We start from the raw sequence: 72,089 nt of genomic DNA, 5'->3' as shown, positions 1-72,089 counted from the left end.
CACCCAGCAACCTGAGTACTGAGAACAGATCACCCTGAGTACTGAGCACCCAGCACCCTGAATACTGAGGGCCCAGCACCAAGAGTACTGAGCACCCAGCACCCTGAGCACTGAGCACCCAGCACCCCGAGAATGAGCACCCAGCACCCTGAATACTGAGAACCGAGCACCCTGATTACTGAGCACGCAGCACCCTGAGTACTGAGCCCCCAGCACCCTAAGTACTGAGCACCCAGCACCCCGAGCACTGAGCACCCAGCACCCCGAGAATGAGCACCCAGCACCCTGAGTACTGAGCACCCAGCACCCTGAGTAGTGAGCACTAAGCACCCTGAGCACTGAGCACCCAGCACCCCGAGCAGGGAGCACCCAGGACCCCGAGCACTGAGTACTGAGCACCCAGCACCCTGAGTACTGAGCACCGAGCTCCCCGAGCACTGAGCAAACTGAGTACTGAGCACCCAGCACCCCGATCACTGAGCACCCAGCACCCTGAGCACTGATCACCCAGCACCCTGAGCACTGAGCACCCAGCACCCCGAGCACTGAGTACCCAGCACCCTGAGTACTGAGCACTGAGCAACCAGCACGCCGAGCACTGAGCACCCAGCACCCTGTGTACTTAGCACTGAGCACCTTGAGTACTAAGCACCCAGCACCCTGAGTACTGAGTACCCAGGACCCTGAGCACTGAGCACCGAGCACCCCGAGCACTGAGCACCCAGCACCCTGAGCACTCAGCACCCAGCACCCCGAGCACTGAGCACCCAGCACCCTGAGCCCTGAGCACCCAGCACCCTGAGCACGGAGCACCCCGAGGACTGAGCACCCAGCACCCTGAGCACTGAGCACCCAGCACCTTGAGTACTGAGCACCGAGCACCTCGAGCACTAAGCACCCAACACCCAGAGTACTGAGCACCCAGCACCCTGAGCACTCAGCACCCAGCACCCTGAGTACTGAGCACCCAGCACCCTGAGTACTGAACACCCAGCACCCTGAGCACTGAGCACTGAGCACCCTGAGCACTGAGTACTGAGCACTGAGCACCCTGAGCACTGAGCACCCAGCACCCCGAGTATTGAGCACCCAGCACCCCGAGCACTGAGCACCCAGCGCCCCGAGCACTGAGCACCCAGCGCCCCGAGCTCTGAGCACCCAACACCCCGAGCACTGAGCACCCAGCGCCCCGAGCACTGAGCACCCAGCACCCCGAGTACTGAGCACTGAGCACCCTGAGTACTGAGCACCAAGCACTCCGAGTACTGAGCACTGAGCACCCTGAGTACTGAGCACCCAGCACCCTGAGCACTGAGCACCCAGCACCCTGAGTACTGAGCACTGAGAACCCTGAGTACTGAGCACCGAGCACCCTGAGTACTGAGCACCCAGCACCCTGATCACTGAGCACGGAGCACCCCGAGGACTGAGCACCCAGAACCCTGAGCACTGAGCACCCAGCAACTTGAGTACTGAGCACCGAGCACCCCGAGCACTGAGCACCCAGCCCCCTGAGTACTGAGCACCCAGCACCCTGAGCACTGAGCACGCAGCACTCCGAGCACTGAGCACCCAGCACCCTGAGTACTGAGCACAGAGCACCCTGAGCACTGAGCACCCAGCACCCTGAGTACTGAGCACCCAGCACCCTGAGTACTGACTGAGCAACCAGCACCCTGAACACTGAGCACTGAGCACCCAGCACCCTGAGCACTGAGCACTGAGCACCCAGCACCACAGCCCTGAGCACCCAGCACCCCGAGCACTGAGCACCCAGCACCCTGAGCACTGAGCACCCAGCACCATGAGCATTGAGCACCCAGCACCCTGAGTACTGAGCACCCAACACCCAGAGTCCTGAGCACCCAGCACCCTGAGCACTGAGCACCCAGCACCCTGAGTACTGAGCACCCAGCACCCTGAGTACTGAGCACCCAGCACCCTGAGCACTGAGCACTGAGCACCCAACACCCTGAGCACTGAGCACTGAGCACCCAGCACCCCGAGCACTGAGCACCCAGCACCCCGAGCACTCAGCACCCAGCACCCTGAGCACTGAGCACCCAGCAAGCTGAGCACTGAGCACCCAGCCCCCTGAGTACTGAGCACCCAGCACCATGAGTACTGACCACCCAGCACCCTGAGTACTGAGCACTCAGCACCCTGAGTACTGAGCACCGAGCACCCCGAGCACTGAGCACCCAGCACCCAGAGCACTGAGCTCCCTCAGTACTGAGCACCCAGCACCCCGAGCACTGAGCACCCAGCACCCTGAGTACTGAGCACCGATCACCCTGAGCACTGAGCACCCAGGACCCCGAGCACTGAGAACCCAGCACCCTGAGTACAGAGCACCCAGCACCCCGAGTACTGAGCACCCAGCACCCCGAGTACTGAGCACCCAGCACGCTGAGTACTGAGCACCCTGAGTACTGAGCACCGATCACCCTGAGCACTGAGCACCCTGAGTACTGAGCACCCAGCACCCTGAGTACTGAGCACCCAGCACCCTGAGTACTGAGCACTAAGCACCCAGAGCACTGAGCACCCAGCACCCCGAGCACGGAGCACCCAGGACCCCGAGCACTGAGTACTGAGCACTCAGCACCCTGAGTACTGAGCACCGAGCTCCCCGAGCACTGAGCACCCTGAGCACTGAGCACCCAGCACCACAGCCCTGAGCACCCAGCACCCCGAGCACTGAGCACCCAGCACCCTGAGCACTGAGCACCCAGCACCATGAGCATTGAGCACCCAGCACCCTGAGTACTGAGCACCCAGCACCCTGAGTACTGAGCACCCAGCACCCTGAGTACTGAGCACTCAGCACCCTGAGTACTGAGCACCCAGCACCCCGAGCACTGAGCACCCAGCACCCTGAGCACTGAGCACCCGGAGGACTGAGCACCCAGCACCCTGGGCACTGAGCACCGATCACCCTGAGCACTGAGCACCCAGCACCCCGAGCACTGAGCACCCAGGACCCTGAGTCATGAGCACCCAGCACCCCGAGTACTGAGCACCCAGCACCCTGAGTACTGAGCACCCAGCACCCCGAGCACTGAGCACCCAGCACCCTGAGTACTGAGCACCCTGAGTACTGAGCACTGAGCACCGAGCACCCTGAGTACTGAGCACCCTGAGGACTGAGCACCCAGCACCCTGAGCACTGAGCACCCAGCACCCTGAGTACTGAGCACTGATCACCCTGAGCACTGAGCACCCAGCACCCCGAGCACTGAGCACCCAGAACCCTGAGTACTGAGCACCCAGCACCCTGAGCACTGAGCACCCAGCACCCTGAGTACTGAACACCCAGCACCCTGAGCCCTGAGCACTGAGCACCCAGCACCCTGAGCACTGAGCACTGAGCACCCAGCACCCCGAGCACTGAGTACCCAGCACCCTGAGCACTGAGCACCCAGCACCCTGAGTACTGAGCACCGATCACCCTGAGCACTGAGCACCCAGGACCCCGAGAACTGAGCACCCAGCACCCTGAGTACAGAGCACCCAGCACCCCGAGTACTGAGCACCCAGCACCCCGAGCACTGAGCAGCCAGCACCCTGAGTAGTGAGCACCCTGAGTACTGAGCACCGATCACCCTGAGCACTGAGCACCCAGCACCCTGAGTACTGAGCACCCAGCACCAGGAGCACTGAGCACCAAGCACCCTGAGCACTGAGCACCCAGCACCCTGAGTACTGAGCACCCAGCACCCTGAGTACTGAGTACCCAGCACCCGGAGAATGAGCACCCAGCACCCTGAGTACTGAGCACCCAGCACCCTGAGTACTGAGCACTAAGCACCCAGAGCACTGAGCACCCAGAACCCCGAGCACGGAGCACCCAGGACCCCGAGCACTGAGTACTGAGCACCCAGCACCCTGAGTACTGAGCACCCAACACCCTGAGTACTGAGCACCGAGCTCCCCGAGCACTGAGCACCATGAGTACTGAGCACCCAGCACCCCGATCACTGAGCACCCAGCACCCTGAGCACTGATCACCCAGCACCCTGAGCACTGAGTACCCAGCACCCTGAGTACTGAGCACTGAGCAACCAGCATGCCGAGCACTGAGCACCCAGCACCCTGTGTACTTAGCACTGAGCACACTGAGTACTAAGCACCCAGCACCCTGAGTACTGAGTACCCAGGACCCTGAGCACTGAGCACCGAGCACCCCGAGCACTGAGCACCCAGCACCCTGAGCACTCAGCACCCAGCACCCCGAGCACTGAGCACCCAGCACCCTGAGCCCAGAGCACCCAGCACCCTGAGCACGGAGCACCCCGAGGACTGAGCACCCAGCACCCTGAGCACTGAGCACCCAGCACCTTGAGTACTGAGCACCGAGCACCTCGAGCACTAAGCACCCAGCACCCTGAGTACTGAGCACCCAGCACCCTGAGCACTGAGCACCCAGCACCGTGAGCAATGAGCACCCAGCACCCCGAGCACGGAGCACCCAGCACCCTGAGTACTGAGCACCCAACACCCAGAGTACTGAGCACCCAGCACCCTGAGCACTGAGCACCCAGCACCCTGAGTACTGAGCACCCAGCACCCTGAGTACTGAACACCCAGCACCCTGAGCACTGAGCACTGAGCACCCTGAGCACTGAGTACTGAGCACTGAGCACCCTGAGCACTGAGCACCCAGCACCCCGAGTACTGAGCACCCAGCACCCCGAGCACTGAGCACCCAGCGCCCCGAGCACTGAGCACCCAGTACCCGGAGCACTGAGCACCCAGCACCCCGAGCACTGAGCACCCAGCGCCCCGAGCACTGAGCACCCAGCACCCCGAGCACTGAGCACTGAGCACCCTGAGCACTGAGCACCCAGCACCCCGAGTACTGAGCACTGAGCACCGTGAGTACTGAGCACCAAGCACTCCCAGTACTGAGCACTGAGCACCCTGAGTACTGAGCACCCAGCACCCTGAGCACTGAGCACCCAGCACCCTGAGTACTGAGCACTGAGAACCCTGAGTACTGAGCACCGAGCACCCTGAGTACTGAGCACCCAGCACCCTGATCACTGAGCACGGAGCACCCCGAGGATTGAGCACCCAGCACCCTGAGCACTGAGCACCCAGCACCTTGAGCACTGAGCACCCAGCACCCTGAGCACTGAGCACGCAGCACCCCGAGCACTGAGCACCCAGCACCCTGAGTACTGAGCACAGAGCACCCTGAGCACTGAGCACCCAGCACCCTGAGTACTGAGCACCCAGCACCCTGAGTACTGAGCAACCAGCACCCTGAGCACTGAGCACTGAGCACCCAGCACCCTGAGCACTGAGCACTGAGCACCCAGCACCACAGCCCTGAGCACCCAGCACCCCGAGCACTGAGCACCCAGCACCCTGAGCACTGAACACCCAGCACCATGAGCATTGAGCACCCAGCACCCTGAGTACTGAGCACCCAACACCCAGAGTCCTGAGCACCCAGCACCCTGAGCACTGAGCACCCAGCACCCTGAGTACTGAGCACCCAGCACCCTGAGTACTGAGCACCCAGCACCCTGAGCACTGAGCACTGAGCACCCAACACCCTGAGCACTGAGCACTGAGCACCCAGCACCCCGAGCACTGAGCACCCAGCACCCCGAGCACTCAGCACCCAGCACCCTGAGCACTGAGCACCCAGCACCCTGCGCACTGAGCACCCAGCCCCCTGAGTACTGAGCACCCAGCACCATGAGTACTGACCAACCAGCACCCTGAATACTGAGCACTCAGCACCCTGAGTACTGAGCACCGAGCACCCCGAGCACTGAGCACCCAGCACCCTGAGCACTGAGCACCCTGAGGACTGAGTACCCAGCACCCTGAGCACTGAGCACCCAGCACCCTGAGTACTGAGCACCGATCACCCTGAGCACTGAGCATCCAGGACCCCGAGAACTGAGCACCCAGCACCCTGAGTACAGAGCACCCAGCACCCCGAGTACTGAGCACCCAGCACCCCGAGCACTGAGCAGCCAGCACCCTGAGTACTGAGCACCCTGAGTACTGAGCACCGATCACCCTGAGCACTGAGCACCCAGCACCCTGAGTACTGAGCACCCAGCACCAGGAGCACTGAGCACCAAGCACCCTGAGCACTGAGCACCCAGCACCCTGAGTACTCAGCACCCAGCACCCTGAGTACTGAGCACCCAGCACCAGGAGCACTGAGCACCCAGCACCCTGAGTACTGAGTACCCAGCACCCTGAGTACTGAGCACCCAGCACCCTTAGTACTGAGCACCCAGCACCCTGAGCACTGAGCACCCAGCACCCTGAGTTCTGAGCTCCCAGCACCACCCTCAGTACTGAGCACCCAGCACCCCGAGCACTGAGCACCCAGCACCCTGAGCACTGAGAACCCAGCACCCCGAGTACTGAGCACCCAGCACCCCGAGCACTGAGCACCGAGCACCCCGAGCACTGAGCACCCAGCACCCTGAGTACTGAGCACCCAGCACCCTGAGTACTGAGCACTGAGCACCCCGAGTACTGAGCACACATCACCCCGAGCACTGACCACCCAGCAACCTGAGTACTGAGAACAGATCACCCTGAGTACTGAGCACCCAGCACCCTGAGTACTGAGCCCCCAGCACCAAGAGTACTGAGCACCCAGCACCCTGAGCACTGAGCACCCAGCACACCGAGAATGAGCACCCAGCACCCTGAATACTGAGAACCGAGCACCCTGATTACTGAGCACCCAGCACCCTGAGTACTGAGCCCCCAGCACCCTGAGTACTGAGCAACAAGCACCCCGAGCACTGAGCACCCAGCACCCCGAGAATGAGCACCCAGCACCCTGAGTACTGAGCACCCAGCACCCTGAGTACTGAGCACTAAGCACCCAGAGCACTGAGCACCCAGCACCCCGAGCACGGAGCACCCAGGACCCCGAGCACTGAGTACTGAGCACCCAGCACCCTGAGTACTGAGCACCGAGCTCCCCGAGCACTGAGCACCCTGAGTACTGAGCACCCAGCACCCCGATCACTGTGCACCCAGCACCCTGAGCACTGATCACCCAGCACCCTGAGCACTGAGCACCCAGCACCCCGAGCACTGAGTACCCAGCACCCTGAGTACTGAGCACTGAGCAACCAGCACCCCGAGCACTGAGCACCCTGAGTACTAAGCACCCAGCACCCTGAGTACTGAGTACCCAGGACCCTGAGCACTGAGCACCGAGCACCCCGAGCACTGAGCACCCAGCACCCTGAGCACTCAGCACCCAGCACCCCGATCACTGAGCACCCAGCACCCTGAGCGCTGAGCACCCAGCACCCTGAGCACGGAGCACCCCGAGGACTGAGCACCCAGCACCCTGAGCACTGAGCACCCAGCACCTTGAGTACTGAGCACCGAGCACCTCGAGCATTAAGCACCCAGCACCCTGAGTACTGAGCACCCAGCACCCTGAGCACTGAGCACCCAGCACCGTGAGCAATGAGCACCCAGCACCCCGAGCACGGAGCACCCAGCACCCTGAGTACTGAGCACCCAACACCCAGAGTACTGAGCACCCAGCACCCTGAGCACTGAGCACCCAGCACCCTGAGTACTGAACACCCAGCACCCTGAGCACTGAGCACTGAGCACCCTGAGCACTGAGTACTGAGCACTGAGCACCCTGAGCACTGAGCACCCAGCACCCCGAGTACTGAGCACCCAGCACCCTGAGCACTGAGCACCCAGCACCCTGAGTACTGAGCACTGAGAACCCTGAGTACTGAGCACCGAGCACCCTGAGTACTGATCACCCACACCCTGATCACTGAGCACGGAGCACCCCGAGGACTGAGCACCCAGCACCCTGAGCACTGAGCACCCAGCACCTTGAGTACTGAGCACTGAGCACCCCGAGCACTGAGCACCCAGCACCCTGAGTACTGAGCACCCAGCACCCTGAGTACTGAGCAACCAGCACCCTGATCACTGAGCACTGAGCACCCAGCACCCTGAGCACTGAACACTGAGCACCCAGCACCACAGCCCTGAGCACCCAGCACCCCGAGCACTGAGCACCCAGCACCCTGAGCACTGAGCACCCAGCACCATGAGCATTGAGCACCCAGCACCCTGAGTACTGAGCACCCAGCACCCTGAGTACTGAGCACCCAGCACCCTGAGTACTGAGCACTCAGCACCCTGAGTACTGAGCACCGAGCACCCCGAGCACTGAGCACCCCGCACCCTGAGCACTGAGCACCCGGATTACTGAGCACCCAGCACCCTGAGCACTGAGCACCGATCACCCTGAGCACTGAGCACCCAGCACCCCGAGCACTGAGCACCCAGCACCCTGAGTACTGAGCACCCAGCACCCCGAGTACTGAGCACCCAGCACCCTGAGTACTGAGCACCCAGAACCCTGAGCACTGAGCACTGAGCACCCAGCACCCTGAGCACCCAGCACCCTGAGCACTGAGCACCCTGTGCACTGAGCACCCTGAGCACTGAGCACTGAGCACCCAGCACCTTGAGTACTGAGCACCCATCACGCTGAGTACTGAGCACTGAGCACACAGCACCCTGAGTATTGAGCACCCAGCATCCCGAGCACTGAGCACCAAGCGCCCCGAGAACTGAGCACACAGCACCCCGAGCACTGAGCACTGAGCACACTGAGCACTGAGCACCCAGCACCCCGAGTACTGAGCACTGAGCACCTTAGTACTGAGCACCCAGCACCCCGAGTACTGAGCACTGAGCACCCTGAGTACTGAACACCCAGCACCCTGAGCACTGAGAACCCTGAGTACTGAGCACCGAGCACCCTGAGTACTGAGCACCCAGCACCCTGAGCACTGAGCACCCAGCACCCTGAGTACTGAGCACCCTGAGTACTGAGCCCTGAGCACCGAGCACCCTGAGTACTGAGCACCCTGAGGACTGAGCACCCAGCACCCTGAGCACTGAGCACCCAGCACCCTGAGTACTGAGCACTGATCACACTGAGCACTGAGCACCCAGCACCCCGAGCACTGAGCACCCAGAACCCTGAGTACTGAGCACCCAGCACCCTGAGCACTGAGCACCGAGCACCCTGAGTACTGAACACCCAGCACCCTGAGCACTGAGCACTGAGCACCCAGCACCCTGAGCACTGAGCACTGAGCACCCAGCACCCCGAGCACTGAGCACCCAGCACCCTGAGCACCCAGCACCCTGAGCACTGAGCACCCTGAGCACTGAGCACCCTGAGCACTGAGCACTGAGCACCCAGCACCCTGAGGACTGAGCACCCAACACTCTGAGCACTGAGCACCCAGCACGCTGAGTACTGAGCACTGAGCACACAGCACCCTTAGTACTGAGCACCCAGCACCCCGAGCACTGAGGACCCAGCGCCCCGAGAACTGAACACCCAGCACCCTGAGCACTGAGAACCCTGAGTACTGAGCACCGAGCACCCTGAATACTGAGCACCCAGCACCCTGAGCACTGAGCACGGAGCATCCCGTGGACTGAGCACCCAGCACCCTGAGCACTGAGCACCCAGCACCTTGAGTACTGAGCACCGAGCACCCCGAGCACTGAGCACCCAGCACCCTGAATACTGAGCACCCAGCACCCTGAGCACTGAGCACCCAGCACCCCGAGCACTGAGCACCCAGCACCCCGAGCACTGAGCACCCAGCACCCTGAGTACTGAGCACCCAACACCCAGAGTACTGAGCACCCAGCACCCTGAGCACTGAGCACCCAGCACCCTGAGTACTGAGCACCCAGGACCCTGAGTACTGAGCACCCAGCACCCTGAGCACTGAGCACTGAGCACCCAACACCCTGAGCACTGAGCACTGAGCACCCAGTACCCCGAGCACTGAGCACCCAGCACCCCGAGCACTGAGCACCCAGCACGCTGAGCACTGAGCACCCAGCAACCTGAGCACTGAGCACTCAGCCCCCTGAGTACTGAGCACCCAGAACCATGAGTACTGAGCACCCAGCACCCTGAGTACTGAGCACTCAGCACCCTGAGTACTGAGCACCGAGCACCCCGAGCACTGAGCACCCAGCACCCCGAGCACTGAGCACCCAGCACCCTGAGCACCCAGCACCCTGAGCACTGAGCACCCTGAGCACTGAGCACCCTGAGCACTGAGCACTGAGCACCCAGCACCCTGAGGACTGAGCACCCAACACTCTGAGCACTGAGCACCCAGCACGCTGAGTACTGAGCACTGAGCACACAGCACCCTTAGTACTGAGCACCCAGCACCCCGAGCACTGAGGACCCAGCGCCCCGAGAACTGAACACCCAGCACCCTGAGCACTGAGAACCCTGAGTACTGAGCACCGAGCACCCTGAATACTGAGCACCCAGCACCCTGAGCACTGAGCACGGAGCATCCCGTGGACTGAGCACCCAGCACCCTGAGCACTGAGCACCCAGCACCTTGAGTACTGAGCACCGAGCACCCCGAGCACTGAGCACCCAGCACCCTGAATACTGAGCACCCAGCACCCTGAGCACTGAGCACCCAGCACCCCGAGCACTGAGCACCCAGCACCCCGAGCACTGAGCACCCAGCACCCTGAGTACTGAGCACCCAACACCCAGAGTACTGAGCACCCAGCACCCTGAGCACTGAGCACCCAGCACCCTGAGTACTGAGCACCCAGGACCCTGAGTACTGAGCACCCAGCACCCTGAGCACTGAGCACTGAGCACCCAACACCCTGAGCACTGAGCACTGAGCACCCAGTACCCCGAGCACTGAGCACCCAGCACCCCGAGCACTGAGAACCCAGCACGCTGAGCACTGAGCACCCAGCAACCTGAGCACTGAGCACTCAGCCCCCTGAGTACTGAGCACCCAGAACCATGAGTACTGAGCACCCAGCACCCTGAGTACTGAGCACTCAGCACCCTGAGTACTGAGCACCGAGCACCCCGAGCACTGAGCACCCAGCACCCTGAGCACTGAGCACCCTGAGGACTGAGTACCCAGCAAACTGAGCACTGAGCACCCAGCACCCTGAGTACTGAGCACCGATCACCCTGAGCACTGAGCACCCAGGACCCCGAGCACTGAGCACCCAGCACCCTGAGTACAGAGCACCCAGCACCCTGAGTACTGAGCACCCAGAGTACTGAGCACCGATCACCCTGAGCACTGAGCACCCAGCACCCTGAGTACTGAGAACCCAGCACACTGAGCACTGAGCACCCAGGACCCTGAGTACTGAGCACCCAGCACCACCCTCAGCACTGAGCACCCAGCACCCCGAGCACTGAGCACCCAGCACCCTGAGCACTGAGCACCCAGCACCCCGAGTACTGAGCACCCAGCACCCCGAGTACTGAGCACCGAGCAACCCGAGCACTGAGCACCCAGCACCCTGAGTACTGAGCACGCAGCACCCCGAGCACTGAGCACCCAGCAACCTGAGTACTGAGAACAGATCACACTGAGTACTGAGCACCCAGCACCCTGAGTACTGAGCCCCCAGCACCCTGAGTACTGAGCACCCAGCACCCCGAGCACTGAGCACCCAGCACCCTGAGAATGAGCACCCAGCACCCTGAGTACTGAGAACCGAGCACCCTGAGTACTGAGCACCCAGCACCCTGAGTACTGAGCCTCCAGCACCCTGAGTACTGAGCACCCAGCACCCCGAGCACTGAGCACCCAGCACCCCGAGAATGAGCACCCAGCACCCTGAGTACTGAGCACCCAGCACCCTGAGTACTGAGCACTAAGCCCCCAGAGCACTGAGCACCCAGCACCCCGAGCATGGAGCTCCCAGGACACCGAGCACTGAGTACTGAGCACCCAGCACCCTGAGTACTGAGCACCGAGCTCCCCGAGCACTGAGCACCCTGAGTACTGAGCACCCAGCACCCCGATCACTGAGCACCCAGCACCCTAAGCACTGATCACCCAGCACCCTGAGCACTGAGCACCCAGCACCCTGAGTACTGAGCACCCAGCACGCTGAGTACTGAGCACCCAGCACCCCGAGCGCTGAGCACCCAGCACCCTGTGTACTGAGCACTGAGCACCCTGAGTACTAAGCACCCAGCACCCTGAGTACTGAGCACCCAGCACCCTGAGCACTGAGCACCCAGCACCGTGAGCAATGAGCACCCAGCACCCCGAGCACGGAGCACCCAGCACCCTGAGTACTGAGCACCCAACACCCAGAGTACTGAGCACCCAGCACCCTGAGCACTGAGCACCCAGCACCCTGAGTACTGAACACCCAGCACCCTGAGCACTGAGCACTGAGCACCCTGAGCACTGAGTACTGAGCACTGAGCACCCTGAGCATTGAGCACCCAGCACCCCGAGTACTGAGCACCCAGCACCCTGAGCACTGAGCACCCAGCACCCTGAGTACTGAGCACTGAGAACCCTGAGTACTGAGCACCGAGCACCCTGAGTACTGAGCACCCACACCCTGATCACTGAGCACGGAGCACCCCGAGGACTGAGCACCCAGCACCCTGAGCACTGAGCACCCAGCACCTTGAGTACTGAGCACCGAGCACCCCGAGCACTGAGCACCCAGCACCCTGAGTACTGAGCACCCAGCACCCTGAGTACTGAGCAACCAGCACCCTGAGCACTGAGCACTGAGCACCCAGCACCCTGAGCACTGAGCACTGAGCACCCAGCACCACAGCCCTGAGCACCCAGCACCCCGAGCACTGAGCACCCAGCACCCTGAGCACTGAGCACCCAGCACCATGAGCATTGAGCACCCAGCACCCTGAGTACTGAGCACCCAGCACCCTGAGTACTGAGCACCCAGCACCCTGAGTACTGAGCACTCAGCACCCTGAGTACTGAGCACCGAGCACCCCGAGCACTGAGCACCCCGCACCCTGAGCACTGAGCACCCGGATTACTGAGCACCCAGCACCCTGAGCACTGAGCACCGATCACCCTGAGCACTGAGCACCCAGCACCCCGAGCACTGAGCACCCAGCACCCTGAGTACTGAGCACCCAGCACCCCGAGTACTGAGCACCCAGCACCCTGAGTACTGAGCACCCAGCACCCCGAGCACTGAGCACCCAGCACCCTGAGAACGGAGCACCCTGAGTACTGAGCACTGAGCACCGAGCACCCTGAGTACTGAGCACCCTGAGGACTGAGCACCCAGCACCCTGAGCACTGAGCACCCAGCACCCTGAGTACTGAGCACTGATCACCCTGAGCACTGAGCACCCAGCACCCCGAGCACTGAGCACCCAGAACCCTGAGTACTGAGCACCCAGCACCCTGAGCACTGAGCACCGAGCACCCTGAGTACTGAACACCCAGCACCCTGAGCACTGAGCACTGAGCACCCAGAACCCTGAGCACTGAGCACTGAGCACCCAGCACCCCGAGCACTGAGCACCCAGCACCCTGAGCACCCAGCACCCTGAGCACTGAGCACCCTGAGCACTGAGCACCCTGAGCACTGAGCACTGAGCACCCAGCACCTTGAGTACTGAGCACCCATCACGCTGAGTACTGAGCACTGAGCACACAGCACCCTGAGTATTGAGCACCCAGCACCCCGAGCACTGAGCACCAAGCGCCCCGAGAACTGAGCACCCAGCACCCCGAGCACTGAGCACTGAGCACACTGAGCACTGAGCACCCAGCACCCCGAGTACTGAGCACTGAGCACCTTAGTACTGAGCACCCAGCACCCCGAGTACTGAGCACTGAGCACCCTGAGTACTGAACACCCAGCACCCTGAGCACTGAGAACCCTGAGTACTGAGCACCGAGCACCCTGAGTACTGAGCACCCAGCACCCTGAGCACTGAGCACCCAGCACCCTGAGTACTGAGCACCCTGAGTACTGAGCCCTGAGCACCGAGCACCCTGAGTACTGAGCACCCTGAGGACTGAGCACCCAGCACCCTGAGAACTGAGCACCCAGCACCCTGAGTACTGAGCACTGATCACACTGAGCACTGAGCACCCAGCACCCCGAGCACTGAGCACCCAGAACCCTGAGTACTGAGCACCCAGCACCCTGAGCACTGAGCACCGAGCACCCTGAGTACTGAACACCCAGCACCCTGAGCACTGAGCACTGAGCACCCAGCACCCTGAGCACTGAGCACTGAGCACCCAGCACCCCGAGCACTGAGCACCCAGCACCCTGAGCACCCAGCACCCTGAGCACTGAGCACCCTGAGCACTGAGCACCCTGAGCACTGAGCACTGAGCACCCAGCACCCTGAGGACTGAGCACCCAACAGTCTGAGCACTGAGCACCCAGCACGCTGAGTACTGAGCACTGAGCACACAGCACCCTTAGTACTGAGCACCCAGCACCCCGAGCACTGAGGACCCAGCGCCCCGAGAACTGAACACCCAGCACCCTGAGCACTGAGAACCCTGAGTACTGAGCACCGAGCACCCTGAATACTGAGCACCCAGCACCCTGAGCACTGAGCACGGAGCATCCCGTGGACTGAGCACCCAGCACCCTGAGCACTGAGCACCCAGCACCTTGAGTACTGAGCACCGAGCACCCCGAGCACTGAGCACCCAGCACCCTGAATACTGAGCACCCAGCACCCTGAGCACTGAGCACCCAGCACCCCGAGCACTGAGCACCCAGCACCCCGAGCACTGAGCACCCAGCACCCTGAGTACTGAGCACCCAACACCCAGAGTACTGAGCACCCAGCACCCTGAGCACTGAGCACCCAGCACCCTGAGTACTGAGCACCCAGGACCCTGAGTACTGAGCACCCAGCACCCTGAGCACTGAGCACTGAGCACCCAACACCCTGAGCACTGAGCACTGAGCACCCAGTACCCCGAGCACTGAGCACCCAGCACCCCGAGCACTGAGCACCCAGCACGCTGAGCACTGAGCACCCAGCAACCTGAGCACTGAGCACTCAGCCCCCTGAGTACTGAGCACCCAGAACCATGAGTACTGAGCACCCAGCACCCTGAGTACTGAGCACTCAGCACCCTGAGTACTGAGAACCGAGCACCCCGAGCACTGAGCACCCAGCACCCCGAGCACTGAGCACCCAGCACCCTGAGCACCCAGCACCCTGAGCACTGAGCACCCTGAGCACTGAGCACCCTGAGCACTGAGCACTGAGCACCCAGCACCCTGAGGACTGAGCACCCAACACTCTGAGCACTGAGCACCCAGCACGCTGAGTACTGAGCACTGAGCACACAGCACCCTTAGTACTGAGCACCCAGCACACCGAGCACTGAGGACCCAGCGCCCCGAGAACTGAACACCCAGCACCCTGAGCACTGAGAACCCTGAGTACTGAGCACCGAGCACCCTGAATACTGAGCACCCAGCACCCTGAGCACTGAGCACGGAGCATCCCGTGGACTGAGCACCCAGCACCCTGAGCACTGAGCACCCAGCACCTTGAGTACTGAGCACCGAGCACCCCGAGCACTGAGCACCCAGCACCCTGAATACTGAGCACCCAGCACCCTGAGCACTGAGCACCCAGCACCCCGAGCACTGAGCACCCAGCACCCCGAGCACTGAGCACCCAGCACCCTGAGTACTGAGCACCCAACACCCAGAGTACTGAGCACCCAGCACCCTGAGCACTGAGCACCCAGCACCCTGAGTACTGAGCACCCAGGACCCTGAGTACTGAGCACCCAGCACCCTGAGCACTGAGCACTGAGCACCCAACACCCTGAGCACTGAGCACTGAGCACCCAATACCCCGAGCACTGAGCACCCAGCACCCCGAGCACTGAGCACCCAGCACGCTGAGCACTGAGCACCCAGCAACCTGAGCACTGAGCACTCAGCCCCCTGAGTACTGAGCACCCAGAACCATGAGTACTGAGCACCCAGCACCCTGAGTACTGAGCACTCAGCACCCTGAGTACTGAGCACCGAGCACCCCGAGCACTGAGCACCCAGCACCCTGAGCACTGAGCACCCTGAGGACTGAGTACCCAGCACACTGAGCACTGAGCACCCAGCACCCTGAGTACTGAGCACCGATCACCCTGAGCACTGAGCACCCAGGACCCCGAGCACTGAGCACCCAGCACCCTGAGTACAGAGCACCCAGCACCCTGAGTACTGAGCACCCAGAGTACTGAGCACCGATCACCCTGAGCACTGAGCACCCAGCACCCTGAGTACTGAGAACCCAGCACACTGAGCACTGAGCACCCAGGACCCTGAGTACTGAGCACCCAGCACCACCCTCAGCACTGAGCACCCAGCACCCCGAGCACTGAGCACCCAGCACCCTGAGCACTGAGCACCCAGCACCCCGAGTACTGAGCACCCAGCACCCCGAGTACTGAGCACCGAGCAACCCGAGCACTGAGCACCCAGCACCCTGAGTACTGAGCACGCAGCACCCCGAGCACTGAGCACCCAGCAACCTGAGTACTGAGAACAGATCACACTGAGTACTGAGCACCCAGCACCCTGAGTACTGAGCCCCCAGCACCCTGAGTACTGAGCACCCAGCACCCCGAGCACTGAGCACCCAGCACCCTGAGAATGAGCACCCAGCACCCTGAGTACTGAGAACCGAGCACCCTGAGTACTGAGCACCCAGCACCCTGAGTACTGAGCCTCCAGCACCCTGAGTACTGAGCACCCAGCACCCCGAGCACTGAGCACCCAGCACCCCGAGAATGAGCACCCAGCACCCTGAGTACTGAGCACCCAGCACCCTGAGTACTGAGCACTAAGCCCCCAGAGCACTGAGCACCCAGCACCCCGAGCATGGAGCTCCCAGGACACCGAGCACTGAGTACTGAGCACCCAGCACCCTGAGTACTGAGCACCGAGCTCCCCGAGCACTGAGCACCCTGAGTACTGAGCACCCAGCACCCCGATCACTGAGCACCCAGCACCCTAAGCACTGATCACCCAGCACCCTGAGCACTGAGCACCCAGCACCCTGAGTACTGAGCACCCAGCACGCTGAGTACTGAGCACCCAGCACCCCGAGCGCTGAGCACCCAGCACCCTGTGTACTGAGCACTGAGCACCCTGAGTACTAAGCAACCAGCACCCTGAGTACTGAGCACCCAGCACCCTGAGCACTGAGCACCCAGCACCGTGAGCAATGAGCACCCAGCACCCCGAGCACGGAGCACCCAGCACCCTGAGTACTGAGCACCCAACACCCAGAGTACTGAGCACCCAGCACCCTGAGCACTGAGCACCCAGCACCCTGAGTACTGAACACCCAGCACCCTGAGCACTGAGCACTGAGCACCCTGAGCACTGAGTACTGAGCACTGAGCACCCTGAGCATTGAGCACCCAGCACCCCGAGTACTGAGCACCCAGCACCCTGAGCACTGAGCACCCAGCACCCTGAGTACTGAGCACTGAGAACCCTGAGTACTGAGCACCGAGCACCCTGAGTACTGAGCACCCACACCCTGATCACTGAGCACGGAGCACCCCGAGGACTGAGCACCCAGCACCCTGAGCACTGAGCACCCAGCACCTTGAGTACTGAGCACCGAGCACCCCGAGCACTGAGCACCCAGCACCCTGAGTACTGAGCACCCAGCACCCTGAGTACTGAGCAACCAGCACCCTGAGCACTGAGCACTGAGCACCCAGCACCCTGAGCACTGAGCACTGAGCACCCAGCACCACAGCCCTGAGCACCCAGCACCCCGAGCACTGCGCACCCAGCACCCTGAGCACTGAGCACCCAGCACCATGAGCATTGAGCACCCAGCACCCTGAGTACTGAGCACCCAGCACCCTGAGTACTGAGCACCCAGCACCCTGAGTACTGAGCACCGAGCACCCCGAGCACTGAGCACCCCGCACCCTGAGCACTGAGCACCCGGATTACTGAGCACCCAGCACCCTGAGCACTGAGCACCGATCACCCTGAGCACTGAGCACCCAGCACCCCGAGCACTGAGCACCCAGCACCCTGAGTACTGAGCACCCAGCACCCCGAGTACTGAGCACCCAGCACCCTGAGTACTGAGCACCCAGCACCCCGAGCACTGAGCACCCAGCACCCTGAGAACGGAGCACCCTGAGTACTGAGCACTGAGCACCGAGCACCCTGAGTACTGAGCACCCTGAGGACTGAGCACCCAGCACCCTGAGCACTGAGCACCCAGCACCCTGAGTACTGAGCACTGATCACCCTGAGCACTGAGCACCCAGCACCCCGAGCACTGAGCACCCAGAACCCTGAGTACTGAGCACCCAGCACCCTGAGCACTGAGCACCGAGCACCCTGAGTACTGAACACCCAGCACCCTGAGCACTGAGCACTGAGCACCCAGAACCCTGAGCACTGAGCACTGAGCACCCAGCACCCCGAGCACTGAGCACCCAGCACCCTGAGCACCCAGCACCCTGAGCACTGAGCACCCTGAGCACTGAGCACCCTGAGCACTGAGCACTGAGCACCCAGCACCTTGAGTACTGAGCACCCATCACGCTGAGTACTGAGCACTGAGCACACAGCACCCTGAGTATTGAGCACCCAGCACCCCGAGCACTGAGCACCAAGCGCCCCGAGAACTGAGCACCCAGCACCCCGAGCACTGAGCACTGAGCACACTGAGCACTGAGCACCCAGCACCCCGAGTACTGAGCACTGAGCACCTTAGTACTGAGCACCCAGCACCCCGAGTACTGAGCACTGAGCACCCTGAGTACTGAACACCCAGCACCCTGAGCACTGAGAACCCTGAGTACTGAGCACCGAGCACCCTGAGTACTGAGCACCCAGCACCCTGAGCACTGAGCACCCAGCACCCTGAGTACTGAGCACCCTGAGTACTGAGCCCTGAGCACCGAGCACCCTGAGTACTGAGCACCCTGAGGACTGAGCACCCAGCACCCTGAGAACTGAGCACCCAGCACCCTGAGTACTGAGCACTGATCACACTGAGCACTGAGCACCCAGCACCCCGAGCACTGAGCACCCAGAACCCTGAGTACTGAGCACCCAGCACCCTGAGCACTGAGCACCGAGCACCCTGAGTACTGAACACCCAGCACCCTGAGCACTGAGCACTGAGCACCCAGCACCCTGAGCACTGAGCACTGAGCACCCAGCACCCCGAGCACTGAGCACCCAGCACCCTGAGCACCCAGCACCCTGAGCACTGAGCACCCTGAGCACTGATCACCCTGAGCACTGAGCACTGAGCACCCAGCACCCTGAGGACTGAGCACCCAACACTCTGAGCACTGAGCACCCAGCACGCTGAGTACTGAGCACTGAGCACACAGCACCCTTAGTACTGAGCACCCAGCACCCCGAGCACTGAGGACCCAGCGCCCCGAGAACTGAACACCCAGCACCCTGAGCACTGAGAACCCTGTGTACTGAGCACCGAGCACCCTGAATACTGAGCACCCAGCACCCTGAGCACTGAGCACGGAGCATCCCGTGGACTGAGCACCCAGCACCCTGAGCACTGAGCACCCAGCACCTTGAGTACTGAGCACCGAGCACCCCGAGCACTGAGCACCCAGCACCCTTAATACTGAGCACCCAGCACCCTGAGCACTGAGCACCCAGCACCCCGAGCACTGAGCACCCAGCACCCCGAGCACTGAGCACCCAGCACCCTGAGTACTGAGCACCCAACACCCAGAGTACTGAGCACCCAGCACCCTGAGCACTGAGCACCCAGCACCCTGAGTACTGAGCACCCAGGACCCTGAGTACTGAGCACCCAGCACCCTGAGCACTGAGCACTGAGCACCCAACACCCTGAGCACTGAGCACTGAGCACCCAGTACCCCGAGCACTGAGCACCCAGCACCCCGAGCACTGAGCACCCAGCACGCTGAGCACTGAGCACCCAGCAACCTGAGCACTGAGCACTCAGCCCCCTGAGTACTGAGCACCCAGAACCATGAGTACTGAGCACCCAGCACCCTGAGTACTGAGCACTCAGCACCCTGAGTACTGAGCACCGAGCACCCCGAGCACTGAGCACCCAGCACCCTGAGCACTGAGCACCCTGAGGACTGAGTACCCAGCACCCTGAGCACTGAGCACCCAGCACCCTGAGTACTGAGCACCGATCACCCTGAGCACTGAGCACCCAGGACCCCGAGCACTGAGCACCCAGCACCCTGAGTACAGAGCACCCAGCACCCTGAGTACTGAGCACCCAGAGTACTGAGCACCGATCACCCTGAGCACTGAGCACCCAGCACCCTGAGTACTGAGCACCCAGCACACTGAGCACTGAGCACCCAGGACCCTGAGTACTGAGCACCCAGCACCACCCTCAGCACTGAGCACCCAGCACCCCGAGCACTGAGCACCCAGCACCCTGAGCACTGAGCACCCAGCACCCCGAGTACTGAGCACCCAGCACCCCGAGTACTGAGCACCGAGCAACCCGAGCACTGAGCACCCAGCACCCTGAGTACTGAGCACGCAGCACCCCGAGCACTGAGCACCCAGCAACCTGAGTACTGAGAACAGATCACACTGAGTACTGAGCACCCAGCACCCTGAGTACTGAGCCCCCAGCACCCTGAGTACTGAGCACCCAGCACCCCGAGCAATGAGCACCCAGCACCCTCAGAATGAGCACCCAGCACCCTGAGTACTGAGAACCGAGCACCCTGAGTACTGAGCACCCAGCACCCTGAGTACTGAGCCTCCAGCACCCTGAGTACTGAGCACCCAGCACCCCGAGAATGAGCACCCAGCACCCTGAGTACTGAGCACCCAGCACCCTGAGTACTGAGCACTAAGCCCCCAGAGCACTGAGCACCCAGCACCCCGAGCACGGAGCTCCCAGGACACCGAGCACTGAGTACTGAGCACCCAGCACCCTGAGTACTGAGCACCGAGCTCCCCGAGCACTGAGCACCCTGAGTACTGAGCACCCAGCACCCCGATCACTGAGCACCCAGCACCCTGAGCACTGATCACCCAGCACCCTGAGCACTGAGCACCCAGCACCCTGAGTACTGAGCACCCAGCACGCTGAGTACTGAGCACCCAGCACCCCGAGCGCTGAGCACCCAGCACCCTGTGTACTGAGCACTGAGCACCCTGAGTACTAAGCACCCAGCACCCTGAGTACTGAGCACCCAGCACCCTGAGCACTGAGCACCCAGCACCGTGAGCAATGAGCACCCAGCACCCCGAGCACGGAGCACCCAGCACCCTGAGTACTGAGCACCCAACACCCAGAGTACTGAGCACCCAGCACCCTGAGCACTGAGCACCCAGCACCCTGAGTACTGAACACCCAGCACCCTGAGCACTGAGCACTGAGCACCCTGAGCACTGAGTACTGAGCACTGAGCACCCTGAGCACTGAGCACCCAGCACCCCGAGTACTGAGCACCCAGCACCCTGAGCACTGAGCACCCAGCACCCTGAGTACTGAGCACTGAGAACCCTGAGTACTGAGCACCGAGCACCCTGAGTACTGAGCACCCACACCCTGATCACTGAGCACGGAGCACCCCGAGGACTGAGCACCCAGCACCCTGAGCACTGAGCACCCAGCACCTTGAGTACTGAGCACCGAGCACCCCGAGCACTGAGCACCCAGCACCCTGAGTACTGAGCACCCAGTACCCTGAGTACTGAGCAACCAGCACCCTGAGCACTGAGCACTGAGCACCCAGCACCCTGAGCACTGAGCACTGAGCACCCAGCACCACAGCCCTGAGCACCCAGCACCCCGAGCACTGAGCACCCAGCACCCTGAGCACTGAGCACCCAGCACCATGAGCATTGAGCACCCAGCACCCTGAGTACTGAGCACCCAGCACCCTGAGTACTGAGCACCCAGCACCCTGAGTACTGAGCACTCAGCACCCTGAGTACTGAGCACCGAGCACCCCGAGCACTGAGCACCCCGCACCCTGAGCACTGAGCACCCGGATTACTGAGCACCCAGCACCCTGAGCACTGAGCACCGATCACCCTGAGCACTGAGCACCCAGCACCCCGAGCACTGAGCACCCAGCACCCTGAGTACTGAGCACCCAGCACCCCGAGTACTGAGCACCCAGCACCCTGAGTACTGAGCACCCAGCACCCCGAGCACTGAGCACCCAGCACCCTGAGAACGGAGCACCCTGAGTACTGAGCACTGAGCACCGAGCACCCTGAGTACTGAGCACCCTGAGGACTGAGCACCCAGCACCCTGAGCACTGAGCACCCAGCACCCTGAGTACTGAGCACTGATCACCCTGAGCACTGAGCACCCAGCACCCCGAGCACTGAGCACCCAGAACCCTGAGTACTGAGCACCCAGCACCCTGAGCACTGAGCACCGAGCACCCTGAGTACTGAACACCCAGCACCCTGAGCACTGAGCACTGAGCACCCAGAACCCTGAGCACTTAGCACTGAGCACCCAGCACCCCGAGCACTGAGCACCCAGCACCCTGAGCACCCAGCACCCTGAGCACTGAGCACCCTGAGCACTGAGCACCCTGAGCACTGAGCACTGAGCACCCAGCACCTTGAGTACTGAGCACCCATCACGCTGAGTACTGAGCACTGAGCACACAGCACCCTGAGTATTGAGCACCCAGCACCCCGAGCACTGAGCACCAAGCGCCCCGAGAACTGAGCACCCAGCACCCCGAGCACTGAGCACTGAGCACACTGAGCACTGAGCACCCAGCACCCCGAGTACTGAGCACTGAGCACCTTAGTACTGAGCACCCAGCACCCCGAGTACTGAGCACTGAGCACCCTGAGTACTGAACACCCAGCACCCTGAGCACTGAGAACCCTGAGTACTGAGCACCGAGCACCCTGAGTACTGAGCACCCAGCACCCTGAGCACTGAGCACCCAGCACCCTGAGTACTGAGCACCCTGAGTACTGAGCCCTGAGCACCGAGCACCCTGAGTACTGAGCACCCTGAGGACTGAGCACCCAGCACCCTGAGCACTGAGCACCCAGCACCCTGAGTACTGAGCACTGATCACACTGAGCACTGAGCACCCAGCACCCCGAGCACTGAGCACCCAGAACCCTGAGTACTGAGCACCCAGCACCCTGAGCACTGAGCACCGAGCACCCTGAGTACTGAACACCCAGCACCCTGAGCACTGAGCACTGAGCACCCAGCACCCTGAGCACTGAGCACTGAGCACCCAGCACCCCGAGCACTGAGCACCCAGCACCCTGAGCACCCAGCACCCTGAGCACTGAGCACCCTGAGCACTGAGCACCCTGAGCACTGAGCACTGAGCACCCAGCACCCTGAGGACTGAGCACCCAACACTCTGAGCACTGAGCACCCAGCACGCTGAGTACTGAGCACTGAGCACACAGCACCCTTAGTACTGAGCACCCAGCACCCCGAGCACTGAGGACCCAGCGCCCCGAGAACTGAACACCCAGCACCCTGAGCACTGAGAACCCTGAGTACTGAGCACCGAGCACCCTGAATACTGAGCACCCAGCACCCTGAGCACTGAGCACGGAGCATCCCGTGGACTGAGCACCCAGCACCCTGAGCACTGAGCACCCAGCACCTTGAGTACTGAGCACCGAGCACCCCGAGCACTGAGCACCCAGCACCCTGAATACTGAGCACCCAGCACCCTGAGCACTGAGCACCCAGCACCCCGAGCACTGAGCACCCAGCACCCCGAGCACTGAGCACCCAGCACCCTGAGTACTGAGCACCCAACACCCAGAGTACTGAGCACCCAGCACCCTGAGCACTGAGCACCCAGCACCCTGAGTACTGAGCACCCAGGACCCTGAGTACTGAGCACCCAGCACCCTGAGCACTGAGCACTGAGCACCCAACACCCTGAGCACTGAGCACCCAGTACCCCGAGCACTGAGCACCCAGCACCCCGAGCACTGAGCACCCAGCACGCTGAGCACTGAGCACCCAGCAACCTGAGCACTGAGCACTCAGCCCCCTGAGTACTGAGCACCCAGAACCATGAGTACTGAGCACCCAGCACCCTGAGTACTGAGCACTCAGCACCCTGAGTACTGAGCACCGAGCACCCCGAGCACTGAGCACCCAGCACCCTGAGCACTGAGCACCCTGAGGACTGAGTACCCAGCACCCTGAGCACTGAGCACCCAGCACCCTGAGTACTGAGCACCGATCACCCTGAGCACTGAGCACCCAGGACCCCGAGCACTGAGCACCCAGCACCCTGAGTACAGAGCACCCAGCACCCTGAGTACTGAGCACCCAGAGTACTGAGCACCGATCACCCTGAGCACTGAGCACCCAGCACCCTGAGTACTGAGCACCCAGCACACTGAGCACTGAGCACCCAGGACCCTGAGTACTGAGCACCCAGCACCACCCTCAGCACTGAGCACCCAGCACCCCGAGCACTGAGCACCCAGCACCCTGAGCACTGAGCACCCAGCACCCCGAGTACTGAGCACCCAGCACCCCGAGTACTGAGCACCGAGCAACCCGAGCACTGAGCACCCAGCACCCTGAGTACTGAGCACGCAGCACCCCGAGCACTGAGCACCCAGCAACCTGAGTACTGAGAACAGATCACCCTGAGTACTGAGCACCCAGCACCCTGAGTACTGAGCCCCCAGCACCCTGAGTACTGAGCAACCAGCACCCCGAGCACTGAGCACCCAGCACCCTGAGAATGAGCACCCAGCACCCTGAGTACTGAGAACCGAGCACCCTGAGTACTGAGCACCCAGCACCCTGAGTACTGAGCCTCCAGCACCCTGAGTACTGAGCACCCAGCACCCCGAGCACTGAGCACCCAGCACCCCGAGAATGAGCACCCAGCACCCTGAGTACTGAGCACCCAGCACCCTGAGTACTGAGCACTAAGCCCCCAGAGCACTGAGCACCCAGCACCCCGAGCACGGAGCACCCAGGACACCGAGCACTGAGTACTGAGCACCCAGCACCCTGAGTACTGAGCACCGAGCTCCCCGAGCACTGAGCACCCTGAGTACTGAGCACCCAGCACCCCGATCACTGAGCACCCAGCACCCTGAGCACTGATCACCCAGCACCCTGAGCACTGAGCACCCAGCACCCTGAGTACTGAGCACCCAGCACGCTGAGTACTGAGCACCCAGCACCCCGAGCGCTGAGCACCCAGCACCCTGTGTACTGAGCACTGAGCACCCTGAGTACTAAGCACCCAGCACCCTGAGTACTGAGGACCCAGGACCCTGAGCACTGAGCACCGAGCACCCCGAGCACTGAGCACCCAGCACCCTGAGCACTCAGCACCCAGCACCCCGAGCACTGAGCACCCAGCACCCCGAGCACTGAGCACCCAGCACCCTGAGCACTGAGCACCCAGCACCCTGAGCACTGAGCACCCAGCCCCCTGAGAACTGAGCACCCAGAACCATGAGTACTGAGCACCCAGCACCCTGAGTACTGAGCACTCAGCACCCTGAGTACTGAGCACCGAGCACCCCGAGCACTGAGCACCCAGCACCCTGAGCACTGAGCACCCTGAGGACTGAGTACCCAGCACCCTGAGCACTGAGAACCCAGCACCCTGAGTACTGAGCACCGATCACCCTGAGCACTGAGCACCCAGCACTCTGAGTACTGAGCACCCAGCACCCTGAGCACTGAGCACCCAGGACCCTGAGTACTGAGCACCCAGCACCCCGCGCACTGAGCACCCAGCACCCTGAGCACTGAGCACCCAGCACCCCGAGTACTGAGCACCCAGCACCCCGAGTACTGAGCACCGAGCACCCCGAGCACTGAGCACCCAGCACCCTGAGTACTGAGCACCCAGCATCCCGAGCACTGAGAACCCAGCAGCCTGAGTACTGAGAAAAGATCACCCTGAGTACTGAGCACCGAGCACCCTGAGTACTGAGCCCCCAGCACCCTGAGTACTGAGCACCCAGCACCCCGAGCACTGAGCACCCAGCACCCCGAGATTGAGCACCCAGCACCCTGAGTACTGAGAACCGAGCACCCTGAGTACTGAGCACCCAGCACCCTGAGTACTGAGCCTCCACCTCCCTGAGTACTGAGCACCCAGCACCCCGAGCACTGAGCACCCAGCACTCCGAGAATGAGCACCCAGCACCCTGAGTACTGAGCACCCAGCACCCTGAGTACTGAGCACTAAGCACCCAGAGCCCTGAGCACCCAGCACCCCGAGCACGGAGCACCCAGGACCCCGAGCTCTGAGTACTGAGCACCCAGCACCCTGAGTACTGAGCACCGAGCTCCCCGAGCATTGAGCACCCTGAGTACTGAGCACCCAGCACCCCGATCACTGAGCACCCAGCACCCTGAGCACTGATCACGCAGCACCCTGAGCACTGAGCACCCAGCACACTGAGTACTGAGCACCCAGCACACTGAGTACTGAGCACCCAGCACCCCGAGCACTGAGCACCCAGCACCCTGTGTACTGAGCCCTGAGCACCCTGAGTACTAAGCACCCAGCACCCTGAGTACTGAGCACCCAGGACCCTGAGCACTGAGCACCGAGCACCCCGAGCACTGAGCACCCAGCACCCTGAGCACTCAGCACCCAGCACCCCAAGCACTGAGCACCCAGCACCCTGAGCACTGAGCACCCAGCACCCTGAGCACGGAGCACCCTGAGTACTGAGCACCGATCACCCTGAGCACTGAGCACCCAGCACCCTGAGTACTGAGCACCCAGCACCCTGAGTACTGAGCACCCAGGACCCTGAGCACTGAGCACCGAGCACCCCGAGCACTGAGCACCCAGCACCCTGAGCACTCAGCACCCAGCACCCCAAGCACTGAGCACCCAGCACCCTGAGTACTGAGCACCCAACACCCAGAGTACTGAGCACCCAGCACCCTGAGCACTGAGCACTGAGCACCCAACACCCTGAGCACTGAGCACCCAGCACCCCGAGCACTGAGCACCCAGCACCCTGAGCACTGAGCACCCAGGACCCTGAGTACTGAGCACCCAGCACCACCCTCAGCACTGAGCACCCAGCACCCCGAGCACTGAGCACCCAGCACCCTGAGCACTGAGCACCCAGCACCCCGAGTACTGAGCACCCAGCACCCCGAGTACTGAGCACCGAGCAACCCGAGCACTGAGCACCCAGCACCCTGAGTACTGAGCACGCAGCACCCCGAGCACTGAGCACCCAGCAACCTGAGTACTGAGAACAGATCACCCTGAGTACTGAGCACCCAGCACCCTGAGTACTGAGCCCCCAGCACCCTGAGTACTGAGCACCCAGCACCCCGAGCACTGAGCACCCAGCACCCTGAGAATGAGCACCCAGCACCCTGAGTACTGAGAACCGAGCACCCTGAGTACTGAGCACCCAGCACCCTGAGTACTGAGCCTCCAGCACCCTGAGTACTGAGCACCCAGCACCCCGAGCACTGAGCACCCAGCACCCCGAGAATGAGCACCCAGCACCCTGAGTACTGAGCACCCAGCACCCTGAGTACTGAGCACTAAGCCCCCAGAGCACTGAGCACCCAGCACCCCGAGCACGGAGCACCCAGGACACCGAGCACTGAGTACTGAGCACCCAGCACCCTGAGTACTGAGCACCGAGCTCCCCGAGCACTGAGCACCCTGAGTACTGAGCACCCAGCACCCCGATCACTGAGCACCCAGCACCCTGAGCACTGATCACCCAGCACCCTGAGCACTGAGCACCCAGCACCCTGAGTACTGAGCACCCAGCACGCTGAGTACTGAGCACCCAGCACAACGAGCGCTGAGCACCCAGCACCCTGTGTACTGAGCACTGAGCACCCTGAGTACTAAGCACCCAGCACCCTGAGTACTGAGGACCCAGGACCCTGAGCACTGAGCACCGAGCACCCCGAGCACTGAGCACCCAGCACCCTGAGCACTCAGCACCCAGCACCCCGAGCACTGAGCACCCAGCACCCCGAGCACTGAGCACCCAGCACCCTGAGCACTGAGCACCCAGCACCCTGAGCACTGAGCACCCAGCCCCCTGAGTACTGAGCACCCAGAACCATGAGTACTGAGCACCCAGCACCCTGAGTACTGAGCACTCAGCACCCTGAGTACTGAGCACCGAGCACCCCGAGCACTGAGCACCCAGCACCCTGAGCACTGAGCACCCTGAGGACTGAGTACCCAGCACCCTGAGCACTGAGAACCCAGCACCCTGAGTACTGAGCACCGATCACCCTGAGCACTGAGCACCCAGCACTCTGAGTACTGAGCACCCAGCACCCTGAGCACTGAGCACCCAGGACCCTGAGTACTGAGCACCCAGCACCACCCTCAGCACTGAGCACCCAGCACCCCGCGCACTGAGCACCCAGCACCCTGAGCACTGAGCACCCAGCACCCCGAGTACTGAGCACCCAGCACCCCGAGTACTGAGCACCGAGCACCCCGAGCACTGAGCACCCAGCACCCTGAGTACTGAGCACCCAGCATCCCGAGCACTGAGCACCCAGCAGCCTGTGTACTGAGAAAAGATCACCCTGAGTACTGAGCACCGAGCACCCTGAGTACTGAGCCCCCAGCACCCTGAGTACTGAGCACCCAGCACCCCGAGCACTGAGCACCCAGCACCCCGAGATTGAGCACCCAGCACCCTGAGTACTGAGAACCGAGCACCCTGAGTACTGAGCACCCAGCACCCTGAGTACTGAGCCTCCACCTCCCTGAGTACTGAGCACCCAGCACCCCGAGCACTGAGCACCCAGCACCCCGAGAATGAGCACCCAGCACCCTGAGTACTGAGCACCCAGCACCCTGAGTACTGAGCACTAAGCACCCAGAGCCCTGAGCACCCAGCACCCCGAGCACGGAGCACCCAGGACCCCGAGCTCTGAGTACTGAGCACCCAGCACCCTGAGTACTGAGCACCGAGCTCCCCGAGCATTGAGCACCCTGAGTACTGAGCACCCAGCACCCCGATCACTGAGCACCCAGCACCCTGAGCACTGATCACGCAGCACCCTGAGCACTGAGCACCCAGCACCCTGAGTACTGAGCACCCAGCACACTGAGTACTGAGAACCCAGCACCCCGAGCACTGAGCACCCAGCACCCTGTGTACTGAGCCCTGAGCACCCTGAGTACTAAGCACCCAGCACCCTGAGTACTGAGCACCCAGGACCCTGAGCACTGAGCACCGAGCACCCCGAGCACTGAGCACCCAGCAACCTGAGCACTCAGCACCCAGCACCCCAAGCACTGAGCACCCAGCACCCTGAGCACTGAGCACCCAGCACCCTGAGCACGGAGCACCCTGAGTACTGAGCACCGATCACCCTGAGCACTGAGCACCCAGCACCCTGAGTACTGAGCACCCAGCACCCTGAGTACTGAGCACCCAGGACCCTGAGCACTGAGCATCGAGCACCCCGAGCACTGAGCACCCAGCACCCTGAGCACTCAGCACCCAGCACCCCAAGCACTGAGCACCCAGCACCCTGAGTACTGAGCACCCAACACCCAGAGTACTGAGCACCCAGCACCCTGAGCACTGAGCACCCAGCACCCCGAGCACTGAGCACCCAGCACCCTGAGCACTCAGCACCCAGCACCCCAAGCACTGAGCACCCAGCACCCTGAGTACTGAGCACCCAACACCCAGAGTACTGAGCACCCAGCACCCTGAGCACTGAGCACCCAGCACCCTGAGTACTGAGCACCCAGCACCCTGAGTACTGAGCACCCAGCACCCTGAGCACTGAGCACTGAGCACCCAACACCCTGAGCACTGAGCACCCAGCACCCCGAGCACTGAGCACCCAGCACCCTGAGCACTGAGCACCCAGGACCCTGAGTACTGAGCACCCAGCACCACCCTCAGCACTGAGCACCCAGCACCCCGAGCACTGAGCACCCAGCACCCTGAGCACTGAGCACCCAGCACCCCGAGTACTGAGCACCCAGCACCCCGAGTACTGAGCACCGAGCACCCCGAGCACTGAGCACCCAGCACCCTGAGTACTGAGCACCCAGCACCCCGAGCACTGAGCACCCAGCAGCCTGAGTACTGAGAACAGATCACCCTGAGTACTGAGCACCGAGCACCCTGAGTACTGAGCCCCCAGCACCCTGAGTACTGAGCACCCAGGACCCTGAGCACTGAGCACCGAGCACCCCGAGCACTGAGCACCCAGCACCCTGAGCACTCAGCACCCAGCACCCCAAGCACTGAGCACCCAGCACCCTGAGCACTGAGCACCCAGCACCCTGAGCACGGAGCACCCTGAGTACTGAGCACCGATCACCCTGAGCACTGAGCACCCAGCACCCTGAGTACTGAGCACCCAGCACATTGAGCACTGAGCTCCAAGCACCCTGAGCACTGAGCACCCAGCACCCTGAGCACTGAGCACCCAGCACCTTGAGTACTGAGCACTGAGCACCCCGAGTACTGAGCACCCAGCACCCCGAGCACTGAGCACCCAGCAACCTGAGTACTGAGAACAGATCACCCTGAGTACTGAGCACCCAGCACCCTGAGTACTGAGCCCCCAGCACCCTGAGTACTGAGCACCCAGCACCCCGAGCACTGAGCACCCAGCACCCCGAGAATGAGCACCGAGCACCCTGAGTACTGAGAACCGAGCACCCTGAGTACTGAGCCTCCAGTACCCTGAGTACTGAGCCTCCAGCACCCTGAGTACTGAGCACCCAGCACCCCGAGAATGAGCACCCAGCACCCTGAGTACTGAGCACCCAGCACCCTGAGTACTGAGCACTAAGCACCCAGAGCACTGAGCACCCAGCACCCCGAGCACGGAGTACCCAGGACCCTGAGCACTGAGTACTGAGCACCCAGCACCCTGAGTACTGAGCACCCAGCACCCTGAGTACTGAGCAACCAGCACCCTGAGCACTGAGCACTGAGCACCCAGCACCCTGAGCACTGAGCACTGAGCACCCAGCACCCCGAGCACGGAGCACCCAGGACACCGAGCACTGAGTACTGAGCACCCAGCACCCTGAGTACTGAGCACCGAGCTCCCCGAGCACTGAGCACCCTGAGTACTGAGCACCCAGCACCCCGATCACTGAGCACCCAGCACCCTGAGCACTGATCACCCAGCACCCTGAGCACTGAGCACCCAGCACCCTGAGTACTGAGCACCCAGCACGCTGAGTACTGAGCACCCAGCACCCCGAGCGCTGAGCACCCAGCACCCTGTGTACTGAGCACTGAGCACCCTGAGTACTAAGCACCCAGCACCCTGAGTACTGAGGACCCAGGACCCTGAGCACTGAGCACCGAGCACCCCGAGCACTGAGCACCCAGCACGCCGAGCACTCAGCACCCAGCACCCCGAGCACTGAGCACCCAGCACCCCGAGCACTGAGCACCCAGCACCCTGAGCACTGAGCACCCAGCACCCTGAGCACTGAGCACCCAGCCCCCTGAGTACTGAGCACCCAGAACCATGAGTACTGAGCACCCAGCACCCTGAGTACTGAGCACTCAGCACCCTGAGTACTGAGCACCGAGCACCCCGAGCACTGAGCACCCAGCACCCTGAGCACTGAGCACCCTGAGGACTGAGTACCCAGCACCCTGAGCACTGAGAACCCAGCACCCTGAGTACTGAGCACCGATCACCCTGAGCACTGAGCACCCAGCACTCTGAGTACTGAGCACCCAGCACCCTGAGCACTGAGCACCCAGGACCCTGAGTACTGAGCACCCAGCACCACCCTCAGCACTGAGCACCCAGCACCCCGCGCACTGAGCACCCAGCACCCTGAGCACTGAGCACCCAGCACCCCGAGTACTGAGCACCCAGCACCCCGAGTACTGAGCACCGAGCACCCCGAGCACTGAGCACCCAGCACCCTGAGTACTGAGCACCCAGCATCCCGAGCACTGAGCACCCAGCAGCCTGAGTACTGAGAAAAGATCACCCTGAGTACTGAGCACCGAGCACCCTGAGTACTGAGCCCCCAGCACCCTGAGTACTGAGCACCCAGCACCCCGAGCACTGAGCACCCAGCACCCCGAGATTGAGCACCCAGCACCCTGAGTACTGAGAACCGAGCACCCTGAGTACTGAGCACCCAGCACCCTGAGTACTGAGCCTCCACCTCCCTGAGTACTGAGCACCCAGCACCCCGAGCACTGAGCACCCAGCACCCCGAGAATGAGCACCCAGCACCCTGAGTACTGAGCACCCAGCACCCTGAGTACTGAGCACTAAGCACCCAGAGCCCTGAGCACCCAGCACCCCGAGCACGGAGCACCCAGGACCCCGAGCTCTGAGTACTGAGCACCCAGCACCCTGAGTACTGAGCACCGAGCTCCCCGAGCATTGAGCACCCTGAGTACTGAGCACCCAGCACCCCGATCACTGAGCACCCAGCACCCTGAGCACTGATCACGCAGCACCCTGAGCACTGAGCACCCAGCACCCTGAGTACTGAGCACCCAGCACACTGAGTACTGAGAACCCAGCACCCCGAGCACTGAGCACCCAGCACCCTGTGTACTGAGCCCTGAGCACCCTGAGTACTAAGCACCCAGCACCCTGAGTACTGAGCACCCAGGACCCTGAGCACTGAGCACCGAGCACCCCGAGCACTGAGCACCCAGCACCCTGAGCACTCAGCACCCAGCACCCCAAGCACTGAGCACCCAGCACCCTGAGCACTGAGCACCCAGCACCCTGAGCACGGAGCACCCTGAGTACTGAGCACCGATCACCCTGAGCACTGAGCACCCAGCACCCTGAGTACTGAGCACCCAGCACCCTGAGTACTGAGCACCCAGGACCCTGAGCACTGAGCACCGAGCACCCCGAGCACTGAGCACCCAGCACCCTGAGCACTCAGCACCCAGCACCCCAAGCACTGAGCACCCAGCACCCTGAGTACTGAGCACCCAACACCCAGAGTACTGAGCACCCAGCACCCTGAGCACTGAGCACCCAGCACCCCGAGCACTGAGCACCCAGCACCCTGAGCACTCAGCACCGAGCACCCCAAGCACTGAGCACCCAGCACCCTGAGTACTGAGCACCCAACACCCAGAGTACTGAGCACCCAGCACCCTGAGCACTGAGCACCCAGCACCCTGAGTACTGAGCACCCAGCACCCTGAGTACTGAGCACCCAGCACCCTGAGCACTGAGCACTGAGCACCCAACACCCTGAGCACTGAGCACCCAGCACCCCGAGCACTGAGCACCCAGCACCCTGAGCACTGAGCACCCAGGACCCTGAGTACTGAGCACCCAGCACCACCCTCAGCACTGAGCACCCAGCACCCCGAGCACTGAGCACCCAGCACCCTGAGCACTGAGCACCCAGCACCCCGAGTACTGAGCACCCAGCACCCCGAGTACTGAGCACCGAGCACCCCGAGCACTGAGCACCCAGCACCCTGAGTACTGAGCACCCAGCACCCCGAGCACTGAGCACCCAGCAGCCTGAGTACTGAGAACAGATCACCCTGAGTACTGAGCACCGAGCACCCTGAGTACTGAGCCCCCAGCACCCTGAGTACTGAGCACCCAGGACCCTGAGCACTGAGCACCGAGCACCCCGAGCACTGAGCACCCAGCACCCTGAGCACTCAGCACCCAGCACCCCAAGCACTGAGCACCCAGCACCCTGAGCACTGAGCACCCAGCACCCTGAGCACGGAGCACCCTGAGTACTGAGCACCGATCACCCTGAGCACTGAGCACCCAGCACCCTGAGTACTGAGCACCCAGCACATTGAGCACTGAGCTCCAAGCACCCTGAGCACTGAGCACCCAGCAGCCTGAGCACTGAGCACCCAGCACCTTGAGTACTGAGCACTGAGCACCCCGAGTACTGAGCACCCAGCACCCCGAGCACTGAGCACCCAGCAACCTGAGTACTGAGAACAGATCACCCTGAGTACTGAGCACCCAGCACCCTGAGTACTGAGCCCCCAGCACCCTGAGTACTGAGCACCCAGCACCCCGAGCACTGAGCACCCAGCACCCCGAGAATGAGCACCGAGCACCCTGAGTACTGAGAACCGAGCACCCTGAGTACTGAGCCTCCAGTACCCTGAGTACTGAGCCTCCAGCACCCTGAGTACTGAGCACCCAGCACCCCGAGAATGAGCACCCAGCACCCTGAGTACTGAGCACCCAGCACCCTGAGTACTGAGCACTAAGCACCCAGAGCACTGAGCACCCAGCACCCCGAGCACGGAGTACCCAGGACCCTGAGCACTGAGTACTGAGCACCCAGCACCCTGAGTACTGAGCACCCAGCACCCTGAGTACTGAGCAACCAGCACCCTGAGCACTGAGCACTGAGCACCCAGCACCCTGAGCACTGAGCACTGAGCACCCAGCACCACAGCCCTGAGCACCCAGCACCCCGAGCACTGAGCACCCAGCACCCTGAGCACTGAGCACCCAGCACCCTGAGTACTGAGCACCCAGCACCCTGAGTACTGAGCACCCAGCACCCTGAGCACTGAGCAGCCAGCAACCCGAGCACTGAGCACCCAGCACCCTGAGTACTGAGCACCCAGCACCCCGAGTACTGAGCACCCAGCACCCTGAGTACTGAGCACCCAGCACCCCGAGCACTGAGCACCCAGCACCCTGAGTACTGAGCACCCTGAGTACTGAGCACTGAGCACCGAGCACCCTGAGTACTGAGCACCTTGAGGACTGAGCACCCAGCACCCTGAGCACTGAGCACCCAGCACCCTGAGTACTGAGCACTGATCACCCTGAGCAATGAGCACCCAGCACCCCGAGCACTGAGCACCCAGCACCCTGAGTACTGAGCACCCATCACATTGAGCACTGAGCACCGAGCACCCTGAGTACTGAACACCCAGCACCCTCAGCACTGAGCACTGAGCACCCAGCACCCTGAACACTGAGCACTGAGCACCCAGCACCCCGAGCACTGAGCACCCAGCACCCTGAGCACCCAGAACCCTGAGCACTGAGCACCCTGAGCACTGAGCACCCTGAGCACTGAGCACTGAGCACCCAGCTCCCTGAGTACTGAGCACCCAACACTCTGAGCACTGAGCACCCAGCACGCTGAGTACTGAGCACTGAGCACACAGCACCCCGAGCACTGAGCACCCAGCACCCCGCGCACTGAGCACTGAGCACAATGAGCACTGAGCACCCAGAACCCCGAGTACTGAGCACTGAGCACCCTGAGTACTGAGCACCCAGCACCCTGAGCACTGAGAATCCTGAGTACTGAGCACCGAGCACCCTGAGTACTGAGCACCCAGCACCCTGAGCACTGAGCACGGAGCACCCCGAGGACTGAGCACCCAGCACCCTGAGCACTGAGCACCCAGCACCTTGAGGACTGAGCATCGAGCACCCCGAGCACTGAGCACCCAGCACGCTGAATACTGAGCACCCAGCACCCTGAGCACTGAGCACCCAGCACCCCGAGCACTGAGCACCCAGCACCCGGAGCACTGAGCACCCAGCACACTGAGTACTGAGCACCCAACACCCAGAGTACTGAGCACCCAGCACCCTGAGCACTGAGCACCCAGCACCCTGAGTACTGAGCACCCAGCACCCTGAGTACTGAGAACCCAGCACCCTGAGCACTGAGCACTGAGCACCCAGCACCCCGAGCACTGAGCACCCAGCACCCTGAGCACTGAGCACCCAGCACCCTGAGCACTGAGCACCCAGCCCCCTGAGTACTGAGCACCCAGCACCCTGAGTACTGAGAACCCAGCACCCTGAGCACTGAGCACTGAGCACCCAGCACCCCGAGCACTGAGCACCCAGCACCCTGAGCACTGAGCACCCAGCACCCTGAGCACTGAGCACCCAGCCCCCTGAGTACTGAGCACCCAGCACCATGAGCACTGAGCACCCAGCACACTGAGCACTGAGCACCCTGAGGACTGAGCACCCAGCACCCTGAGCACTGAGCACCCAGCACCCTGAGTACTGAGCACTGATCTCCCTGAGCACTGAGCACCCAGGACCCCGAGCACTGAGCACCCAGCACCCTGAGTACAGAGCACCCTGAGTACTGAGCACCGATCACCCTGAGCACTGAGCACCCAGCACCCTGAGTACTGAGCACCCAGCACCCTGAGCACTGAGCACCCAGCACCCTGAGCACTGCGCTCCCAGCACCCTGAGTACCGAGCACCCAGCACCCTGAGTACTGAGTACCCAGCACCCTGAGCACTGAGCACCCAGCACCCTGAGTACTGAGCACCCAGCACCACCCTCAGCACTGAGCACCCAGCACCCCGAGCACTGAGCACCCAGCACCCTGAGCACTGAGCACCCAGCACCCCGAGTACTGAGCACCCAGCACCCCGAGTACTGAGCACCCAGCACACTGAGTACTGAGCACCCAGCACCCTGAGTACTGAGCACTGAGCACCCCGAGTACTGAGCACCCAGCACACTGAGTACTGAGCACCCAGCACCCTGAGTACTGAGCACCCAGCACCCCGAGTACTGAGCACCCAGCACCCCGAGCACTGAGCACCCAGCACCCCGAGCACTGAGCACCCAGCAACCTGAGTACTGAGAACAGATCACCCTGAGTACTGAGCACCCAGCACCCTGAGTACTGAGCACTGAGCACCCCGAGTACTGAGCACCCAGCACCCCGAGCACTGAGCACTCAGCACCCTGAGAACTGAGCACCGAGCACCCTGAGTACTGAGCACCCAGCACCCTGAGCACTGAGCACCCGGAGGACTGAGCATCCAGCACCCTGAGCACTGAGCACCGATCACCCTGAGCACTGAGCACCCAGCACCCCGAGCACTGAGCACCCAGCACCCTGAGTACTGAGCACCCAGCACCCCGAGTACTGAGCACCCAGCACCCTGAGTACTGAGCACCCAGCACCCCGAGCACTGAGCACCCAGCACCCTGAGTACTGAGCACCCTGAGTACTGAGCACTGAGCACCGAGCACCCTAAGTACTGAGCACCCTGAGGACTGAACACCCAGCACCCTGAGCACTGAGCACCCAGCACCCTGAGTACTGAGCACAGATCACCCTGAGCACTGAGCACCCAGCACCCCGAGCACTGAGCACTGAGCACCCTGAGTACTGAGCACCCAGCACCCTGAGCACTGAGCACCGAGCACCCTGAGTACTGAACACCCAGCACGCTGAGTACTGAGCACTGAGCACACAGCACCCCGAGCACTGAGCACCCAGCACCCCGAGCACTGAGCACTGAGCACACTGAGCACTGAGCACCCAGAACCCCGAGTACTGAGCACTGAGTACCCTGAGTACTGAGCACCCAGCACCCTGAGCACTGAGAACCCTGAGTACTGAGCACCGAGCACCCTGAGTACTGAGCACCCAGCACCCTGAGCACTGAGCACGGAGCACCCCGAGGACTGAGCACCCAGCACCCTGAGCACTGAGCACCCAGCACCTTGAGTACTGAGCACCGAGCACCCCGAGCACTGAGCACCCAGCACGCTGAATACTGAGCACCCAGCACCCTGAGCACTGCTCACCCAGCACCCCGAGCACTGAGCACCCAGCACCCAGAGCACTGAGCACCCAGCACACTGAGTACTGAGCACCCAACACGGAGAGTACTGAGCACCCAGCACCCTGAGCACTGAGCACCCAGCACAATGAGTACTGAGCACCCAGCACCCTGAGTACTGAGAACCCAGCACCCTGAGCACTGAGCACTGAGCACCCAACACCCTGAGCACTGAGCACTGAGCACCCAGCACCCCGAGCACTGAGCACCCAGCACACTGAGCACTGAGCACCCAGCACCCTGAGCACTGAGCACCCAGCCCCCTGAGTACTGAGCACCCAGCACCATGAGTACTGAGCACCCAGCACCTTGAGTACTGAGCACCGAGCACCGCGAGCACTGAGCACCCAGCACCCTGAGCACTGAGCACCCTGAGGACTGAGCACCCAGCACCCTGAGCACTGAGCACCCAGCACCCTGAGTACTGAGCACCGATCTCCCTGAGCACTGAGCACCGAGGACCCCGAGCACTGAGCACCCAGCACCCTGAGCACCGATCACCCTGTGCACAGAGCACCCAGGACCCTGAGTACTGAGCACCCAGCACCACCCTCAGCACTGAGCACCCAGCACCCTGAGCACTGAGCACCCAGCACCCCGAGTACTGAGCACCCAGCACCCCGAGTACTGAGCACCGAGCACCCCGAGCACTGAGCACCCAGCACCCTGAGTACTGAGCACCCAGCACCCTGAGCACTGAGCACCCAGCAACCTGAGTACTGAGAACAGATCACCCTGAGTACTGAGCACCGAGCACCCTGAGTACTGAGCCCCCAGCACCCTGAGTACTGAGCACCCAGCACCCCGAGCACTGAGCACCCAGCACCCCGAGAATGAGCACCCAGCACCCTGAGTACTGAGAACCGAGCACCCTGAGTACTGAGCACCCAGCACCCTGAGTACTGAGCCTCCAGCACCCTGAGTACTGAGCACCCAGCACCCCGAGCACTGAGCACCCAGCACCCCAAGAATGAGCACCCAGCACCCTGAGTACTGAGCACCCAGCACCCTGAGTACTGAGCACTAAGCACCCAGAGCACTGAGCACCCAGCACCCCGATCACGGAGCACCCAGGACCCCGAGCACTGAGTACTGAGCACCCAGCACCCTGAGTACTGAGCACCGAGCTCCCCGAGCATTGAGCACCCTGAGTACTGAGCACCCAGCACCCCGATCACTGAGCACCCAGCACCCTGAGCACTGATCACCCAGCACCCTGAGCACTGAGCACCCAGCACCCTGAGTACTGAGCACCCAGCACACTGAGTACTGAGCACCCAGCACCCCGAGCACTGAGCACCCAGCACCCTGTGTACTGAGCACTGAGCACCCTGAGTACTAAGCACCCAGCACCCTGAGTACTGAGCACCCAGGACCCTGAGCACTGAGCACCGAGCACCCCGAGCACTGAGCACCCAGCACCCTGAGCACTCAGCACCCAGCACCCCAAGCACTGAGCACCCAGCACCCTGAGCACTGAGCACCCAGCACCCTGAGCACGGAGCACCCTGAGTACTGAGCACCGATCACCCTGAGCACTGAGCACCCAGCACCCTGAGTACTGAGCACCCAGCACATTGAGCACTGAGCACCAAGCACCCGGAGCACTGAGCACCCAGCACCCTGAGCACTGAGCACCCAGCACCTTGAGTACTGAGCACTGAGCACCCCGAGTACTGAGCACCCAGCACCCCGAGCACTGAGCTCCCAGCAACCTGAGTACTGAGAACAGATCACCCTGAGTACTGAGCACCCAGCACCCTGAGTACTGAGCCCCCAGCACCCTGAGTACTGAGCACCCAGCACCCCGAGCACTGAGCACCCAGCACCCCGAGAATGAGCACCGAGCACCCTGAGTACTGAGAACCGAGCACCCTGAGTACTGAGCACCCAGCACCCTGAGTACTGAGCCTCCAGCACCCTGAGTACTGAGCACCCAGCACCCCGAGCACTGAGCACCCAGCACCCCGAGAATGAGCACCCAGCACCCTGAGTACTGAGCACCCAGCACCCTGAGTACTGAGCACTAAGCACCCAGAGCACTGAGCACCCAGCACCCCGAGCACGGAGTACCCAGGACCCCGAGCACTGAGTACTGAGCACCCAGCACCCTGAGTACTGAGCACCCAGCACCCTGAGTACTGAGCAACCAGCACCCTGAGCACTTAGCACTGAGCACCCAGCACCCTGAGCACTGAGCACTGAGCACCCAGCACCACAGCCCTGAGCACCCAGCACCCCGAGCACTGAGCACCCAGCACCCTGAGCACTGAGCATCCAGCACCCTGAGTACTGAGCACCCAGCACCCTGAGTACTGAGCACCCAGCACCCTGAGTACTGAGCACCCAGCACCCTGAGCACTGAGCACCCAGCAACCCGAGCACTGAGCACCCAGCACCCTGAGTACTGAGCACCCAGCACCCCGAGTACTGAGCACCCAGCAACCTGAGTACTGAGCACCCAGCACCCCGAGCACTGAGCACCCAGCACCCTGAGTACTGAGCACCCTGGGTACTGAGCACTGAGCACCGAGCACCCTGAGTACTGAGCACCCTGAGGACTGAGCACGAAGCACCCTGAGCACTGAGCACCCAGCACCCTGAGTACTGAGCACTGATCACCCTGAGCACTGAGCACCCAGGACCCCGAGCACTGAGCACCCAGCACCCTGAGTACTGAGCACCCAGCACATTGAGCACTGAGCACCGAGCACCCTGAGTACTGAACACCCAGCACCCTGAGCACTGAGCACTGAGCACCCAGCACCCTGAACACTGAGCACTGAGCACCCAGCACCCCGAGCACTGAGCACCCAGCACCCTGAGCACCCAGCACCCTGAGCACTGAGCACCCTGAGCACTGAGCACCCTGAGCACTGAGCACTGAGCACCCAGCTCCCTGAGTACTGAGCACCCAACACTCTGAGCACTGAGCACCCAGCACGCTGAGTACTGAGCACTGAGCACACAGCACCCCGAGCACTGAGCACCCAGCACCCCGAGCACTGAGCACTGAGCACACTGAGCACTGAGCACCCAGAACCCCGAGTACTGAGCACTGAGCACCCTGAGTACTGAGCACCCAGCACCCTGAGCACTGAGAACCCTGAGTACTGAGCACCGAGCACCCTGAGTACTGAGCACCCAGCACCCTGAGCACTGAGCACGGAGCACCCCGAGGACTGAGCACCCAGCACCCTGAGCACTGAGCACCCAGCACCTTGAGTACTGAGCACCGAGCACCCCGAGCACTGAGCACCCAGCACGCTGAATACTGAGCACCCAGCACCCTGAGCACTGAGCACCCAGCACCCCGAGCACTGAGCACCCAGCACCCGGAGCAATGAGCACCCAGCACACTGAGTACTGAGCACCCAACACCCAGAGTACTGAGCACCCAGCACCCTGAGCACTGAGCACCCAGCACCCTGAGTACTGAGCACCCAGCAACCTGAGTACTGAGAACCCAGCACCCTGAGCACTGAGCACTGAGCACCCAACACCCTGAGCACTGAGCACTGAGCACCCAGCACCCCGAGCACTGAGCACCCAGCAACCTGAGCACTGAGCACCCAGCACCCTGAGCACTGAGCACCCAGCCCCGTGAGTACTGAGCACCCAGCACCATGAGTACTGAGCACCCAGCACCCTGAGTACTGAGCACCGAGCACCCTGAGTACTGAGCACCCTGAGGACTGAGCACGAAGCACCCTGAGCACTGAGCACCCAGCACCCTGAGTACTGAGCACTGATCACCCTGAGCACTGAGCACCCAGGACCCCGAGCACTGAGCACCCAGCACCCTGAGTACTGAGCACCCAGCACATTGAGCACTGAGCACCGAGCACCCTGAGTACTGAACACCCAGCACCCTGAGCACTGAGCACTGAGCACCCAGCACCCTGAACACTGAGCACTGAGCACCCAGCACCCCGAGCACTGAGCACCCAGCACCCTGAGCACCCAGCACCCTGAGCACTGAGCACCCTGAGCACTGAGCACCCTGAGCACTGAGCACTGAGCACCCAGCTCCCTGAGTACTGAGCACCCAACACTCTGAGCACTGAGCACCCAGCACGCTGAGTACTGAGCACTGAGCACACAGCACCCCGAGCACTGAGCACCCAGCACCCCGAGCACTGAGCACTGAGCACACTGAGCACTGAGCACCCAGAACCCCGAGTACTGAGCACTGAGCACCCTGAGTACTGAGCACCCAGCACCCTGAGCACTGAGAACCCTGAGTACTGAGCACCGAGCACCCTGAGTACTGAGCACCCAGCACCCTGAGCACTGAGCACGGAGCACCCCGAGGACTGAGCACCCAGCACCCTGAGCACTGAGCACCCAGCACCTTGAGTACTGAGCACCGAGCACCCCGAGCACTGAGCACCCAGCACGCTGAATACTGAGCACCCAGCACCCTGAGCACTGAGCACCCAGCACCCCGAGCACTGAGCACCCAGCACCCGGAGCAATGAGCACCCAGCACACTGAGTACTGAGCACCCAACACCCAGAGTACTGAGCACCCAGCACCCTGAGCACTGAGCACCCAGCACCCTGAGTACTGAGCACCCAGCAACCTGAGTACTGAGAACCCAGCACCCTGAGCACTGAGCACTGAGCACCCAACACCCTGAGCACTGAGCACTGAGCACCCAGCACCCCGAGCACTGAGCACCCAGCAACCTGAGCACTGAGCACCCAGCACCCTGAGCACTGAGCACCCAGCCCCGTGAGTACTGAGCACCCAGCACCATGAGTACTGAGCACCCAGCACCCTGAGTACTGAGCACCGAGCACCGCGAGCACTGAGCACCCAGCACCCTGAGCATTGAGCACCCTGAGGACTGAGCACCCAGCACCCTGAGCACTGAGCACCCAGCACCCTGAGTACTGAGCACCGATCTCCCTGAGCACTGAGCACCCAGGACCCCGAGCACTGAGCACCCAGCACCCTGAGTACAGAGCACCCTGAGTACTGAGCACCGATCACCCTGAGCACTGAGCACCCAGCACCCTGAGTACTGAGCACCCAGCACCCTGTGCACTGAGCACCCAGCACCCTGAGCACTGAGCTCCCAGCACCCTGATTACCGAGCACCCAGCACCCTGAGTACTGAGTACCCAGCACCCTGAGCACTGAGCACCCAGCACCCTGAGTACTGAGCACCCAGCACCCTGAGTACTGAGCACCCAGCACCACCCTCAGCACTGAGCACCCAGCACCCCGAGCACTGAGCACCCAGCACCCTGAGCACTGAGCACCCAGCACCCCGAGTACTGAGCACCCAGCACCCCGAGTACTGAGCACCGAGCACCCCGAGCACTGAGCACCCAGCACCCCGAGCACTGAGCACCCAGCAAACTGAGTACTGAGAACAGATCACCCTGAGTACTGAGCACCCAGCACCCTGAGTACTGAGCACTTAGCACCCCGAGTACTGAGCACCCAGCACCCTGAGCACTGAGCACCCTGAGGACTGAGCACCCAGCACCCTGAGCACTGAGCACCCAGCACCCTGAGTACTGAGCACCGATCACCCTGAGCACTGAGCACCCAGCACCCTGAGTACAGAGCACCCAGCACCCCGAGTACTGAGCACCCAGCACCCCGAGTACTGAGCACCGAGCACCCCGAGCACTGAGCACCCAGCACCCTGAGTACTGAGCACCCAGCACCCTGAGCACTGAGCACCCAGCAACCTGAGTACTGAGAACAGATCACCCTGAGTACTGAGCACCGAGCACCCTGAGTACTGAGCCCCCAGCACCCTGAGTACTGAGCACCCAGCACCCCGAGCACTGAGCACCCAGCACCCCGAGAATGAGCACCCAGCACCCTGAGTACTGAGAACCGAGCACCCTGAGTACTGAGCACCCAGCACCCTGAGTACTGAGCCTCCAGCACCCTGAGTACTGAGCACCCAGCACCCCGAGCACTGAGCACCCAGCACCCCAAGAATGAGCACCCAGCACCCTGAGTACTGAGCACCCAGCACCCTGAGTACTGAGCACTAAGCACCCAGAGCACTGAGCACCCAGCACCCCGATCACGGAGCACCCAGGACCCCGAGCACTGAGTACTGAGCACCCAGCACCCTGAGTACTGAGCACCGAGCTCCCCGAGCATTGAGCACCCTGAGTACTGAGCACCCAGCACCCCGATCACTGAGCACCCAGCACCCTGAGCACTGATCACCCAGCACCCTGAGCACTGAGCACCCAGCACCCTGAGTACTGAGCACCCAGCACACTGAGTACTGAGCACCCAGCACCCCGAGCACTGAGCACCCAGCACCCTGTGTACTGAGCACTGAGCACCCTGAGTACTAAGCACCCAGCACCCTGAGTACTGAGCACCCAGGACCCTGAGCACTGAGCACCGAGCACCCCGAGCACTGAGCACCCAGCACCCTGAGCACTCAGCACCCAGCACCCCAAGCACTGAGCACCCAGCACCCTGAGCACTGAGCACCCAGCACCCTGAGCACGGAGCACCCTGAGTACTGAGCACCGATCACCCTGAGCACTGAGCACCCAGCACCCTGAGTACTGAGCACCCAGCACATTGAGCACTGAGCACCAAGCACCCGGAGCACTGAGCACCCAGCACCCTGAGCACTGAGCACCCAGCACCTTGAGTACTGAGCACTGAGCACCCCGAGTACTGAGCACCCAGCACCCCGAGCACTGAGCTCCCAGCAACCTGAGTACTGAGAACAGATCACCCTGAGTACTGAGCACCCAGCACCCTGAGTACTGAGCCCCCAGCACCCTGAGTACTGAGCACCCAGCACCCCGAGCACTGAGCACCCAGCACCCCGAGAATGAGCACCGAGCACCCTGAGTACTGAGAACCGAGCACCCTGAGTACTGAGCACCCAGCACCCTGAGTACTGAGCCTCCAGCACCCTGAGTACTGAGCACCCAGCACCCCGAGCACTGAGCACCCAGCACCCCGAGAATGAGCACCCAGCACCCTGAGTACTGAGCACCCAGCACCCTGAGTACTGAGCACTAAGCACCCAGAGCACTGAGCACCCAGCACCCCGAGCACGGAGTACCCAGGACCCCGAGCACTGAGTACTGAGCACCCAGCACCCTGAGTACTGAGCACCCAGCACCCTGAGTACTGAGCAACCAGCACCCTGAGCACTTAGCACTGAGCACCCAGCACCCTGAGCACTGAGCACTGAGCACCCAGCACCACAGCCCTGAGCACCCAGCACCCCGAGCACTGAGCACCCAGCACCCTGAGCACTGAGCACCCAGCACCCTGAGTACTGAGCACCCAGCACCCTGAGTACTGAGCACCCAGCACCCTGAGTACTGAGCACCCAGCACCCTGAGCACTGAGCACCCAGCAACCCGAGCACTGAGCACCCAGCACCCTGAGTACTGAGCACCCAGCACCCCGAGTACTGAGCACCCAGCAACCTGAGTACTGAGCACCCAGCACCCCGAGCACTGAGCACCCAGCACCCTGAGTACTGAGCACCCTGGGTACTGAGCACTGAGCACCGAGCACCCTGAGTACTGAGCACCCTGAGGACTGAGCACGAAGCACCCTGAGCACTGAGCACCCAGCACCCTGAGTACTGAGCACTGATCACCCTGAGCACTGAGCACCCAGGACCCCGAGCACTGAGCACCCAGCACCCTGAGTACTGAGCACCCAGCACATTGAGCACTGAGCACCGAGCACCCTGAGTACTGAACACCCAGCACCCTGAGCACTGAGCACTGAGCACCCAGCACCCTGAACACTGAGCACTGAGCACCCAGCACCCCGAGCACTGAGCACCCAGCACCCTGAGCACCCAGCACCCTGAGCACTGAGCACCCTGAGCACTGAGCACCCTGAGCACTGAGCACTGAGCACCCAGCTCCCTGAGTACTGAGCACCCAACACTCTGAGCACTGAGCACCCAGCACGCTGAGTACTGAGCACTGAGCACACAGCACCCCGAGCACTGAGCACCCAGCACCCCGAGCACTGAGCACTGAGCACAGTGAGCACTGAGCACCCAGAACCCCGAGTACTGAGCACTGAGCACCCTGAGTACTGAGCACCCAGCACCCTGAGCACTGAGAACCCTGAGTACTGAGCACCGAGCACCCTGAGTACTGAGCACCCAGCACCCTGAGCACTGAGCACGGAGCACCCCGAGGACTGAGCACCCAGCACCCTGAGCACTGAGCACCCAGCACCTTGAGTACTGAGCACCGAGCACCCCGAGCACTGAGCACCCAGCACCCTGAATACTGAGCACCCAGCACCCTGAGCACTGAGCACCCAGCACCCCGAGCACTGAGCACCCAGCACCCGGAGCACTGAGCACCCAGCACACTGAGTACTGAGCACCCAACACCCAGAGTACTGAGCACCCAGCACCCTGAGTACTGAGCACCCAGCACCCTGAGTACTGAGCACCCAGCACCCTGAGTACTGAGAACCCAGCACCCTGAGCACTGAGCACTGAGCACCCAACACCCTGAGCACTGAGCACTGAGCACCCAGCACCCCGAGCACTGAGCACCCAGCACCCTGAGCACTGAGCACCCAGCACCCTGAGCACTGAGCACCCAGCCCCCTGAGTACTGAGCACCCAGCAACATGAGTACTGAGCACCCAGCACCCTGAGTACTGAGCACCGAGCACCGCGAGCACTGAGCACCCAGCACCCTGAGCACTGAGCACCCTGAGGACTGAGCACCCAGCACCCTTAGTACTGAGCACCGATCTCCCTGAGCACTGAGCACCCAGGACCCCGAGCACTGAGCACCCAGCACCCTGAGTACAGAGCACCCTGAGTACTGAGCACCGATCACCCTGAGCACTGAGCACCCATCACCCTGAGTACTGAGCACCCAGCACCCTGTGCACTGAGCACCCAGCACCCTGAGCACTGAGCTCCCAGCACCCTGATTACCGAGCACCCAGCACCCTGAGTACTGAGTACCCAGCACCCTGAGCACTGAGCACCCAGCACCCTGAGTACTGAGCACCCAGCACCCTGAGTACTGAGCACCCAGCACCACCCTCAGCACTGAGCACCCAGCACCCCGAGCACTGAGCACCCAGCACCCTGAGCACTGAGCACCCAGCACCCCGAGTACTGAGCACCCAGCACCCCGAGTACTGAGCACCGAGCACCCCGAGCACTGAGCACCCAGCACACTGAGTACTGAGCACCCAGCACCCTGAGTACTGAGCACTGAGCACCCCGAGTACTGAGCACCCAGCACCCCGAGCACTGAGCACCCAGCAAACTGAGTACTGAGAACAGATCACGCTGAGTACTGAGCACCCAGCACCCTGAGTACTGAGCACTGAGCACCCCGAGTACTGAGCACCCAGCACCCTGAGCACTGAGCACCCTGAGGACTGAGCACCCAGCACCCTGAGCACTGAGCACCCAGCACCCTGAGTACTGAGCACCGATCACCCTGAGCACTGAGCACCCAGCACCCTGAGTACAGAGCACCCAGCACCCCGAGTACTGAGCACCCAGCACCCCGAGTACTGAGCACCGAGCACCCCGAGCACTGAGCACCCAGCACCCTGAGTACTGAGCACCCAGCACCCTGAGCACTGAGCACCCAGCAACCTGAGTACTGAGAACAGATCACCCTGAGTACTGAGCACCGAGCACCCTGAGTACTGAGCCCCCAGCACCCTGAGTACTGAGCACCCAGCACCCCGAGCACTGAGCACCCAGCACCCCGAGAATGAGCACCCAGCACCCTGAGTACTGAGAACCGAGCACCCTGAGTACTGAGTACCCAGCACCCTGAGTACTGAGCCTCCAGCACCCTGAGTACTGAGCACCCAGCACCCCGAGCACTGAGCACCCAGCACCCCAAGAATGAGCACCCAGCACCCTGAGTACTGAGCACCCAGCACCCTGAGTACTGAGCACTAAGCACCCAGAGCACTGAGCACCCAGCACCCCGATCACGGAGCACCCAGGACCCCGAGCACTGAGTACTGAGCACCCAGCACCCTGAGTACTGAGCACCGAGCTCCCCGAGCATTGAGCACCCTGAGTACTGAGCACCCAGCACCCCGATTACTGAGCACCCAGCACCCTGAGCACTGATCACCCAGCACCCTGAGCACTGAGCACCCAGCACCCTGAGTACTGAGCACCCAGCACACTGAGTACTGAGCACCCAGCACCCCGAGCACTGAGCACCCAGCACCCTGTGTACTGAGCACTGAGCACCCTGAGTACTAAGCACCCAGCACCCTGAGTACTGAGCACCCAGGACCCTGAGCACTGAGCACCGAGCACCCCGAGCACTGAGCACCCAGCACCCTGAGCACTCAGCACCCAGCACCCCAAGCACTGAGCACCCAGCACCCTGAGCACTGAGCACCCAGCACCCTGAGCACGGAGCACCCTGAGTACTGAGCACCGATCACCCTGAGCACTGAGCACCCAGCACCCTGAGTACTGAGCACCCAGCACATTGAGCACTGAGCACCAAGCACCCGGAGCACTGAGCACCCAGCACCCTGAGCACTGAGCACCCAGCACCTTGAGTACTGAGCACTGAGCACCCCGAGTACTGAGCACCCAGCACCCCGAGCACTGAGCTCCCAGCAACCTGAGTACTGAGAACAGATCACCCTGAGTACTGAGCACCCAGCACCCTGAGTACTGAGCCCCCAGCACCCTGAGTACTGAGCACCCAGCACCCCGAGCACTGAGCACCCAGCACCCCGAGAATGAGCACCGAGCACCCTGAGTACTGAGAACAGAGCACCCTGAGTACTGAGCACCCAGCACCCTGAGTACTGAGCCTCCAGCACCCTGAGTACTGAGCACCCAGCACCCCGAGCACTGAGCACCCAGCACCCCGAGAATGAGCACCCAGCACCCTGAGTACTGAGCACCCAGCACCCTGAGTACTGAGCACTAAGCACCCAGAGCACTGAGCACCCAGCACCCCGAGCACGGTGTACCCAGGACCCCGAGCACTGAGTACTGAGCACCCAGCACCCTGAGTACTGAGCACCCAGCACCCTGAGTACTGAGCAACCAGCACCCTGAGCACTTAGCACTGAGCACCCAGCACCCTGAGCACTGAGCACTGAGCACCCAGCACCACAGCCCTGAGCACCCAGCACCCCGAGCACTGAGCACCCAGCACCCTGAGCACTGAGCACCCAGCACCCTGAGTACTGAGCACCCAGCACCCTGAGTACTGAGCACCCAGCACCCTGAGTACTGAGCACCCAGCACCCTGAGCACTGAGCACCCAGCAACCCGAGCACTGAGCACCCAGCACCCTGAGTACTGAGCACCCAGCACCCCGAGTACTGAGCACCCAGCAACCTGAGTACTGAGCACCCAGCACCCCGAGCACTGAGCACCCAGCACCCTGAGTACTGAGCACCCTGGGTACTGAGCACTGAGCACCGAGCACCCTGAGTACTGAGCACCCTGAGGACTGAGCACCAAGCACCCTGAGCTCTGAGCACCCAGCACCCTGAGTACTGAGCACTGATCACCCTGAGCACTGAGCACCCAGGACCCCGAGCACTGAGCACCCAGCACCCTGAGTACTGAGCACCCAGCACATTGAGCACTGAGCACCGAGCACCCTGAGTACTGAACACCCAGCACCCTGAGCACTGAGCACTGAGCACCCAGCACCCTGAACACTGAGCACTGAGCACCCAGCACCCCGAGCACTGAGCACCCAGCACCCTGAGCACCCAGCACCCTGAGCACTGAGCACCCTGAGCACTGAGCACCCTGAGCACTGAGCACTGAGCACCCAGCTCCCTGAGTACTGAGCACCCAACACTCTGAGCACTGAGCACCCAGCACGCTGAGTACTGAGCACTGAGCACACAGCACCCCGAGCACTGAGCACCCAGCACCCCGAGCACTGAGCACTGAGCACACTGAGCACTGAGCACCCAGAACCCCGAGTACTGAGCACTGAGCACCCTGAGTACTGAGCACCCAGCACCCTGAGCACTGAGAACCCTGAGTACTGAGCACCGAGCACCCTGAGTACTGAGCACCCAGCACCCTGAGCACTGAGCACGGAGCACACCGAGGACTGAGCACCCAGCACCCTGAGCACTGAGCACCCAGCAACTTGAGTACTGAGCACCGAGCACCCCGAGCACTGAGCACCCAGCACGCTGAATACTGAGCACCCAGCACCCTGAGCACTGAGCACCCAGCACCCCGAGCACTGAGCACCCAGCACCCGGAGCACTGAGCACCCAGCACACTGAGTACTGAGCACCCAACACCCAGAGTACTGAGCACCCAGCACCCTGAGCACTGAGCACCCAGCACCCTGAGTACTGAGCACCCAGCACCCTGAGTACTGAGAACCCAGCACCCTGAGCACTGAGCACTGAGCACCCAACACCCTGAGCACTGAGCACTGAGCACCCAGCACCCCGAGCACTGAGCACCCAGCACCCTGAGCACTGAGCACCCAGCACCCTGAGCACTGAGCACCCAGCCCCCTGAGTACTGAGCACCCAGCACCATGAGTACTGAGCACCCAGCACCCTGAGTACTGAGCACCGAGCACCGCGAGCACTGAGCACCCAGCACCCTGAGCACTGAGCACCCTGAGGACTGAGCACCCAGCACCCTGAGCACTGAGCACCCAGCACCCTGAGTACTGAGCACAGATCTCCCTGAGCACTGAGCACCCAGGACCCCGAGCACTGAGCACACAGCACCCTGAGTACAGAGCACCCTGAGTACTGAGCACCGATCACCCTGAGCACTGAGCACCCAGCACCCTGAGTACTGAGCACCCAGCACCCTGTGCACTGAGCACCCAGCACCCTGAGCACTGAGCTCCCAGCACCCTGATTACCGAGCACCCAGCACCCTGAGTACTGAGTACCCAGCACCCTGAGCACTGAGCACCCAGCACCCTGAGTACTGAGCACCCAGCACCCTGAGTACTGAGCACCCAGCACCACCCTCAGCACTGAGCACCCAGCACCCCGAGCACTGAGCACCCAGCACCCTGAGCACTGAGCACCCAGCACCCCGAGTACTGAGCACCCAGCACCCCGAGTACTGAGCACCGAGCACCCCGAGCACTGAGCACCCAGCACACTGAGTACTGAGCACCCAGCACCCTGAGTACTGAGCACTGAGCACCCTGAGTACTGAGCACCAAGCACCCCGAGCACTGAGCACCCAGCAAACTGAGTACTGAGAACAGATCACCCTGAGTACTGAGCACCCAGCACCCTGAGTACTGAGTACTGAGCACCCCGAGTACTGAGCACCCAGCACCCTGAGCACTGAGCACCCTGAGGACTGAGCACCCAGCACCCTGAGCTCTGAGCACCCAGCACCCTGAGTACTGAGCACCGATCACCCTGAGCACTGAGCACCCAGCACCCTGAGTACAGAGCACCCAGCACCCCGAGTACTGAGCACCCAACACCCTGAGCACTGAGCACTGAGCACCCAGCACCCCGAGCACTGAGCACCCAGCACCCTGAGTACTGAGCACCCAGCACCCCGAGCACTGAGCACCCAGCACCCCGAGAATGAGCACCCAGCACCCTGAGTACTGAGCACCCAGCACCCTGAGTACTGAGCACCCAGCACCCTGAGTACTGAGCAACCAGCACCCTGAGCACTGAGCACTGAGCACCCAGCACCCTGAGCACTGAGCACTGAGCACCCAGCACCACAGCCCTGAGCACCCAGCACCCCGAGCACTGAGCACCCAGCACCCTGAGCACTGAGCACCCAGCACCCTGAGTACTGAGCACCCAGCACCCTGAGTACTGAGCACCCAGCACCCCGAGCACTGAGCACCCAGCACCCGGAGCAATGAGCACCCAGCACACTGAGTACTGAGCACCCAACACCCAGAGTACTGAGCACCCAGCACCCTGAGCACTGAGCACCCAGCACCCTGAGTACTGAGCACCCAGCAACCTGAGTACTGAGAACCCAGCACCCTGAGCACTGAGCACTGAGCACCCAACACCCTGAGCACTGAGCACTGAGCACCCAGCACCCCGAGCACTGAGCACCCAGCAACCTGAGCACTGAGCACCCAGCACCCTGAGCACTGAGCACCCAGCCCCCTGAGTACTGAGCACCCAGCACCATGAGTACTGAGCACCCAGCACCCTGAGTACTGAGCACCGAGCACCGCGAGCACTGAGCACCCAGCACCCTGAGCATTGAGCACCCTGAGGACTGAGCACCCAGCACCCTGAGCACTGAGCACCCAGCACCCTGAGTACTGAGCACCGATCTCCCTGAGCACTGAGCACCCAGGACCCCGAGCACTGAGCACCCAGCACCCTGAGTACAGAGCACCCTGAGTACTGAGCACCGATCACCCTGAGCACTGAGCACCCAGCACCCTGAGTACTGAGCACCCAGCACCCTGTGCACTGAGCACCCAGCACCCTGAGCACTGAGCTCCCAGCACCCTGATTACCGAGCACCCAGCACCCTGAGTACTGAGTACCCAGCACCCTGAGCACTGAGCACCCAGCACCCTGAGTACTGAGCACCCAGCACCCTGAGTACTGAGCACCCAGCACCACCCTCAGCACTGAGCACCCAGCACCCCGAGCACTGAGCACCCAGCACCCTGAGCACTGAGCACCCAGCACCCCGAGTACTGAGCACCCAGCACCCCGAGTACTGAGCACCGAGCACCCCGAGCACTGAGCACCCAGCACCCCGAGCACTGAGCACCCAGCAAACTGAGTACTGAGAAAAGATCACCCTGAGTACTGAGCACCCAGCACCCTGAGTACTGAGCACTTAGCACCCCGAGTACTGAGCACCCAGCAACCTGAGCACTGAGCACCCTGAGGACTGAGCACCCAGCACCCTGAGCACTGAGCACCCAGCACCCTGAGTACTGAGCACCGATCACCCTGAGCACTGAGCACCCAGCACCCTGAGTACAGAGCACCCAGCACCCCGAGTACTGAGCACCCAGCACCCCGAGTACTGAGCACCGAGCACCCCGAGCACTGAGCACCCAGCACCCTGAGTACTGAGCACCCAGCACCCTGAGCACTGAGCACCCAGCAACCTGAGTACTGAGAACAGATCACCCTGAGTACTGAGCACCGAGCACCCTGAGTACTGAGCCCCCAGCACCCTGAGTACTGAGCACCCAGCACCCCGAGCACTGAGCACCCAGCACCCCGAGAATGAGCACCCAGCACCCTGAGTACTGAGAACCGAGCACCCTGAGTACTGAGCACCCAGCACCCTGAGTACTGAGCCTCCAGCACCCTGAGTACTGAGCACCCAGCACCCCGAGCACTGAGCACCCAGCACCCCAAGAATGAGCACCCAGCACCCTGAGTACTGAGCACCCAGCACCCTGAGTACTGAGCACTAAGCACCCAGAGCACTGAGCACCCAGCACCCCGATCACGGAGCACCCAGGACCCCGAGCACTGAGTACTGAGCACCCAGCACCCTGAGTACTGAGCACCGAGCTCCCCGAGCATTGAGCACCCTGAGTACTGAGCACCCAGCACCCCGATCACTGAGCACCCAGCACCCTGAGCACTGATCACCCAGCACCCTGAGCACTGAGCACCCAGCACCCTGAGTACTGAGCACCCAGCACACTGAGTACTGAGCACCCAGCACCCCGAGCACTGAGCACCCAGCACCCTGTGTACTGAGCACTGAGCACCCTGAGTACTAAGCACCCAGCACCCTGAGTACTGAGCACCCAGGACCCTGAGCACTGAGCACCGAGCACCCCGAGCACTGAGCACCCAGCACCCTGAGCACTCAGCACCCAGCACCCCAAGCACTGAGCACCCAGCACCCTGAGCACTGAGCACCCAGCACCCTGAGCACGGAGCACCCTGAGTACTGAGCACCGATCACCCTGAGCACTGAGCACCCAGCACCCTGAGTACTGAGCACCCAGCACATTGAGCACTGAGCACCAAGCACCCGGAGCACTGAGCACCCAGCACCCTGAGCACTGAGCACCCAGCACCTTGAGTACTGAGCACTGAGCACCCCGAGTACTGAGCACCCAGCACCCCGAGCACTGAGCTCCCAGCAACCTGAGTACTGAGAACAGATCACCCTGAGTACTGAGCACCCAGCACCCTGAGTACTGAGCCCCCAGCACCCTGAGTACTGAGCACCCAGCACCCCGAGCACTGAGCACCCAGCACCCCGAGAATGAGCACCGAGCACCCTGAGTACTGAGAACCGAGCACCCTGAGTACTGAGCACCCAGCACCCTGAGTACTGAGCCTCCAGCACCCTGAGTACTGAGCACCCAGCACCCCGAGCACTGAGCACCCAGCACCCCGAGAATGAGCACCCAGCACCCTGAGTACTGAGCACCCAGCACCCTGAGTACTGAGCACTAAGCACCCAGAGCACTGAGCACCCAGCACCCCGAGCACGGTGTACCCAGGACCCCGAGCACTGAGTACTGAGCACCCAGCACCCTGAGTACTGAGCACCCAGCACCCTGAGTACTGAGCAACCAGCACCCTGAGCACTTAGCACTGAGCACCCAGCACCCTGAGCACTGAGCACTGAGCACCCAGCACCACAGCCCTGAGCACCCAGCACCCCGAGCACTGAGCACCCAGCACCCTGAGCACTGAGCACCCAGCACCCTGAGTACTGAGCACCCAGCACCCTGAGTACTGAGCACCCAGCACCCTGAGTACTGAGCACCCAGCACCCTGAGCACTGAGCACCCAGCAACCCGAGCACTGAGCACCCAGCACCCTGAGTACTGAGCACCCAGCACCCCGAGTACTGAGCACCCAGCAACCTGAGTACTGAGCACCCAGCACCCCGAGCACTGAGCACCCAGCACCCTGAGTACTGAGCACCCTGGGTACTGAGCACTGAGCACCGAGCACCCTGAGTACTGAGCACCCTGAGGACTGAGCACCAAGCACCCTGAGCTCTGAGCACCCAGCACCCTGAGTACTGAGCACTGATCACCCTGAGCACTGAGCACCCAGGACCCCGAGCACTGAGCACCCAGCACCCTGAGTACTGAGCACCCAGCACATTGAGCACTGAGCACCGAGCACCCTGAGTACTGAACACCCAGCACCCTGAGCACTGAGCACTGAGCACCCAGCACCCTGAACACTGAGCACTGAGCACCCAGCACCCCGAGCACTGAGCACCCAGCACCCTGAGCACCCAGCACCCTGAGCACTGAGCACCCTGAGCACTGAGCACCCTGAGCACTGAGCACTGAGCACCCAGCTCCCTGAGTACTGAGCACCCAACACTCTGAGCACTGAGCACCCAGCACGCTGAGTACTGAGCACTGAGCACACAGCACCCCGAGCACTGAGCACCCAGCACCCCGAGCACTGAGCACTGAGCACACTGAGCACTGAGCACCCAGAACCCCGAGTACTGAGCACTGAGCACCCTGAGTACTGAGCACCCAGCACCCTGAGCACTGAGAACCCTGAGTACTGAGCACCGAGCACCCTGAGTACTGAGCACCCAGCACCCTGAGCACTGAGCACGGAGCACCCCGAGGACTGAGCACCCAGCACCCTGAGCACTGAGCACCCAGCAACTTGAGTACTGAGCACCGAGCACCCCGAGCACTGAGCACCCAGCACGCTGAATACTGAGCACCCAGCACCCTGAGCACTGAGCACCCAGCACCCCGAGCACTGAGCACCCAGCACCCGGAGCACTGAGCACCCAGCACACTGAGTACTGAGCACCCAACACCCAGAGTACTGAGCACCCAGCACCCTGAGCACTGAGCACCCAGCACCCTGAGTACTGAGCACCCAGCACCCTGAGTACTGAGAACCCAGCACCCTGAGCACTGAGCACTGAGCACCCAACACCCTGAGCACTGAGCACTGAGCACCCAGCACCCCGAGCACTGAGCACCCAGCACCCTGAGCACTGAGCACCCAGCACCCTGAGCACTGAGCACCCAGCCCCCTGAGTACTGAGCACCCAGCACCATGAGTACTGAGCACCCAGCACCCTGAGTACTGAGCACCGAGCACCGCGAGCACTGAGCACCCAGCACCCTGAGCACTGAGCACCCTGAGGACTGAGCACCCAGCACCCTGAGCACTGAGCACCCAGCACCCTGAGTACTGAGCACAGATCTCCCTGAGCACTGAGCACCCAGGACCCCGAGCACTGAGCACACAGCACCCTGAGTACAGAGCACCCTGAGTACTGAGCACCGATCACCCTGAGCACTGAGCACCCAGCACCCTGAGTACTGAGCACCCAGCACCCTGTGCACTGAGCACCCAGCACCCTGAGCACTGAGCTCCCAGCACCCTGATTACCGAGCACCCAGCACCCTGAGTACTGAGTACCCAGCACCCTGAGCACTGAGCACCCAGCACCCTGAGTACTGAGCACCCAGCACCCTGAGTACTGAGCACCCAGCACCACCCTCAGCACTGAGCACCCAGCACCCCGAGCACTGAGCACCCAGCACCCTGAGCACTGAGCACCCAGCACCCCGAGTACTGAGCACCCAGCACCCCGAGTACTGAGCACCGAGCACCCCGAGCACTGAGCACCCAGCACACTGAGTACTGAGCACCCAGCACCCTGAGTACTGAGCACTGAGCACCCTGAGTACTGAGCACCAAGCACCCCGAGCACTGAGCACCCAGCAAACTGAGTACTGAGAACAGATCACCCTGAGTACTGAGCACCCAGCACCCTGAGTACTGAGTACTGAGCACCCCGAGTACTGAGCACCCAGCACCCTGAGCACTGAGCACCCTGAGGACTGAGCACCCAGCACCCTGAGCTCTGAGCACCCAGCACCCTGAGTACTGAGCACCGATCACCCTGAGCACTGAGCACCCAGCACCCTGAGTACAGAGCACCCAGCACCCCGAGTACTGAGCACCCAACACCCTGAGCACTGAGCACTGAGCACCCAGCACCCCGAGCACTGAGCACCCAGCACCCTGAGTACTGAGCACCCAGCACCCCGAGCACTGAGCACCCAGCACCCCGAGAATGAGCACCCAGCACCCTGAGTACTGAGCACCCAGCACCCTGAGTACTGAGCACCCAGCACCCTGAGTACTGAGCAACCAGCACCCTGAGCACTGAGCACTGAGCACCCAGCACCCTGAGCACTGAGCACTGAGCACCCAGCACCACAGCCCTGAGCACCCAGCACCCCGAGCACTGAGCACCCAGCACCCTGAGCACTGAGCACCCAGCACCCTGAGTACTGAGCACCCAGCACCCTGAGTACTGAGCACCCAGCACCCCGAGCACTGAGCACCCAGCACCCGGAGCAATGAGCACCCAGCACACTGAGTACTGAGCACCCAACACCCAGAGTACTGAGCACCCAGCACCCTGAGCACTGAGCACCCAGCACCCTGAGTACTGAGCACCCAGCAACCTGAGTACTGAGAACCCAGCACCCTGAGCACTGAGCACTGAGCACCCAACACCCTGAGCACTGAGCACTGAGCACCCAGCACCCCGAGCACTGAGCACCCAGCAACCTGAGCACTGAGCACCCAGCACCCTGAGCACTGAGCACCCAGCCCCCTGAGTACTGAGCACCCAGCACCATGAGTACTGAGCACCCAGCACCCTGAGTACTGAGCACCGAGCACCGCGAGCACTGAGCACCCAGCACCCTGAGCATTGAGCACCCTGAGGACTGAGCACCCAGCACCCTGAGCACTGAGCACCCAGCACCCTGAGTACTGAGCACCGATCTCCCTGAGCACTGAGCACCCAGGACCCCGAGCACTGAGCACCCAGCACCCTGAGTACAGAGCACCCTGAGTACTGAGCACCGATCACCCTGAGCACTGAGCACCCAGCACCCTGAGTACTGAGCACCCAGCACCCTGTGCACTGAGCACCCAGCACCCTGAGCACTGAGCTCCCAGCACCCTGATTACCGAGCACCCAGCACCCTGAGTACTGAGTACCCAGCACCCTGAGCACTGAGCACCCAGCACCCTGAGTACTGAGCACCCAGCACCCTGAGTACTGAGCACCCAGCACCACCCTCAGCACTGAGCACCCAGCACCCCGAGCACTGAGCACCCAGCACCCTGAGCACTGAGCACCCAGCACCCCGAGTACTGAGCACCCAGCACCCCGAGTACTGAGCACCGAGCACCCCGAGCACTGAGCACCCAGCACCCCGAGCACTGAGCACCCAGCAAACTGAGTACTGAGAAAAGATCACCCTGAGTACTGAGCACCCAGCACCCTGAGTACTGAGCACTTAGCACCCCGAGTACTGAGCACCCAGCAACCTGAGCACTGAGCACCCTGAGGACTGAGCACCCAGCACCCTGAGCACTGAGCACCCAGCACCCTGAGTACTGAGCACCGATCACCCTGAGCACTGAGCACCCAGCACCCTGAGTACAGAGCACCCAGCACCCCGAGTACTGAGCACCCAGCACCCCGAGTACTGAGCACCGAGCACCCCGAGCACTGAGCACCCAGCACCCTGAGTACTGAGCACCCAGCACCCTGAGCACTGAGCACCCAGCAACCTGAGTACTGAGAACAGATCACCCTGAGTACTGAGCACCGAGCACCCTGAGTACTGAGCCCCCAGCACCCTGAGTACTGAGCACCCAGCACCCCGAGCACTGAGCACCCAGCACCCCGAGAATGAGCACCCAGCACCCTGAGTACTGAGAACTGAGCACCCTGAGTACTGAGCACCCAGCACCCTGAGTACTGAGCCTCCAGCACCCTGAGTACTGAGCACCCAGCACCCCGAGCACTGAGCACCCAGCACCCCAAGAATGAGCACCCAGCACCCTGAGTACTGAGCACCCAGCACCCTGAGTACTGAGCACTAAGCACCCAGAGCACTGAGCACCCAGCACCCCGATCACGGAGCACCCAGGACCCCGAGCACTGAGTACTGAGCACCCAGCACCCTGAGTACTGAGCACCGAGCTCCCCGAGCATTGAGCACCCTGAGTACTGAGCACCCAGCACCCCGATCACTGAGCACCCAGCACCCTGAGCACTGATCACCCAGCACCCTGAGCACTGAGCACCCAGCACCCTGAGTACTGAGCACCCAGCACACTGAGTACTGAGCACCCAGCACCCCGAGCACTGAGCACCCAGCACCCTGTGTACTGAGCACTGAGCACCCTGAGTACTAAGCACCCAGCACCCTGAGTACTGAGCACCCAGGACCCTGAGCACTGAGCACCGAGCACCCCGAGCACTGAGCACCCAGCACCCTGAGCACTCAGCACCCAGCACCCCAAGCACTGAGCACCCAGCACCCTGAGCACTGAGCACCCAGCACCCTGAGCACGGAGCACCCTGAGTACTGAGCACCGATCACCCTGAGCACTGAGCACCCAGCACCCTGAGTACTGAGCACCAAGCACATTGAGCACTGAGCACCAAGCACCCGGAGCACTGAGCACCCAGCACCCTGAGCACTGAGCACCCAGCACCTTGAGTACTGAGCACTGAGCACCCCGAGTACTGAGCACCCAGCACCCCGAGCACTGAGCTCCCAGCAACCTGAGTACTGAGAACAGATCACCCTGAGTACTGAGCACCCAGCACCCTGAGTACTGAGCCCCCAGCACCCTGAGTACTGAGCACCCAGCACCCCGAGCACTGAGCACCCAGCACCCCGAGAATGAGCACCGAGCACCCTGAGTACTGAGAACCGAGCACCCTGAGTACTGAGCACCCAGCACCCTGAGTACTGAGCCTCCAGCACCCTGAGTACTGAGCACCCAGCACCCCGAGCACTGAGCACCCAGCACCCCGAGAATGAGCACCCAGCACCCTGAGTACTGAGCACCCAGCACCCTGAGTACTGAGCACTAAGCACCCAGAGCACTGAGCACCCAGCACCCCGAGCACGGAGTACCCAGGACCCCGAGCACTGAGTACTGAGCACCCAGCACCCTGAGTACTGAGCACCCAGCACCCTGAGTACTGAGCAACCAGCACCCTGAGCACTTAGCACTGAGCACCCAGCACCCTGAGCACTGAGCACTGAGCACCCAGCACCACAGCCCTGAGCACCCAGCACCCCGAGCACTGAGCACCCAGCACCCTGAGCACTGAGCACCCAGCACCCTGAGTACTGAGCACCCAGCACCCTGAGTACTGAGCACCCAGCACCCTGAGTACTGAGCACCCAGCACCCTGAGCACTGAGCACCCAGCAACCCGAGCACTGAGCACCCAGCACCCTGAGTACTGAGCACCCAGCACCCCGAGTACTGAGCACCCAGCAACCTGAGTACTGAGCACCCAGCACCCCGAGCACTGAGCACGCAGCACCCTGAGTACTGAGCACCCTGGGTACTGAGCACTGAGCACCGAGCACCCTGAGTACTGAGCACCCTGAGGACTGAGCACGAAGCACCCTGAGCACTGAGCACCCAGCACCCTGAGTACTGAGCACTGATCACCCTGAGCACTGAGCACCCAGGACCCCGAGCACTGAGCACAAAGCACCCTGAGTACTGAGCACCCAGCACATTGAGCACTGAGCACCGAGCACCCTGAGTACTGAACACCCAGCACCCTGAGCACTGAGCACTGAGCACCCAGCACCCTGAACACTGAGCACTGAGCACCCAGCACCCCGAGCACTGAGCACCCAGCACCCTGAGCACCCAGCACCCTGAGCACTGAGCACCCTGAGCACTGAGCACCCTGAGCACTGAGCACTGAGCACCCAGCTCCCTGAGTACTGAGCACCCAACACTCTGAGCACTGAGCACCCAGCACGCTGAGTACTGAGCACTGAGCACACAGCACCCCGAGCACTGAGCACCCAGCACCCCGAGCACTGAGCACTGAGCACAGTGAGCACTGAGCACCCAGAACCCCGAGTACTGAGCACTGAGCACCCTGAGTACTGAGCACCCAGCACCCTGAGCACTGAGAACCCTGAGTACTGAGCACCGAGCACCCTGAGTACTGAGCACCCAGCACCCTGAGCACTGAGCACGGAGCACCCCGAGGACTGAGCACCCAGCACCCTGAGCACTGAGCACCCAGCACCTTGAGTACTGAGCACCGAGCACCCCGAGCACTGAGCACCCAGCACCCTGAATACTGAGCACCCAGCACCCTGAGCACTGAGCACCCAGCACCCCGAGCACTGAGCACCCAGCACCCGGAGCACTGAGCACCCAGCACACTGAGTACTGAGCACCCAACACCCAGAGTACTGAGCACCCAGCACCCTGAGTACTGAGCACCCAGCACCCTGAGTACTGAGCACCCAGCACCCTGAGTACTGAGAACCCAGCACCCTGAGCACTGATCACTGAGCACCCAACACCCTGAGCACTGAGCACTGAGCACCCAGCACCCCGAGCACTGAGCACCCAGCACCCTGAGCACTGAGCACCCAGCACCCTGAGCACTGAGCACCCAGCCCCCTGAGTACTGAGCACCCAGCACCATGAGTACTGAGCACCCAGCACCCTGAGTACTGAGCACCGAGCACCGCGAGCACTGAGCACCCAGCACCCTGAGCACTGAGCACCCTGAGGACTGAGCACCCAGCACCCTTAGTACTGAGCACCGATCTCCCTGAGCACTGAGCACCCAGGACCCCGAGCACTGAGCACCCAGCACCCTGAGTACAGAGCACCCTGAGTACTGAGCACCGATCACCCTGAGCACTGAGCACCCAGCACCCTGAGTACTGAGCACCCAGCACCCTGTGCACTGAGCACCCAGCACCCTGAGCACTGAGCTCCCAGCACCCTGATTACCGAGCACCCAGCACCCTGAGTACTGAGTACCCAGCACCCTGAGCACTGAGCACCCAGCACCCTGAGTACTGAGCACCCAGCACCCTGAGTACTGAGCACCCAGCACCACCCTCAGCACTGAGCACCCAGCACCCCGAGCACTGAGCACCCAGCACCCTGAGCACTGAGCACCCAGCACCCCGAGTACTGAGCACCCAGCACCCTGAGTACTGAGCACTGAGCACCCCGAGTACTGAGCACCCAGCACCCTGAGCACTGAGCACCCTGAGGACTGAGCACCCAGCACCCTGAGCACTGAGCACCCAGCACCCTGAGTACTGAGCACCGATCACCCTGAGCACTGAGCACCCAGCACCCTGAGTACAGAGCACCCAGCACCCCGAGTACTGAGCACCCAGCACCCCGAGTACTGAGCACCGAGCACCCCGAGCACTGAGCACCCAGCACCCTGAGTACTGAGCACCCAGCACCCTGAGCACTGAGCACCCAGCAACCTGAGTACTGAGAACAGATCACCCTGAGTACTGAGCACCGAGCACCCTGAGTACTGAGCCCCCAGCACCCTGAGTACTGAGCACCCAGCACCCCGAGCACTGAGCACCCAGCACCCCGAGAATGAGCACCCAGCACCCTGAGTACTGAGAACCGAGCACCCTGAGTACTGAGTACCCAGCACCCTGAGTACTGAGCCTCCAGCACCCTGAGTACTGAGCACCCAGCACCCCGAGCACTGAGCACCCAGCACCCCAAGAATGAGCACCCAGCACCCTGAGTACTGAGCACCCAGCACCCTGAGTACTGAGCACTAAGCACCCAGAGCACTGAGCACCCAGCACCCCGATCACGGAGCACCCAGGACCCCGAGCACTGAGTACTGAGCACCCAGCACCCTGAGTACTGAGCACCGAGCTCCCCGAGCATTGAGCACCCTGAGTACTGAGCACCCAGCACCCCGATTACTGAGCACCCAGCACCCTGAGCACTGATCACCCAGCACCCTGAGCACTGAGCACCCAGCACCCTGAGTACTGAGCACCCAGCACACTGAGTACTGAGCACCCAGCACCCCGAGCACTGAGCACCCAGCACCCTGTGTACTGAGCACTGAGCACCCTGAGTACTAAGCACCCAGCACCCTGAGTACTGAGCACCCAGGACCCTGAGCACTGAGCACCGAGCACCCCGAGCACTGAGCACCCAGCACCCTGAGCACTCAGCACCCAGCACCCCAAGCACTGAGCACCCAGCACCCTGAGCACTGAGCACCCAGCACCCTGAGCACGGAGCACCCTGAGTACTGAGCACCGATCACCCTGAGCACTGAGCACCCAGCACCCTGAGTACTGAGCACCCAGCACATTGAGCACTGAGCACCAAGCACCCGGAGCACTGAGCACCCAGCACCCTGAGCACTGAGCACCCAGCACCTTGAGTACTGAGCACTGAGCACCCCGAGTACTGAGCACCCAGCACCCCGAGCACTGAGCTCCCAGCAACCTGAGTACTGAGAACAGATCACCCTGAGTACTGAGCACCCAGCACCCTGAGTACTGAGCCCCCAGCACCCTGAGTACTGAGCACCCAGCACCCCGAGCACTGAGCACCCAGCACCCCGAGAATGAGCACCGAGCACCCTGAGTACTGAGAACAGAGCACCCTGAGTACTGAGCACCCAGCACCCTGAGTACTGAGCCTCCAGCACCCTGAGTACTGAGCACCCAGCACCCCGAGCACTGAGCACCCAGCACCCCGAGAATGAGCACCCAGCACCCTGAGTACTGAGCACCCAGCACCCTGAGTACTGAGCACTAAGCACCCAGAGCACTGAGCACCCAGCACCCCGAGCACGGAGTACCCAGGACCCCGAGCACTGAGTACTGAGCACCCAGCACCCTGAGTACTGAGCACCCAGCACCCTGAGTACTGAGCAACCAGCACCCTGAGCACTTAGCACTGAGCACCCAGCACCCTGAGCACTGAGCACTGAGCACCCAGCACCACAGCCCTGAGCACCCAGCACCCCGAGCACTGAGCACCCAGCACCCTGAGCACTGAGCACCCAGCACCCTGAGTACTGAGCACCCAGCACCCTGAGTACTGAGCACCCAGCACCCTGAGTACTGAGCACCCAGCACCCTGAGCACTGAGCACCCAGCAACCCGAGCACTGAGCACCCAGCACCCTGAGTACTGAGCACCCAGCACCCCGAGTACTGAGCACCCAGCAACCTGAGTACTGAGCACCCAGCACCCCGAGCACTGAGCACCCAGCACCCTGAGTACTGAGCACCCTGGGTACTGAGCACTGAGCACCGAGCACCCTGAGTACTGAGCACCCTGAGGACTGAGCACCAAGCACCCTGAGCTCTGAGCACCCAGCACCCTGAGTACTGAGCACTGATCACCCTGAGCACTGAGCACCCAGGACCCCGAGCACTGAGCACCCAGCACCCTGAGTACTGAGCACCCAGCACATTGAGCACTGAGCACCGAGCACCCTGAGTACTGAACACCCAGCACCCTGAGCACTGAGCACTGAGCACCCAGCACCCTGAACACTGAGCACTGAGCACCCAGCACCCCGAGCACTGAGCACCCAGCACCCTGAGCACCCAGCACCCTGAGCACTGAGCACCCTGAGCACTGAGCACCCTGAGCACTGAGCACTGAGCACCCAGCTCCCTGAGTACTGAGCACCCAACACTCTGAGCACTGAGCACCCAGCACGCTGAGTACTGAGCACTGAGCACACAGCACCCCGAGCACTGAGCACCCAGCACCCCGAGCACTGAGCACTGAGCACACTGAGCACTGAGCACCCAGAACCCCGAGTACTGAGCACTGAGCACCCTGAGTACTGAGCACCCAGCACCCTGAGCACTGAGAACCCTGAGTACTGAGCACCGAGCACCCTGAGTACTGAGCACCCAGCACCCTGAGCACTGAGCACGGAGCACCCTGAGGACTGAGCACCCAGCACCCTGAGCACTGAGCACCCAGCAACTTGAGTACTGAGCACCGAGCACCCCGAGCACTGAGCACCCAGCACGCTGAATACTGAGCACCCAGCACCCTGAGCACTGAGCACCCAGCACCCCGAGCACTGAGCACCCAGCACCCGGAGCACTGATCACCCAGCACACTGAGTACTGAGCACCCAACACCCAGAGTACTGAGCACCCAGCACCCTGAGCACTGAGCACCCAGCACCCTGAGTACTGAGCACCCAGCACCCTGAGTACTGAGAACCCAGCACCCTGAGCACTGAGCACTGAGCACCCAACACCCTGAGCACTGAGCACTGAGCACCCAGCACCCCGAGCACTGAGCACCCAGCACCCTGAGCACTGAGCACCCAGCACCCTGAGCACTGAGCACCCAGCCCCCTGAGTACTGAGCACCCAGCACCATGAGTACTGAGCACCCAGCACCCTGAGTACTGAGCACCGAGCACCGCGAGCACTGAGCACCCAGCACCCTGAGCACTGAGCACCCTGAGGACTGAGCACCCAGCACCCTGAGCACTGAGCACCCAGCACCCTGAGTACTGAGCACCGATCTCCCTGAGCACTGAGCACCCAGGACCCCGAGCACTGAGCACACAGCACCCTGAGTACAGAGCACCCTGAGTACTGAGCACCGATCACCCTGAGCACTGAGCACCCAGCACCCTGAGTACTGAGCACCCAGCACCCCGAGCACTGAGCACCCAGCACCCCGAGAATGAGCACCCAGCACCCTGAGTACTGAGAACCGAGCACCCTGAGTACTGAGTACCCAGCACCCTGAGTACTGAGCCTCCAGCACCCTGAGTACTGAGCACCCAGCACCCCGAGCACTGAGCACCCAGCACCCCAAGAATGAGCACCCAGCACCCTGAGTACTGAGCACCCAGCACCCTGAGTACTGAGCACTAAGCACCCAGAGCACTGAGCACCCAGCACCCCGATCACGGAGCACCCAGGACCCCGAGCACTGAGTACTGAGCACCCAGCACCCTGAGTACTGAGCACCGAGCTCCCCGAGCATTGAGCACCCTGAGTACTGAGCACCCAGCACCCCGATTACTGAGCACCCAGCACCCTGAGCACTGATCACCCAGCACCCTGAGCACTGAGCACCCAGCACCCTGAGTACTGAGCACCCAGCACACTGAGTACTGAGCACCCAGCACCCCGAGCACTGAGCACCCAGCACCCTGTGTACTGAGCACTGAGCACCCTGAGTACTAAGCACCCAGCACCCTGAGTACTGAGCACCCAGGACCCTGAGCACTGAGCACCGAGCACCCCGAGCACTGAGCACCCAGCACCCTGAGCACTCAGCACCCAGCACCCCAAGCACTGAGCACCCAGCACCCTGAGCACTGAGCACCCAGCACCCTGAGCACGGAGCACCCTGAGTACTGAGCACCGATCACCCTGAGCACTGAGCACCCAGCACCCTGAGTACTGAGCACCCAGCACATTGAGCACTGAGCACCAAGCACCCGGAGCACTGAGCACCCAGCACCCTGAGCACTGAGCACCCAGCACCTTGAGTACTGAGCACTGAGCACCCCGAGTACTGAGCACCCAGCACCCCGAGCACTGAGCTCCCAGCAACCTGAGTACTGAGAACAGATCACCCTGAGTACTGAGCACCCAGCACCCTGAGTACTGAGCCCCCAGCACCCTGAGTACTGAGCACCCAGCACCCCGAGCACTGAGCACCCAGCACCCCGAGAATGAGCACCGAGCACCCTGAGTACTGAGAACAGAGCACCCTGAGTACTGAGCACCCAGCACCCTGAGTACTGAGCCTCCAGCACCCTGAGTACTGAGCACCCAGCACCCCGAGCACTGAGCACCCAGCACCCCGAGAATGAGCACCCAGCACCCTGAGTACTGAGCACCCAGCACCCTGAGTACTGAGCACTAAGCACCCAGAGCACTGAGCACCCAGCACCCCGAGCACGGAGTACCCAGGACCCCGAGCACTGAGTACTGAGCACCCAGCACCCTGAGTACTGAGCACCCAGCACCCTGAGTACTGAGCAACCAGCACCCTGAGCACTTAGCACTGAGCACCCAGCACCCTGAGCACTGAGCACTGAGCACCCAGCACCACAGCCCTGAGCACCCAGCACCCCGAGCACTGAGCACCCAGCACCCTGAGCACTGAGCACCCAGCACCCTGAGTACTGAGCACCCAGCACCCTGAGTACTGAGCACCCAGCACCCTGAGTACTGAGCACCCAGCACCCTGAGCACTGAGCACCCAGCAACCCGAGCACTGAGCACCCAGCACCCTGAGTACTGAGCACCCAGCACCCCGAGTACTGAGCACCCAGCAACCTGAGTACTGAGCACCCAGCACCCCGAGCACTGAGCACCCAGCACCCTGAGTACTGAGCACCCTGGGTACTGAGCACTGAGCACCGAGCACCCTGAGTACTGAGCACCCTGAGGACTGAGCACCAAGCACCCTGAGCTCTGAGCACCCAGCACCCTGAGTACTGAGCACTGATCACCCTGAGCACTGAGCACCCAGGACCCCGAGCACTGAGCACCCAGCACCCTGAGTACTGAGCACCCAGCACATTGAGCACTGAGCACCGAGCACCCTGAGTACTGAACACCCAGCACCCTGAGCACTGAGCACTGAGCACCCAGCACCCTGAACACTGAGCACTGAGCACCCAGCACCCCGAGCACTGAGCACCCAGCACCCTGAGCACCCAGCACCCTGAGCACTGAGCACCCTGAGCACTGAGCACCCTGAGCACTGAGCACTGAGCACCCAGCTCCCTGAGTACTGAGCACCCAACACTCTGAGCACTGAGCACCCAGCACGCTGAGTACTGAGCACTGAGCACACAGCACCCCGAGCACTGAGCACCCAGCACCCCGAGCACTGAGCACTGAGCACACTGAGCACTGAGCACCCAGAACCCCGAGTACTGAGCACTGAGCACCCTGAGTACTGAGCACCCAGCACCCTGAGCACTGAGAACCCTGAGTACTGAGCACCGAGCACCCTGAGTACTGAGCACCCAGCACCCTGAGCACTGAGCACGGAGCACCCTGAGGACTGAGCACCCAGCACCCTGAGCACTGAGCACCCAGCAACTTGAGTACTGAGCACCGAGCACCCCGAGCACTGAGCACCCAGCACGCTGAATACTGAGCACCCAGCACCCTGAGCACTGAGCACCCAGCACCCCGAGCACTGAGCACCCAGCACCCGGAGCACTGAGCACCCAGCACACTGAGTACTGAGCACCCAACACCCAGAGTACTGAGCACCCAGCACCCTGAGCACTGAGCACCCAGCACCCTGAGTACTGAGCACCCAGCACCCTGAGTACTGAGAACCCAGCACCCTGAGCACTGAGCACTGAGCACCCAACACCCTGAGCACTGAGCACTGAGCACCCAGCACCCCGAGCACTGAGCACCCAGCACCCTGAGCACTGAGCACCCAGCACCCTGAGCACTGAGCACCCAGCCCCCTGAGTACTGAGCACCCAGCACCATGAGTACTGAGCACCCAGCACCCTGAGTACTGAGCACCGAGCACCGCGAGCACTGAGCACCCAGCACCCTGAGCACTGAGCACCCTGAGGACTGAGCACCCAGCACCCTGAGCACTGAGCACCCAGCACCCTGAGTACTGAGCACCGATCTCCCTGAGCACTGAGCACCCAGGACCCCGAGCACTGAGCACACAGCACCCTGAGTACAGAGCACCCTGAGTACTGAGCACCGATCACCCTGAGCACTGAGCACCCAGCACCCTGAGTACTGAGCACCCAGCACCCTGTGCACTGAGCACCCAGCACCCTGAGCACTGAGCTCCCAGCACCCTGATTACCGAGCACCCAGCACCCTGAGTACTGAGTACCCAGCACCCTGAGCACTGAGCACCCAGCACCCTGAGTACTGAGCACCCAGCACCCTGAGTACTGAGCACCCAGCACCACCCTCAGCACTGAGCACCCAGCACCCCGAGCACTGAGCACCCAGCACCCTGAGCACTGAGCACCCAGCACCCCGAGTACTGAGCACCCAGCACCCCGAGTACTGAGCACCGAGCACCCCGAGCACTGAGCACCCAGCACACTGAGTACTGAGCACCCAGCACCCTGAGTACTGAGCACTGAGCAAATCGAGTACTGAGCACCCAGCACCCCGAGCACTGAGCACCCAGCAAACTGAGTACTGAGAACAGATCACCCTGAGTACTGAGCACCCAGCACCCTGAGTACTGAGCACTGAGCACCCCGAGTACTGAGCACCCAGCACCCTGAGCACTGAGCACCCTGAGGACTGAGCACCCAGCACCCTGAGCACTGAGCACCCAGCACCCTGAGTACTGAGCACCGATCACCCTGAGCACTGAGCACCCAGCACCCTGAGTACAGAGCACCCAGCACCCCGAGTACTGAGCACCCAACACCCTGAGCACTGAGCACTGAGCACCCAGCACCCCGAGCACTGAGCACCCAGCACCCTGAGTACTGAGCACCCAGCACCCCGAGCACTGAGCACCCAGCACCCCGAGAATGAGCACCCAGCACCCTGAGTACTGAGCACCCAGCACCCTGAGTACTGAGCACCCAGCACCCTGAGTACTGAGCAACCAGCACCCTGAGCACTGAGCACTGAGCACCCAGCACCCTGAGCACTGAGCACTGAGCACCCAGCACCACAGCCCTGAGCACCCAGCACCCCGAGCACTGAGCACCCAGCACCCTGAGCACTGAGCACCCAGCACCCTGAGTACTGAGCACCCAGCACCCTGAGTACTGAGCACCCAGCACCCTGAGCACTGAGCAACCAGAAACCCGAGCACTGAGCACCCAGCACCCTGAGTACTGAGCACCCAGCACCCCGAGTACTGAGCACCCAGCACCCTGAGTACTGAGCACCCAGCACCCCGAGCACTGAGCACCCAGCACCCTGAGTACTGAGCACCCTGAGTACTGAGCACTGAGCACCGAGCACCCTGAGTACTGAGCACCCTGAGGACTGAGCACCCAGCACCCTGAGTACTGAGCACTGATCACCCTGAGCACTGAGCACCCAGGACCCCGAGCACTGAGCACCCAGCACCCTGAGTACTGAGCACCCAGCACATTGAGCACTGAGCACCGAGCACCCTGAGTACTGAACACCCAGCACCCTGAGCACTGAGCACTGAGCACCCAGCACCCTGAACACTGAGCACTGAGCACCCAGCACCCCGAGCACTGAGCACCCAGCACCCTGAGCACCCAGCACCCTGAGCACTGAGCACCCTGAGCACTGAGCACCCTGAGCACTGAGCACTGAGCACCCAGCTCCCTGAGTACTGAGCACCCAACACTCTGAGCACTGAGCACCCAGCACGCTGAGTACTGAGCACTGAGCACACAGCACCCCGAGCACTGAGCACCCAGCACCCCGAGCACTGAGCACTGAGCACACTGAGCACTGAGCACCCAGAACCCCGAGTACTGAGCACTGAGCACCCTGAGTACTGAGCACCCAGCACCCTGAGCACTGAGAACCCTGAGTACTGAGCACCGAGCACCCTGAGTACTGAGCACCCAGCACCCTGAGCACTGAGCACGGAGCACCCCGAGGACTGAGCACACAGCACCCTGAGCACTGAGCACCCAGCACCTTGAGTACTGAGCACCGAGCACCCCGAGCACTGAGCACCCAGCACGCTGAATACTGAGCACCCAGCACCCTGAGCACTGAGCACCCAGCACCCCGAGCACTGAGCACCCAGCACCCGGAGCACTGAGCACCCAGCACACTGAGTACTGAGCACCCAACACCCAGAGTACTGAGCACCCAGCACCCTGAGCACTGAGCACCCAGCACCCTGAGTACTGAGCACCCAGCACCCTGAGTACTGAGAACCCAGCACCCTGAGCACTGAGCACTGAGCACCCAACACCCTGAGCACTGAGCACTGAGCACCCAGCACCCCGAGCACTGAGCACCCAGCACCCTGATCACTGAGCACCCAGCACCCTGAGCACTGAGCACCCAGCCCCCTGAGTACTGAGCACCCAGCACCATGAGTACTGAGCACCCAGCACCCTGAGTACTGAGCACCGAGCACCGCGAGCACTGAGCACCCAGCACCCTGAGCACTGAGCACCCTGAGGACTGAGCACCCGGCACCCTGAGCACTGAGCACCCAGCACCCTGAGTACTGAGCACCGATCTCCCTGAGCACTGAGCACCCAGGACCCCGAGCACTGAGCACCCAGCACCCTGAGTACAGAGCACCCTGAGTACTGAGCACCGATCACCCTGAGCACTGAGCACCCAGCACCCTGAGTACTGAGCACCCAGCACCCTGAGCACTGAGCACCCAGCACCCTGAGCACTGAGCTCCCAGCACCCTGATTACCGAGCACCCAGCACCCTGAGTACTGAGTACCCAGCACCCTGAGCACTGAGCACCCAGCACCCTGTGTACTGAGCACCCAGCACCCTGAGTACTGAGCACCCAGCACCACCCTCAGCACTGAGCACCCAGCACCCCGAGCACTGAGCACCCAGCACCCTGAGCACTGAGCACCCAGCACCCCGAGTACTGAGCACCCAGCACACCGAGTACTGAGCACCGAGCACCCCGAGCACTGAGCACCCAGCACACTGAGTACTGAGCACCCAGCACCCTGAGTACTGAGCACTGAGCACCCCGAGTACTGAGCACCCAGCACCCCGAGCACTGAGCACCCAGCAAACTGAGTACTGAGAACAGATCACCCTGAGTACTGAGCACCCAGCACCCTGAGTACTGAGCACTGAGCACCCCGAGTACTGAGCACCCAGCACCCCGAGCACTGAGCACTCAGCACACTGAGTACTGAGCACCGAGCACCCTGAGCACTGAGCACCCAGCACCCTGATCACTGAGCACCCTGAGGACTGAGCACCCAGCACCCTGAGCACTGAGCACCCAGCACCCTGAGTACTGAGCACCGATCACCCTGAGCACTGAGCACCCAGCACCCTGAGTACAGAGCACCCAGCACCCCGAGTACTGAGCACCCAACACCCTGAGCACTGAGCACTGAGCACCCAGCACCCCGAGCACTGAGCACCCAGCACCCTGAGTACTGAGCACCCAGCACCCCGAGCACTGAGCACCCAGCACCCCGAGAATGAGCACCCAGCACCCTGAGTACTGAGCACCCAGCACATTGAGCACTGAGCACCAAGCACCCGGAGCACTGAGCACCCAGCACCCTGAGCACTGTGCACCCAGCACCTTGAGTACTGAGCACTGAGCACCCCGAGTACTGAGCACCCAGCACCCCGAGCACTGAGCTCCCAGCAACCTGAGTACTGAGAACAGATCACCCTGAGTACTGAGCACCCAGCACCCTGAGTACTGAGCCCCCAGCACCCTGAGTACTGAGCACCCAGCACCCCGAGCACTGAGCACCCAGCACCCCGAGAATGAGCACCGAGCACCCTGAGTACTGAGAACCGAGCACCCTGAGTACTGAGCACCCAGCACCCTGAGTACTGAGCCTCCAGCACCCTGAGTACTGAGCACCCAGCACCCCGAGCACTGAGCACCCAGCACCCCGAGAATGAGCACCCAGCACCCTGAGTACTGAGCACCCAGCACCCTGAGTACTGAGCACTAAGCACCCAGAGCACTGAGCACCCAGCACCCCGAGCACGGAGTACCCAGGACCCCGAGCACTGAGTACTGAGCACCCAGCACCCTGAGTACTGAGCACCCAGCACCCTGAGTACTGAGCAACCAGCACCCTGAGCACTTAGCACTGAGCACCCAGCACCCTGAGCACTGAGCAATGAGCACCCAGCACCACAGCCCTGAGCACCCAGCACCCCGAGCACTGAGCACCCAGCACCCTGAGCA

The sequence above is a fragment of the Microtus oregoni genome, unplaced genomic scaffold, assembly GCF_018167655.1.
Source record: "Microtus oregoni isolate MIOR12 unplaced genomic scaffold, Mior012 000051F_ref0000332, whole genome shotgun sequence".
Taxonomy (NCBI): Eukaryota; Metazoa; Chordata; class Mammalia; order Rodentia; family Cricetidae; genus Microtus; species Microtus oregoni.
This window is presented reverse-complemented; position numbering follows the sequence as displayed.